The sequence below is a fragment of the Sinohyriopsis cumingii genome, unplaced genomic scaffold (genome assembly GCF_028554795.1).
Source record: "Sinohyriopsis cumingii isolate HCF-2022 unplaced genomic scaffold, ASM2855479v2 utg000552l, whole genome shotgun sequence".
Lineage (NCBI taxonomy): Eukaryota > Metazoa > Mollusca > Bivalvia > Unionida > Unionidae > Sinohyriopsis > Sinohyriopsis cumingii.
In genome coordinates this window covers 128,149-187,500 of record NW_028315908.1, presented here as the reverse complement: position 1 = coordinate 187,500, position 59,352 = coordinate 128,149, and the positions used below count along the sequence as shown (strand labels likewise).

General features: G+C 36.3%; 3 protein-coding genes across 4 annotated transcripts in view; all 3 read left to right on the top strand.

The window, feature by feature from the left end:
- The window catches only part of LOC149773802 (arsenite methyltransferase-like), a 248,677-nt gene extending 242,108 nt beyond the window's left edge, over nt 1–6,569 (top strand). Inside the window, exon 10 of one of the 2 annotated variants that reach the window (XM_089945988.1) lies at nt 6,363–6,569. In XM_089945988.1, the coding sequence (XP_089802114.1) occupies nt 6,363–6,452 (90 nt within the window). In that variant the 3' untranslated portion in view covers nt 6,453–6,569. The remainder of the gene's footprint in view (nt 1–6,362) is intronic. The other variant, XM_089945987.1, reaches the window with a different exon arrangement.
- A 12,296-nt stretch (nt 6,570–18,865) lies between these two features.
- On the top strand, nt 18,866–26,727 carry LOC149773801 (uncharacterized). The gene is made up of 2 exons (XM_089945947.1): nt 18,866–18,942; nt 25,758–26,727. Exon 2 carries the CDS (start codon nt 25,758–25,760, stop codon nt 26,718–26,720), a length of 963 nt encoding a protein of 320 aa, XP_089802073.1. The 5' UTR covers nt 18,866–18,942; the 3' UTR covers nt 26,721–26,727.
- Nucleotides 26,727–47,403, top strand: LOC149773800 (core histone macro-H2A.1-like). The gene is made up of 4 exons (XM_089945948.1): nt 26,727–27,177; nt 36,360–36,581; nt 44,727–44,825; nt 45,779–47,403. Exons 1-4 carry the CDS (start codon nt 27,018–27,020, stop codon nt 45,805–45,807), a joined length of 510 nt encoding a protein of 169 aa, XP_089802074.1. The 5' UTR covers nt 26,727–27,017; the 3' UTR covers nt 45,808–47,403.
- Nucleotides 47,404–59,352: the final 11,949 nt, after the last annotated feature.

Here is a 59,352-nt window from a genome sequence, read left to right as displayed (position 1 = left end):
TGTTTTTTGACTTTTCTAAATTAAAATGAATGACGATCCTTAGGGAATTTTCTCATACTTTCATTACAAAAATGCATACACCTCAGCTAGGGCAAATGTGAAATGTTATAATCTCCATCGGCCTGAACAGTTCTGCTTTTGTGACCTAAAAATTCATCCAGAGGCCAGAGTAACCAGTCGTACAAGAGGGTGCCGGTTAGAATCCCGTTGTGTCTATTACATTTTCAGTATAATTTTAATTCATTGCCCTGCGTGTCATTGCAAACATGATGAGCCATGTAAATGTGAAATTATTTCCATCTTGTGCAGTGGCAGAGGAACATTTCAAGCCCACCTTTAAATATTATATCAGTCGGATCTTTTACAGCAAAGCTAAGATAACACTAAGGAGGGCATCTGCATAATGCAAACAAAGAATTCAATTGTTTTTCCAAACTTAAAAAATAGAACAGAGCAATATTATTTTATACACTTTACAGTTTACAGAGAGGATGTGTAAATATTTCATGAGCCTAATCTTATGTTACGTGTTTAGGCTCGAATAAACAGTAACACAAGAAAGAGTGAAAACAACAAGCTTTGAAAAATATAACAAATAATTTATTTCCCTGGACAAAATACTGTAAAAATTAAAAAATATGAGAACTTACGGTTTCCAGAATCAAATCCAAATAATACAAGAATAATCCACGAATATAAATTTTGAAATCCTAATATTGAAATGTTCTAATGATTCCAAGTTCTAGTCCCGACGAAGAATCCAAGATGGAAGGCGATGATGTATGCTGTTGCCTGTATTGTGTTGACGTCTACAGTTCTTTGTAGAAACATAATAATTAATTCTCCGGTCTTGAAAATCCAAATAAAATTTTCAAGAAAGGTCTTTGTTCAAGAGTTCTGTATGAAGACAACAATATTTCCAGAGAAACGAATTAATCTTTTAGAGTCCAAATAATCTGAAGAAACTTAACAAATAACTCAAAACCTCAAAACTTCAATGCTGGTCACAACAGAAGAAAACAACTTGTTATCAAGTGTTTAAAAGCCCCGAACTCTGAGATCTCTTTCTCTCTAAATATCACTATTAAAACTAAATATTTCGCAATTTCGTAAATGTCTAATTGCGAAATATATTGCGAAATAGAGGATGACGTGATCATGTTTACATGTAAAAGTCACACAGCCCCAGTATATCCTTGATAAGAACCAACCATTTTACTCCTAGAAAAAGTTGTTTATTTGACCCTCAAACAAGGCTAGATACTAAGTCAAAAATAAAAACAAGTGTTTCTATTATTAGGCATCTAAGGATAAACTCAGGTCAAACTGAACTTTTTGGAAAATATCAAATTCCTAGTAAACAAAATTACATTACATTGCCACGTAAAGAAAATAAAAAGATTCCAAAACCCACAAACAATCAAATCAAATCAAACACAACTTAAATCAAATATAAATTGAATCAAATCTATGTAACACTAACGTAAGATGAACTCTTGATATTAAGTTTACAGTTTCGGACGAGATACAGGCGATCTCAAATGAGTTTTAATATCTAGAATGAGACATGTGGAAGAAACATTGCATTAAAATAAGAACTAGTTTAAACCTGTACAAGGTGCACATTTCATTGGTTACACATACAAAGAAAAGGAAATAAAAGTACATCAAAAATGTAACAATTACAATGTAAACATACAAAGTAAACGCTACAGGCAAATAAACGACGTATTAAATAACATTCGTGGTATTCAGAAAATTACATATTCGAACAGATGCATATAACATGCACTTAAAGACATTGTTTCAAATGTCGAAATGTATACAATCAAATATGGATTTATTTAAATTTAACTGTAATAATTCCATTTACGCTTAGTTCGCACATAACTACTTGATAGGACATGGGTAATGGCCTGATAAACTTTATAGCACTGTAGCCAACGTAAAAGTCTAATATATATCGCTAAAAAAGATTTTTGCATAGATTTTTGTTTTGTTTTGTCTGCAGGTGCTGCTTCACAGAAATTCCTATGACTCTGGAACAAGGAAAATTCACTAAATTTTTATGTTGATAAATAGCACGATGTCGGGGAAAACGTAAATGGCATTTACTCAGCTCGATGGGTATCAAAGAACATGACAACAAAAATATTTGAAAAAATAAGGAGAAAAAAGACTCTGGTCATGGATACTAAACATTATTTAACAATGTATATAATGATTTCAGATGGTTATTGATGTTGTTGTTGTAGAGTTTAACGCCATTTTTTAGCACAAGCACTCGGGAGGAAGAAACCGGGAAAACCCCAGTAAGAACCACCAACCCACGAGAAGCTACTGGAACGCTTTCTCACGTAATAACATTCTGACACTCATTACTGAGAAGCAAACTCATTACTGAGAAGCAAAGTAGTGCGATTTTAAATACTTGATTTTACTCAAACTCTTGCCATGGCATGAACAAAAGAGACCGCCAGAAAGTCAACAGGAGGAAAGGCTCAACGAAAACAAATTTGAAGTCCCTTTCTGATGTTTTAATGTCTTGAAGTCTGAAGTCTGATGTCAGAAGACAGAAGAACGAAGACTCTCTGATGTATATGCATTAAATTAATTTTGATTTTCATCATTTTTGCTCAAGGAAAGTATATCTTATCTTTCATACTTTCATTACAAATTACATATTCACATTTTCGTGCCGCAATTTTTTATATACTTTTGTTCAATAAAAGCCCTTTTAAGAGCTAACTATAACTTTAAATAAACATCATGGCAGAAGCCAACCGTTTCAGAGGGTATGCCTTACTCTCCCAGTATTTTCAAACTGAGGAGGAGAGCATCGACAAAGGGCGCTTGATAAAGGCCTACAGAGCCCCTTTGGTTCAAGCCATAGATCTATCCCAGATACAGACCCAAGAAAGGCCAACAAGCATAGAAATTCTAGCAGCCCTTTCCGAAAGAGGCCTACAACTTTCGGGAAGGGAATATACCTAATATATCCAAAGGATAACAAAAAACTATTGCCAGACGGTAATATCATAATAAAAGAACACGTTGCAAAAGTAGTAAGGCCACCCCCCATTACGCGACTTTTCAAAAGAAAATTTGCGGATATTTATATATCCAAGTTTCCCCACGAAATCCCCCTTAATGTCTGCAAGGAGGATTTCGAGCAAAGAATTGGGGTTCAAGTGCTCGAAATAAAAAGAGACACATAAAAAGCTATGCCTGGTCTCCACAACGGAAAAATTATCATCAAAATTGACATTAAAGATACGGGGAAAATCCCAGAAGTTTTCAAGATAATCGGGATACCAGTGACCAGCTGGTATTATAACTGCCACATGAGCAGGCCCTGCTCCAATTGCAGCTCAATTGGTCACAAAGTGTGGAACTGTCAACAAAAACAGAACAACACAAACACAAACTCACCAAATACAATTCGCAATACAACACCCTCATTTTATGCGCAAGCTGTAGCCCATACCACAAACACACTAACCAACACATCAGACAATGATGACAACGAAGAGGAGATGGAAATCCCATCTTCTCCAAGCTCGAAATCACCCTCTCGAACACCATCTATATCACCTGCAGAATCCCCAGAAAGACACACCACACCACAATATACAATTGCAACCCAGTCGACCTTTAAACCTGTTTCATCTTCCACCTCATCACATCTGTCCCTATTTTTATCTGAGTACGTCAATATTTCATCTTTAACATAATCTGTTTTTTTTTTTTTTTTTTTTGAGTGGGCTGATTTTAAACTGATTGCTAACCTACTTTAGTCAAACAGAGAGAAATCTTGACATTTTAAACATTTTAAGACATTTTGAGTACCGATCGTTTTGAAGATAGTACATTACGCCTGAAAATGGAGGTAGAAACAAAGTAGATTCAGGTTCTGAAATGACAAAAATTCCTCCCTCTGAACATTCACAAAAGAAAAATGCAAATTTATGTTTATCTATTTATTTTTCTTTCTGTATTCATTAGATAGGCAAGCTGTGAATATATGTGGAACAAAAAACTTCAGTTTATTTTAAATAACTTTGGCATCAATACAGTTTTGCATATTTTCATAAACTGTTGTGTATAAGCTCACAAATCTTGTTAAATTACTTGCCATTGTGGTTGTCATGTGCATTTGATGTATTAATTTTGGCTCTGTCCTTTTCCACATGGTCTCGGGAGGAGTGTTAAAAAATCAAAAGTGATAACCAATATGACAGCAAATAATCTTTGGATTGTTACTCTTTCAAAACAGAAAGTCATATCAACATGGGATTTTCACCAGAAGATTTTTTATAATTTGTCATTGGTCCTAACTTTATATGATACTGATCTGACATTTGGCCATCATGTTGACCATCTTTAAAAACTTGATTAATGTTCCTCCATTAACGAATGTTGTCTCTACTTCTCCCAAATAGATGTTCTATAGATTCAGCAGGATGTTTTCAGCAAATGATAGACTTGTTAGGGTACCTAGTTAGTCCTAAATGAAAATGGTGCTAGTCTTATATCCAGTGTGGCTGCCACAGCAGCTATCTTCAAAAATCCTGTTGTCACTACTCCTCATGAATGAATGGTCATATTGACATGATTTTGTTTTACCATAATGACTTCTAATCTTGTCTATTTTTTCACAGAAGATAATGATGCCAATCTGACATCCACTCCTTTCACCACAGTAGCTAATTTGAAGATCTTGTTATCGCTGAAGAATATCAGATATGGTTCAACACGAAGCAGTTAAAAGGAAGATATGGTCTTACTTTGTCAATAGAGTGTTAGTCCCTTCTTTTCTTTAATGTTCTGTATACCCCATCACAGTATGTATGCTTTTATGTATGTAGGTGGTACAGTAGGAATGTCATTATGTGGTTTAACAGTACATCAGCACAATACTGACTATACAGTGCTGATAAAAAATTAAATTTTATATTTTAAAAGACATGAAGTCAAAATGTAAAGAGTTAAAATTGCAAACATCTTCAGAGAAGGGTCAACTTTTTATTGTGATGATGACTTCAGGCCGACCTTATTTTTCATGATAATTAATGTTTACAATGTCAAGCTAATGAAAGCATCATAAAGTTGAGCTATGTAATCAATAATTACACTCTTGTTATTGTTTAATATACTACAATTAGGACCAAGTATATGATCCGCAATGTCTAATTATGTGGTGTTGAGTAATGTCACATGATGACCCAATGTAGCTTTCGATAACCAACCACCCTTTGGGATGATGAAGTAATATGGAAAAATCTGGGCAACCTGAAAAAGTGTCCCTTTTTTGGTTTATCTGGATACAAAAGATAAGATGTACACAGTATGGTATTATCTATGTCCTGAAAACTTGTGTGGCTAATGAATCCCACATCTTTCCATGGCCTGTATGGAAACTTTGGAGGTATCATTGTCGTGGTAGCTTGGTAGAGTGTTGGAATTGTAAGTCAAGGGTCATGGTTTCACTACCTGCCCAGGCCACCTTGGGTAAACTGCTCAGTGTGCCCTTGGGAAAGGCATGTAGATCCTATTTCCTCTGCATGATATAGCCAGTAATGTGCTAAAAGTGCTGTTAAAGACAACAAAAAATTTGTCATCACACTTGGATGTGTTTTTCCAAATATATCCCCCATTTCCCCTATTTTAGTGTTAAATGTGTATGGCATATATTATATTACATTTCTCCTGTGTCCAGCATGTCTCACAGCTTTGGATGAATTGACATGGAGCTTGGCAGAGATATCAGCATGTACCTACTGTTTTTTTTTTTATCTTGTTCTGTGGCATGAAAATTCTTGTATTTTCAATGGGTCAGTGGTTGTTCCCGTGGTATTCACAGGTTCTTCCTGCACCATTTATACTTGGTGGACATGTATAGCCTATCATGAGCTGAAATATGATGTTAAACCAAAACAACAAACAACAAGAAATTTTGGTGACATTTGTGTATGAAAAGTCTCCAGTAATTGTGTACAGTCTTTAGCAATTTGAATACTGATTACCAGCATTTTACTCTAGTACTTGTATATAATCTACAGTACTTGAAAATATTGAACAATTTCACTGAGTGAAGGAATTTGTTCATGTTCTTCAGAAATGCTAAAGGTCTGAGACTGAGAATCAAGCACCTTTTTATTATACAGTGCAACATTTTAGCTTTATCTAAATATTTATAAAAGACTTTGTTAAAATTTTATTTATGCATATAAACTTATAGTAATGTTACCTTTTAGTGAAATGGAAACAAATCATATTTTTATATGTTATTTGCACATGCATCTTTGCATTGCAATCAGATCAGAAATTTGTATTTCATATGAAATTGAATTTGTTCTAAGCAGGAAGACGATCCCTTCCATTATATTGCTGATAAACTGAATAGGGGCGAGACGATGGATAAAGCACGCTGTTCCCAAAAGTGTTGCTGAATGAATGACCACATGTGCAGAGTTTGCTTCCTGAGCAACATGTATGAGTTGTGGCTTTGTTTCATACAGTTACTATTTCACATAGTCTAAATATAACCTTTAAATATTTTATTTTTTCGTGTGTCTTGCAGGTCGAATCAAAAGTCAATTTTGTTGTATATCTTACGGGTCTAATCAACAGGTCGATGTTGTCCCACATTTGTTAACAGATGATATTATATTTCTATCAAACTTAGCATCATTAAAATTGACTGGTGGAAGCCGATTGAATCTTTTCGGATTTTTGTGTGGTTTATATGTGAGTCTTGTATTGAATATTATCATATGCATGCATTCTGTACATTTATGTTTTAAAGAAGAAGGCAGTGCACATTGTTTGGATGTCATTCTATGACAGTCACTACCATTTATAATCGAAAAAAGGTTGTGGGTGTATTTTTTGTCCATCATCTAGATTGATCTGCTGTTAGCTTGATGATGCGAACCATACTTTTACTTTTCTTTTGCGCACACGTTTTATCCACACAAAAAATATGAACCCATTTTCTGTGGAATGCAAAGGACAATCCACTCCCATTTTCTGTGGAGTGCAAAGGACAATCCACTCCCATTTTCTGTGAAGTGCAAAGGGGAATTCAGTCCACTTTTCAGCTGCTTAAAAGCTCATGCATCAGAATTTAGCTTCAAGAAGCATATTTTCTGTCAGAATGTTATAATTAATGTAAAATCTAGAACATGTGCTGATAGGTTTTCCAGTTATATAATTGTAATAATTATGTTAAAGTAAGAGAATTGAATGATGTAATTAGTTTCCAATGAATTACTGTAAAATAACTTTGTTATACTTTCAAACCAGTGATTATGCTGTACAGAGCTAAAGAAATATCTAACAGCCTGACATCTGTATCTCCTCTAAATTACTTGTTCTGAATGAATATCAATAAGCTGACTTGGTAATGCATCGCTGGTTAAATATATCAAATCGTACTTACGTAGTTGTTTGTAATTAAAAGTAAGCTTGATGATTTATAAAAGCCTCCAGTGAAATGTTTTTTTATGATTAATGATTTATAAAAGCCTCCAGTGTAATGTTTTTGATGATTAGTGATTTACAAAAGCCTCCAGTGTAATGTTTTTGATGATTAATGATTTACAAAAGCCTCCAGTGTAACGGTTTTGATGATTAATGATTTATAAAAGCCTCCGGTGTAATGTTTTTTGATCATTAATGATTTATAAAAGCCTCCAGTGTAATGTTTTTGATCATTAATGATTTATAAAAGCCTCCAGTGTAATGTTTTTGATCATTAATGATTTATAAAAGCCTCCAGTGTAATGTTTGTGATGATTAATGATTTATAAAAGCCTTCAGTGAAATTTATTTGATGATTAATGATTCTTAAAAGCCTCCAGTGTAATGTTTTTGATGATTAATGATTTATGAAAGCCTCCAGTGTAATGTTTCTGATGATTAATGATTTACAAAAACCTCCAGTGTAATGTTTTTGATCATTAATGATTTATAAAAGCCTCCAGTGTAATGTTTGTGATGATTAATGATTTATAAAAGCCTCCAGTGTAATGTTTGTGATGATTAATGATTTATAAAAGCCTTCAGTGAAATTTATTTGATGATTAATGATTCTTAAAAGCCTCCAGTGTAATGTTTTTGATGATTAATGATTTATGAAAGCCTCCAGTGTAATGTTTCTGATGATTAATGATTTACAAAAACCTCCAGTGTAATGTTTTTGATCATTAATGATTTATAAAAGTCTCCAGTGTAATGTTTTTGATGATTACTGACTTACAAAAGCCTACAGTGTATTGTTTTTGATGATTAGTGATTTATAAAAGCATACAGTGTAATGTTTTTGATGATTAGCAATTTATAAAAGCCTACAGTGTAATGTTTTTCATGATTAGTTATTTATAACAGCCTACAGTGTAATGTTTTTGATGATTAGTGATTTATAAAAGCCTACAGTGTAATGTTTTTGATGATTAGTGATTTATAAAAGCCTACAGTGTAATGTTTTTGATGATTAATGATTTATAAAAGCCTCCAGTGTAATGTTTTTCACTCAAAAGGAACTGAGATGATTACAAGGTATTTTAAAGATTTAGTGGGCATGGATTCTGTTGATAAGAGAGTGAGTGTTTTCTGGATTTATAACACATTGACAGTACTTTCACATGGATTCTGTTGATATCTTGTATCAACAGAATCCATGTGAAAGTACTGTCAATGTGTTATAAATCCAGAAAACAATCACTCTCTTATCAACAGAATCCATGGCCACTCTCTGTGAGTGTTTTCTGGATTTATAACACTTTGACAGTACTTTCACATGGATTCTGTTGATAAGAGAGTGAGTGTTTTCTGGATTTATAACACATTGACAGCACTGTCATACTGTCACATGGCTTCTGTTGATAAGAGAACACAGATATTCTGTTGATAAGAGAGTGAGTGTTTTCAAGATTTATAAGAGATTTACTGGCTATGGATTCTGTTGATAAGAGAGTGGGTGTTTTCTAGATTTATAACACATTAACAGTACTGTCACATGGCTTCTGTTGATAAGAGAGTGAGTGTTTTCTGGATTTATAACACATTGACAGTACTGTCACATGAAACTTGAAGCTACTGTTTTACTGATTGATTTAAAAAAGACCATTGTCTGTCTGACTTCATTTCAGTTCACATCTTTGAGAAACATGGATATTTTAACACTGTTTAGAAAACAAAACTACCCCAAGGACCCTGAATACTCATCCCTTATGGATCATGATGGAATACACTGAGGATACATTGAACTGAAAACTCATCCCTGATGGATCATGATGGAATACACCGAGCATACATTGACCTGAAAACTCAACCCGTACAGATAATGATGGAACACACTGAGCATACATTGACATGAAAACTCAACCCGTACAGATCGTGATGGAATACACAGTGTACATTGACATGAATACTCATCCCGTACAGATCATGATGGAATACATGGAGTGTACACTGACATGAATACTCATTATGTACAGATCATGATGGGATACACCGAGTGTACATTGACCTGAATACTCATCCCTGATGGATCATGATGAAAAACACATAGTGTACATTGACCTGAAAACTCAACCCGTATAGATCATGATGGAATACATGGAGTGTACACTGACATAAAGGCAAATTGGAAGACATACAGTCAGAAATTGCAGAAGCAGAGGTAATATGTGCCATAGATCGTTCAGAAATCCACAGCTGAGCACACGATATTTGTGAATTGCTGAAAATCGCATTAGTTATGAGACTCTCTGTAGCAAGATGTAAATAAGGGTTCTGTGTTGTAAACATTATCACAAGCATAAAGGACCTCACATTTAGTCCTCAGAACAGGGTTCATACGGTCTTCGAAGGTCTTTGAGAGTTTGGGAAAAATGAGGTAGCATTTTCAAGGCCTTGAACTTTTGGGTATATAGAGCATATTACCCTGAGGTCTTTAAAAGTCTTTGAAAATTGAAATAAAGCCAAAAAATTTAATTTCTTTCCATCACAAATAAAATTGTCCAAGGTTGTTAGATTCGGATGTATAGTCTGACTGTACCAACCCGTTTATTTGTACCCCCTACCGATTTCAATAATGGAAACATTTAATGTGACAAAAAATGCCAGGAACTTAGTCAATTCATTCACTGATTTATAATTTCTAACCTGACTGTGAGTAGAGTGGCCCTAACACCCTCATCATCTGCGCGTTTCATGTTTAACGGAAGTTTTCAATATAATAGATGGACATGCTCGATATCCATTTCCAGTTCCAAGACAACTCCATTTTCAGCAAAGGGGTGTGTGCATGACTACAGATATACATTCATATGTCGCCTGCTTCTGATATTTACAATGTCGAATCAAGCAAAGGAAAAGAATGACAACAACAAATTTGCCTTTCACATGGATTTAACAAGCGGTTTAATTTCTATGTTCATGTGTGCAAAGGGGTATAATTCCAAACTCTCAATGTTTTGGTAATTTACGGAATTATCAGGCAGGTACTGAATAGGATGAACTACATCATTATGTTTTCTGATGGAAATAAAGTAGCCCATAGTGTACGCAATATGGCGCCTTGCTAGTATGAAAAGTCCGTTATGCATGAAGGGTGCAGTGGATGCCAGTATTAATGCCAGTGTTGTCACAGTCAGGTCACAGTCAGGTTATAAATTATAAATTTATGATTCAGTTGACTTTTTTCTTTGCACTTTTTATCACATTCAATATTTTTGTTATTGAAATCGGTAGGGGGTACAAATAATCGGGGATGAACAGTCAGACTATAGTCATGTTTTCCTGGTTTCTTTCTTTTGATTACCCATTCAGTTTCATTGCCGCAGCAATAACAAACGAGCATATGTTAGGCCATCCAAAGATAGCCTTGGCGGAGAATTCAGTAAACACATGCACTCTTCATCAAAGCAAACCGGCTACATCCTTCATCAAAGGAAGTCAGCACCATAACTATTTTCAGCACAATGTTTGTTTTCTAATTTCATGGTGTTTGTTTTTCGTAATCATATCATTTTATAGCTTTTTAGGTGTTATCTAATGTTGGAAAGCGCTTAGAGCTTCTAAAGATTAGGTGCTATACAAAGTCCTCATTATTATTATTATTATTATTATTATTATTATTGGAATCACACATAAAATTGCCTAAGGTCGCTAGGGTTGGATGTAATCGGTTTTCCTGGCTTCTTTCTTTTGATGAATCATTCAATTTGCTTGGGTGTGTCCATCAGCTTTGGCCAATCAAAATGTTCACTAATTGACAATTTTTTTAACAAGACTGTTCAGCCAATTCAATTTTGGTTACATTGAACAACCACTCTCTCTATATAGAAAGTGTGCAAAAGTAACAAACGCTCGAGGATTCAAAATTTGTTCAGTCGATTTACGTCTTCTGTTTTGTTTCACCTCGTGTTTAAAAAATGCCAGGTCTTTGCTCTTTCATTGATATCTGGCTTGAACAAAAGAAATACAAGGAATGGCTGGAAAAGGATAAAACATGTAAACGAAAGGCGTTTTGTACATTGTTAGATAAGGAAAAGGTAGAAGCAAAACTCCGTAGGGTCTTCAGAATCATGTGCAAGGCAGGAAGAAATGTAGAGTCCCGATGTGATTTAATATTGACTCAGTATGGAAAATTAGTGGCTGAAGTTATCCAATCGGACAATCATCCCTTGAAATGCTTTAATATAATAGATTATAGCCTTGATGAAGTGTTTTATTCCGTCCTTTCCAAAAGAAAGGAATATGTTGAACTTTGGAATGTTCTCCAGAAAAAATGTTGTTGTTGTCACATGGGCAGGCAGCAGTGGAGAGAGGATTTTCTGTCAACAAACAGGTATCTGTTGAGAACCTCAGCAGTGAAAGCCTCAGATCTCAAAAGCTAATCATTGACATAGTGAGAAAAGCAGGTGGACCTTTGGAAATCATCATTAGCAATGAAATAATGACATATGCCTCCTCTGCAAGACATAAGTACCATGCCTATCTGGATAAGAAGAAAGCAGAGGAGGAGCATGAGGAGAAAATCAGAAAAGGAAATAAGCGGGAGTTAGCCATGGATGAATTGGAAGAACTTAAAGCCAAAAAGCTGCATCTTGAAGCTGACATTGCCAGCCTACATGCTTCCTCTGTTCAGAAGGCAGAAGAAGCAAAGTTTAAAGGACTCATTGTGCTATTCACAGAGTCAAATGCTCTTAGGAGAAGCGCAGAGGAAAAGATTACGGTGGAGGCTTCTCTTTCCAAAATGATTGAAGAGAAAAAACAGCAACTATGATAATGAATTTAAAGCAGTGCTGATGTCTGTTAAGAATACAATTTATTTTGTATTAAATCTGGTGCATAAGTTACATATTTCTGAAATAACAATGAATGTTAACCTATCTTCCAGATCATTATAAAGCAAGTTTAGGAAATTAATTATAGTTTGAATTTCATCATTAAACAATATTGTAGCATTTTGCATTCGTTGTTTTCTCATCTAACCTGTATACAAAATGTTAGCAAAGATAAGCCTTGGCAATCTATGTTTATGGTCTTTGAAAGTTTGGGAAAAGTCTTTGAATTTATCATTCAGAGTTCAGTATGAATCTTGTCCGAAGAAAGCTGGGAGTATCTAAATAAAAAACCTGAACGTGTGGATTTATGTCAGGGCAAGTGATTTTTTATTCTTCAAGACACCTGTACCTTTGTCTGAAACGAATCTCAGAGCACTGCTTTTTTGGAAAAGATTTATAACTTTTCATGGCAATTTTTTATATTTGAATGAGTATAAAGTAATTTTATGAAATGCATAGCTGCATATTTGCAGTATTAACTGATTTTGTTTATTAATGTTTAATTTTGAAATGTTTACATTTTAAATCTTTTTTTAAACTCTGTATTATTCAAACGTTGTTATCTGTTACTTAGATAGATCGCTTGTTACTGTAGATCATGCCCTAGCGGCCAATTCAGTTACTTTGTTTACATGTGGAATTTGCACTTTTGTTTTGATTTATCCCTTCAAAATGTTGATTTTATTTCTATAAGTTATATTATCAGCTGATAAGTTTTCCTTTGACATGTTGATTAATAATGATTAAATTGGTAAAGACGACTTCCTGTTCTGAGTCATTCATTTTTATACAACCATTTGGAAGAAAAGTACATGCCATTTTAAGGCTCCAGATGAAGAGGAGCCCTGTAGTAATCATTACTCGATGAAGAGGAGTCCTATAGTAATCATTTTTTGTCTGTCTGTTACTCCATCTGTCCATCCATTCACACTTATTATCAGCATAGCCCAGCATTCCATATATACAATTCAATGTCATTATTTAAATGAATTACTTGTTAAGTGTGGATTTGTTTTTTTTTAAATTTATTTTAATTCCAATTTTGACGGAGTTATTGCCCATTTCCCATCACTAGTCACTTCTCCACTTTAGCAGATCCTTGTAAAAAGCATAGCTCAGGAAACCATAATACATTTTGTGAAGCACTTTGGTATGTACATTTTCTCAGAACACTAGTTGTATCTTCCTTTTGTCTCATCAAGTCTATATTTGTTAGAGTTGTGATCTTTGACAATTCATTTATTTCATCTTTCACGATAAATGTTCCTTGTAACCAGAACATCTCTGCAACTCTTACACATAATTGGAGTTGATGCTACTTGGTACGTGAATCACCTATTTCATGTAGATAAGTTTTTTTTAAAAAAAATCGAATTTTCAGGTGCTATTTTGGTGGAGTTATTGCCTCTTTTCCATCAATATTAGATCACTGCTTCAGCTGGTCATTGTAACCAGCATAGCTCAAGAACCATTCAACATATTCCAATGCAGTTTGGTTTGTACATATTTTTTTTCATAGCCCTTGATGTAACTTTTATGTTTCATCTCATCTCTATTTTCGATAGAGCTGTGGAGATTGACAATTAACTTAGCTTCATATCTTTACATCTGATGTTCCTTTTAACTGACTAAGCTCAGTCAACATATTTTAATGCAATTTTATATGAATAATTCCTTGCACAATACCTCATAGACTTACAATTACTTTATATGGGATCACTCATTTACAAGACTTATGCCCATTGATTGTGCATTCTCTTGACTGTAGTAACTGCACCGCTTTTTTTTTTGGTGGGGGAGGGTTGGTGATTTCAGCAAACCTTTTCCAACGGCTTGAGATAAACGAAACTTTGAGTAAATTTGATTCTAGCATTCAAGATATCATTTAAAGGAGTTATAGCCCCTGATTTCTGTCATGCAGACTTGAGTTTTGGAAGTAAGGATGTAATGTTTACCAAACTTTCCAATATTACATGTTACACAATAACTAAAATTGTGCAATTTAATCAAACTGATTGGAAACTTAACCTTTCCCTCATTTGCTTACAGATGACATCTATTTATATGTAAGGCACTGGACATTTCCTTGCCATAGCTTGCCGAACATGTGATTGTTTCAATTTGATGTATGTATGTATGTATGTATGTATGCAAGTATGCATGTATGCTGAGGTTCGCCCTTCTGGAGGGATGCAGGAGTCAGGTATGTGTCTGATTTGCAACTGGCACAACACCATCTCATGTCTGCAGTTTGTACTATATGAGGGATGCAACTCTACATACCTTGCTCAACTTGCAATTGTTTCATTTGCTGTATGACATTTACCTCCTATGACAGGATTCAGTTTGTAAGACATGTCATAGTTGATTATATTCAGTAATTTCAGTAAAACCTTGTTATGATTGTTATGATATTGTTTCATACTACTGGATATATGAACATGTTGAAATTGATAATACAGTAAGATGAACAGCCAGTACATGGGAATAGGATGTTTTTGTTCGATGCACAGTGACTAAGAAACTCTGCAGTCACTAATAAATTTGAAATGATGTTTCTCAGGCAAATACAGTACCTGATCGCTTAACATTAGGATGACTTGATTTGCTAGTTCTGAATCCAACCCTCATGAAAAAGATCGAAAAATGTCTGTTTAAATATTATGTAGACAAAGGGAAGCAACTCTTACAGGATAACACCACTGTCTACTCGCTAGATAGCTTTTATCTGGTTTAAACCAGTTTTTCACTTTCGCTGCCATGTGCTAGCATATTCTCCAGACAATGCAGTTAAATGCTAGAGATTATATAACTTAAATTTAAGCATTTACATTTCTGCCTCAATTTTACTCTAAGTAGACATGTTTTATATGCTGCATTAAACATTTTTGTAAATTCTTAACATTTTGCCTCAGCCAGCAAAAGTTTCAGAAATCATCAGGATTTTGTCGGAAATGTCAGCTTCGAGCTGGTGAGCAATATTATCTCAGCTTCCTCTCTATCTGACTTAGCGTCCTTCGCAATTTTTCGCCTAGGTGAATAGGACTGAAGCGACTACGCGTGGAATTCGGTGAGTCGTATCGCCAAGGTCGTGAATAGGGGTTCTTACCATACCATGGATAACGCCCTGACGGCCTTCTGGAGCATGGACTTTCTAAAGCGGGTCGAAAACAAGCGGCACAAGAGTTGCCACTAATCATTCGGCAAGCTACCTAATCCAGATGTCCAGCTCTGTGTGTATGGTTTTTATAAAAAAAAAAATTTTTCATTTTTACGTAGCTTTAACAATATTTAAGTCATATTGCTACGATGGTCTGCAGTGTGGCAGTTTATAGTGATGTCTAACACTAGGACATCATACCGCAGGCATGTAGCATTAGATTGTGTAATCTCGTGATTCAGGGCAACCACCTCCGCAGTGACGTACCTAGAACATATTCTTGAAAAACAATGGGTACGTTCGGTTTTCATCCAAGATACGCACAACCTTCTTGCCCTCATGCGCAATCTAGGGTAGGCAAGAAAGGTCGAGCTGTCGGAAAATATTCCCCCTCAACATCGTATCCAACCAACTAGGTATGACATTTCTCACACACACAACAATCTCGCACGTCTCCACAAAAAAAAAAAAAAAAAAAAAAAACGCATCGGAAAACTCAATCATGCATTGGAGAGGATTTCAAATAAAAGATTTCAAGGGCCATATCGCCATATAGATCGAAATATTACCATATTGACCCACATGAAGAAAAAATCTTCCTCCAGTGGCAACAATGAAGTGGCGCAGAGCAGGAATATCTCTCGAAACCCACAACCGGAAATCAGGATTTGTTCAGATGCCAGTCTGGCTGGTTAGGGAGCACACTAGCTTCCGGAATTCACGATGACCAGTGGTAAGTGGACGTGTCGAGACATGGCTTTTCACATGACCCTCCTGAAAATGAAAGTCATCCTCAATGCCTCTAACATTTTGGTAGAATGCTTGCGTGGACATACGGTCCTAATAGCGTTGAACAATTCGGTAGTCGCCAACAACCTTCTCGAACAGGAAGGGATGAAATATCCAGACTGTCATGGTATGGGATTACCTTCAGTGGTGTACCCAATACCATATTAGTATTCAAACCGGCTCAACGTTTTAGGCAACTCATTGTCAAAGAGCGGGAAGATACTTCACACACAGTCTCCATTTTTCCGGATCCAGAAGCATGCGACATTAGTCAACTGGGAGGGATACCAAGGTAGTGTAGAAAGTGATGGACATGATGGGACAAATACTACATCAAAGATCTCATATCCCTCGACAGATGTATCCATAAAATGCGCAGGGATCCCCCCCACCGTCCGAGATCCCTTCTGTTCTATCCGTTCCCAGAGAAACTCCATCACGCCTGACTCTTGTCAGGGATGCCTTGTTGCCAAAAGGAGTTTGGAACTTAAGTTGTGAAAAGGATCTCAACAGCTAGAAAGCCCTCCACTCTGAATGCTTAAGAAGCGAAATGGAGAGATTTTAACCACAGGCGTCACATCAATGACATCACACCACTCTTTGTCGCCATTCCTCAGTTGAACAACACCTTTCTCTTTCTCTTTGAAGCCAAGAAGTTAGCCCCCATCACTATAAATATATACTGATCCGTGATCTCGGACATGTTCGAACATCATAAACTAGATGATATTGTACACAACAAAGACCTTTCTGCCCCGATTTACAATTTTGACCAGACCACGCTCACTCACTGTATTCCCAAAATATTATCTCCCCCTTGGTGTTGACATGGTTTAACTGATCCAAAGTTCGAGCCACTGTCATCCACATCCATAAGTGGCGGGCAGATACTTCACACAGAGTGATCTCTCCATCCTTCCAAAGGATGATGTTTTAGCGAGGAGGCGGAACAACAAGGTACTCAGCTCTGTCTCCATTTTTCCGGATCCAGAAGCAAGCTATCATATAAGACTTTTTTTTTCAATGGTGCTTGCCTCAGCTTGCAGTCAGTGAACTTCATGCCCTCTCCATGAACCTTAACTACAGTTCCTTCACGACGGTACAGATGCACTAATGGCACAATATGGTGTAATTGCCAAAATCAGATTTCCATCACTAGGTAATCGACAAGTAACTATCCCTTCCCCCTTCTTCGATCGATGCGCCAGGAGTGACGAACTTTTATGATCCCAAATGCGTTCTCAAATATTATCTGAAGCGTACGGAGAACATCCACAAAGGACGGACCAGGTTTTTCCTGCCTATAATTCATGAATGCATGATATAACACCACCAGCACCAGCTGCTTGGTTAAATGGTGTTATAAAATCCGCGGAGACTAACCCCTCTCAGGAGCAGGTACACCTTACGTAAATCTCGGCTCACGAAATAAATGCAATTTCTATGAGCCTGGTATTCGAACATAATGTCTCCATAGTCATTTGGATCACATATCCAAACCATGTTCTCCAGTTTTTTGAGCGGGATACGACTCTTGCAGAGGAGAAAACTCGACCCCATCAGGCCAATGGTAGCCGAACAGACAGTAACCACTCCAGTTTATGGCAGCACAACCTCGTAACCAGGCAGTATTTGCAACTTACTTTCGAGTCGCCTGGAGAAAACAGAGCGTGAGACCATAATCAAGTAATGAACCCCATCGGGATCCTCTAGCATGTGTATAACTAAGGCATCCTGTTGTGCTAAACTAAACTTAGGAGAATTTCATCCGTTAGTAGAGTAGTCATGCTTCTTGGTGATACAGGTAGACGTAGGATGCTCGGCATTTCTTTATTCTTAACTATTCTACTAACGTAGTATGACAGATAATGTATGTGCTGGAGAAAGCATTTGTTTTTCTTTAATAAATTGTTTCCCCTATAATACCTGATCACATTATAAATAATTCTTCATACCCTTCATCGAAATGCGAGCTTACTTTAATGTGCCGCTCATGGATAAAAAACCCAAACAATTGGTTGAAACCACATTTACCGATATCAACCTAGCGGGTAGAAAGGGGACAACCCCCCCCCCCAGTATAGTAATGTAGATCATAGATGATTATGCTGATTTGTCGTGCAGCCATATACACTATACATACTCTCTCTCTCTCTTTCTCTCTCTCTCTCTCTCTCTTTGAGCAAAGTAGTGTAGAGCATAGATGATTACGCTGATTTGTCGTGCAGCCATATACACTGTACATATTCTCTCTCTCTCTCTCTCTCTCTCTCTCTCTCTCTCTCTCTCTCAATCGACTGCTATACCAGCCTGGCATAGAAAAATAGAACATAACCATTATTATGTTTGTTTTTAAAGTAAATTATCAAAAAAATTATCAAGATATAATTGTACCGAAACTGTAAAGGAAAACACTAAATGACAGTTGATTAAGATTAAGTTCGACAAATCCAAAGGTGAGCTTGTCGGTGACATGACTTGTCATAGGTAAACCAATAGGGTACCCATTGTCATAGGTAAATATTGTAATCGGCACATATAGACTTGCTCCGCGGATTTCCCCATTGTATTTGTTTGCTTCGCCGTTACGACGGTCCGATCGTTCAACGAAAGCAGGGTTTACTGTTTACGCAGGTAAGAATGATTTATAACCAATAAAACTCAGGTTGATACATAACTTTGCAAGTTGTTGGACATGCTCACTATAATGCTATGATATTATGGTAGATAATATCATTAGTGAAGTCGTTATACACAATCTGAACGCTATAGGCAGTGTACAGTAGGAATTTTCTTGGTTCTCACAATATCCTTCCTGGTAAGGATATGGATACATCTACTCAAGGTCGGCAAACACATACTGAATGAAAATTCGTTTTAGTTTGAAAATAAGACGAATATCTACTGTTTTCGTGCAGCATGATTCATTCTGCATGTTTCATACTTGCCAATTTTGTAATAACTTAGGTGGAGGGTGGACATGGAGGGCGGGGACTCAGATATATGGAATTTAATGGTTGAAAATGGGATCATTGCACATATTGTACATAGCCTAGGTAATGACATGTCACAGTGTGCGTAATTATTTTTTTTAAAAGCAATTTAATCCGGACAATTTTTAAATGAGGGTCCATGAAGATGATAATTTCGAGCTCTTATGTTACACCTATCCTTGTACAGTAGTCCAGCTGAGAAACCTTCGTGTTACTGTTTTCTATTTCCGTAATTTCCCGTGGCTTACTCTGCATAATGTTTCAGCAGACTGAGCAGAGAATGCCAAAATGGTATGGTTAGGTAATTTACGACAGAGCGACACGTGAAGGTGCTGAGGCTATTGTGGTAATGACAATTGCCCAATGGCAAACGATGGGCACACCATGATAGCCAATCAGGGCCGGTTTAACTCTAGGCGAACTAGCGGCCGCCTAGGACGCCAAGATTTGGAGGGCGCCAAAAACGAGCTACACTATCTGGTTATTCGTTTATTATCATTAAATATGTAGACTAAATAACAAAATTATTGAATTATAAAGCCGAACGTGTATTAATACTAATGAAAACAGTTTATAATAAGCGATGCCCGGGGGTGCTGTGGGGTTGGGGCGCAACGTGGAAGGTTCGCCTAAAGGCGTCAAGTACCTTGCATCGGCCCTGCAGTCAACCCAGACTGATCCAATGGTAACATTCGAACCCACACCCTTTCGGTTGCGAATTTGGTACTCTAATCATTAAGCAGGAGTCAAGGTAGTTTGGTGGAGCGTCAGAAGAAAAAGAAGACAAATTCTGCCTGTTACAAATTCCTAACTGGTTATATAGGTATTATGATAATTGAAGAAATTACATTCCACACAGCATAAAAACAAGTCTTTTGCGCAAGCGGGTCGGATCCGTGGTGGAGGAGGGCTTATGAGATGCCACCTTTCACTTCCCCAAAATAAAATAAATTGGACATGAAACAACTAGAATGTTGCTAAGAGTAAACTTTCTTTACATTTCGATGGTTAAAGTTATGCACTCAAAACTCTTAAAGTGCGTCCACCCGGACCCACCAAGGGTTCAGTCCTACAGAACCGTTGCCTATATGTCTGCGTGAAACCCTCCACCAATACACAACGATACTAAACATATTTCTACATTAACCCTTGCCAATGCAGAACATTCTCTTGCCATCATACCATATTATTTGCTATTATTATGAATATGTCATTGTGCTGTATTTGAAATAGCTAGAATAACCTAACCTTAATTTTAACGGAGTAGTGCATTATCCAATGTTTCCGCGAGGCTTACATGACCAGAAAATGATTTATTATTTTACAGCCCTATACATTGTGGACTCTTGTGTTTCAATCGATATGTGTGACTAATCTATTTCCTAGTGATCAGTGATGGTAGTTGAGGAAAACAAAGGTTTTCTTTTTCTTTGGAAAAGAATTTTCGTCCGTTTTAAAAGTAACAGTCGGATCTGCCGATCGAAAGTACACATACTTGTCATATGATAAGAATCTGTCTGTAGCTGGACGACTAAGAAATGTGTACTGACTAGTGTATTAAGAAAATTTTGTTAGTACGCCAATAAACAGCCCTTTTAATGAAGAGTGCTATTTATAGATAGCCACTGAAATACATATAATATAAATAGTATTGTTTTTTCATTTCCAAGATCATGTGTATTGATTTATACACAATGATAAAGCTTAGTACATATAAATATTATTGTTTCTCACTTCCTAGATCATGTGTATTTATTTATACACAATGATAAAGCTTAGTACATATAAATATTATTGTTCCTCATTTCCTAGTTCATGCGTAATGATTTATACACAATGATAAAGCTTAGTACACAAGTGTGCAGACAATATTCATATGGGTGATGGAAAAATGAAATGGGGCATCAGCAGAGGACTAAATATTAAACAAGTTACCGGTATCTGGAAGTAAAAGATATCAAGGTGCTTCTTTACTCAAGTTTTTGTTATGCAGATTAGACATATAGGGTAGATCTATTTGTTTTTCTTACAAGCCTTTTGGTCATCTTACTTTGTAAATGAATGGGGCCTGATCTAGAATTGGAGGTTCCCATGCATATGGTTGTTCAATTTGTTTTATTTTGAACACAAAACCATCCAATCAAACAAAGTAGTATAAACTGTTAATACATAAGTTACGTACCCAATATATTACACCTGTTTCTAAACATGATGTCCTTTCAACAGCAGCTGCTGTATATTCTGTTGATCACAACTCTTTTAATTCATTATTGCATATAAATCCTCACTGCTTAAAGTCCTGCTTCCTTGTGATATGGTGTGACTTGGTACATATGATGCTATTTGTCCTAAGATGTAGAGCCCATTTGTTCATACAACACCAAAGTAATGAATTTTGATGACACTGTATGATACAAAATCTTGTGTCTCCTGCTTTAGTACTGACGCTAATAGTCGTTTGAAAACGTTGGCATGAGTTTGGGTATTTTAATGTTGTGCTTACTAAAGTTTATTATATTCTGTTCTGATCTATTTTCTTTAGTTCTCTTCTATTCTAGCCAAAGTTGAAATAATATTAATTCATTATGGTTGTTGTTAGATGAAGACGAAGGTGAAGTCTGAAGATCTCAAACTGACCTTGTGAAACTTTCAAAAGAACAAGGTACAGTGCATCACAAGATTTAAGAAAGTGTGAACACAAAATTCTTAAGCTTGCTAAAATTATATGATGAAACTATATATATATGTTACAGCACCTGCCTTCTACTCATTGGTGAGACGATACAAGTCCAGTATTTTGTTCAGTATTGGGTTTATTGTGCATTATTGAGTTGATAGGTGGAGATTGAGACATTTCTCCTGTTTTGTTACATACATCCTTTTCATATGGGACAACGGCCAATTTATATCTTCTTGCAAGCACAAGAATCATCAGGCACTTTAATGCAATGCCATGACCAGCACCCTTCAGAAACTCTAATGGACTGACCACTAATATGCTGTTCATACTATGTTATTTATACAGACAAGTAGCAAACTAACCATTCAGAAAGTTGTTTACCACTTGTCATACAATAGAACAACCCAGCATGACCAGCAATCATAGTAGTTGCATTGCTCAGTGAACAAAACTCTAACAGGTAATCCTGGTTCAAGGTTACCTAAATGGCTAAAAATGTGTAAAATGAGAATAACACAATAATTGCAACTGATGACTGTATTTCACTCAATAATAAACATTAACTGAATAAAATAATAAAATACCTACTTCTGCCTAATTAAAACATGAATATAAAATTATAAAACATATGCACCTGCTATATATATATATATATATATATATATATATATATATATATATATATATATATATATATATATATATATATATATATATATGACCATAATGTTCTACCCCAGAAAAGGAGTCACATACAGGCATTTTAACTACAATGAATCAGGGCTAATATGTATGCAGTCAGTTTTAAGGTGTACTGTATCTGTTAGACTCAGGCAGTATCACAATGCATTCGTTTTTTTCCAGTCAAAATTTTCTGATGCCACTTCATTTCATTAGCTCACCTGGCCATTATGAATTAAGCTTATGTTATCCATCATGCTTCTGTCGGTAACTACATATTAGCTATTTGGCTGCCATAATTTCTAATCCAATTTTAATCAAATCTGGAATAAAAATTGATATCATCTATATTGTAGACGAGTTTAAATATAATCAACAAAATTTACACCTAGTAATAAGGTGATTTTGCATCTGGATGGCTGATATTGTTTCCTCTCTGCAGGCCACATTTCTGATCCCTTTTTAATCAAACTTGGAATAAAGTTTATATCAATATTTCAGATGAGTTGAAATATAAGTGATATTCATTATTAGAAATCTGGAGATAATTTTTCTGTTTTGATCTTGTTCAGACTTGATCTTTATATGTAAGTTGATGTCATCAGTATGTGAAATGAGATCAGATATAAGCAATATATACACATTGTAATAAGGTTATCTCAAATATGATTGGCTGAGCTTGTTATCACTTTGAATTTTAATCAGAAATAGCTAATATCAGAAGATCTGAAACGATTTAATTATGATTGATATCCATTTATATAAGTGACATGATGTTGTACCTAACTGGCTGAGCTGTTTACCACTCTGTAGGCCATAAATCATATTATGTTGCTGTTAAACTTTGAATAGATATCTATGTCATCAAGATCATCAAAACATGTGAAATGTCAGCTACATATATACAGGGGGCCCCGATGGGCCGAGTGGTCTAAAGCGCTCATCGTTACAGATCACTGCTATATCACCCCTGTCTGCGTGGGTTCGAGTCTCAGGCTCAGCCAATGTGGGTATGTGAGCAAGCTTGGCGGTAGCTTCTCATGGGTTGGTGGTTCTTTGTAGGGCTTTCCTGGGTTCTTCCTCCACCATTGATATTGTCCGCCATGTATAGCCTATCTCGTACTGAAAAATGGTGTTAAACCCTATAACAACAACAACATATGTACATATAAAAGAGGTGAGGCCATGCAATGGTTGAATTTTTAACCTTTACAAAGCCATGATTCTAATCTGACTTTGAGCAGCTAGAATGTATGCTTATTATAACCATCAAGCTCTTGATTGAATGAAAGATATCCATGAATATTAATCAGGTGTTCTTGCATCTGTTGAGCTTGTTAACATTCCAAAAGCCGTAATGAGCTGATTTTGATTAAAATTGGAACAAATGTTTATATCATCAAGATCTATGACACTTTTTAAATTTGAGTGATGTTCATATACCGATAAGGTAATTTGGCATATGATTGGAAAATATGTTAATTCGTGATGATTTCTGACAAGTTAGGCCAGGAGCAAGTTCATTTACATATTAATTAGGTCATCTGGTGTTTGATTCGCTAAAGTTATGTACTGCTCTTACAACTCTTTTATCTGATCATATTTAAATTATATATATATATATATATATATATATATATATATATATATATATATATATATATATATATATATATATATATATATATATATATATTTTCAAGACTATATATATATATATATATATATATATATATATATATATATATATATATATATATATATATATATTTTCAAGACTTTTGGCACGTTTTATTATTAGTGAGATCTGAACATATTATTGAAGTCATATTGAATCTGACAAGTTTAATTATGAATGAAATCTATGCATATTAGTGAGATGGTCTTACACTCAGCTGATTGGGCTTGTTACTGTATATACTTGCTTATAAGTTGAGTCAGACTGCAAACAATAATGTTTCGGATCTTCCGTAGCATAATGTGCCTGTTGAACAGTGTCTGTATTGTTTGTTACACTGACTACTCCTAACAAACTGCACAGACCCATCATTACGCGATGGCAGATCTGGGCATGTGTAGTTTGCATTTGGACTCCTCTTATAGGTAAGTACATATGGTGCCATTCTAAACTCTTGTTCATGAAGCAGTCTTGCTGGGATTGAAGATGTGGTCTTATATCATCAAGGTCATGTTTGATAATGACTGATAGTCATGAATATTTATGAGGTAAATCTTGTATCTGATTGGCCAAGCTTGTTATCACTCTTGAAGTTTCATTTATGAATTGTTTTTGATCCAGTTTGTTATGTGGGCTTATATGATCAAGATCTAAGATGAATTCAATGATGAGCAATATCAACACATATTTGAATGGCATCTGATTGACTTAGATTGTTACCTCTCAAGAAGTTTCGTATATAATTGGCATTCTCAGATTGACAAGCTGGATTAACCAGCAGTATGAGGAATTTGATGAGGTGATCTTGCATCTAACCTTGTTTCCATACTGTGGGCTGCATTACTAAACATAATTTGATTAAACTTGGTGTGAAAGAAATTTGATAAGTTTTATTAATAGCAACATCTGGGCAGATTGTTGAAGGTTATCACAGCTGGGTGACTGAGCTTACTGTTACACTTGCAGATGTAAGTGAAATACATTCAAATCTGACTGTTATGTCATTAATCCACGTACGCAATCTCAGACCCACTTAAGCCTCTTTATCTATAGTCATACAGTAATATATAGGACATAGAATGACTTATGCTCTTTTATACCACTTTGGAGCCCAGCATAAAGATGTCAGATTCTTTTAGAAGGAATTTTGTCCTCGGCTCCAATAAATTAAAACTTCCCAACCTTACAATATCTGCAAGATTGCAAAAATCTTTGGTATAATAATTTATAATACTGCTGTGCTCCAACTGTTTTGAAGTTCGATGATTTGACGTGGTAGTTGGTTGTATATTATGTAAGGATTTTTGATCAAGAATGAATGCTGTTATGATATAGTGCCTTGATAGCTGTATTTCAGTTTTTATGTACAATAATTTAAAATTTGTTTTTCCTCATTACTTTTAATTTTCCATTTCAGATGACATCTCAGACAAGTCTTAAAGAATCATTTAATAAAGATTTGATTAAACATGCACTTTTTGATGAAGCAGTAAAGTTGGTGAAGGACACATACAGAATTGAAGTTGAAGCTAACCAATCAAAACATGAATTCAAGATAAAAGCAAATGGGTTAAAGCTATTGGATTTGGTAGTTGACCTATTGGAATCATGGTTAGAAAGAAAGAAAAAGAAAAAGGGGAATAGCATTGAGGATAGGATTAAGACCATAAAAGAAAACCCACTGCTGGATATTTCAAATGGTCATGTTCAGTGGGTGTTTTGGGGCAATTTTGCCTCAGAATTATTATTAGATATGAATTATGCAAAGGTGGTAGAAAAACTCGATTCATTGGTAGATATAAGGCATGACAAGACAGCTAAACTGTTATATATAACCTGCAAGTGTGAGGTTTATGATAATGTGAAAGAGACAGTGGAGAATGTGAAAACACTAGTAACATCAGGCGAGGCTGGGTCAGACAAGTCAAAGAAATCAGACAGCAAGAATTCAAGTCAAATTGATGATTCCAAAATGAAAGGTATTAAAGATGGTAAGGAAGAAAAGATAAAAGTAAAAGATGACAAAAATAAGTTTCACTTGGAATCAACAGGAGGGAGTAATGATTCCAAAAGTAAAAGTAGTGATGATGCTAAGCAAGCAGATATAAAAGGGAAAGGTGACATACTTACATCTAGCTTTGAATTAACTGCAGGGAGTGGAGATAGTAAAGTTATTAAAGAAGTAGAGATAAAAGGAAACAATGGCAAAGGTACATCTAGCTCTGACTCAAAAATTAGGAGTGATATCCCAGAGAAATCAGAAACATCAACTGGTAAGGCTGAAAATTTAAAACCAAGTGCTTCAAGCCAGTCGGTAGGTTTATCTGGAGGTCAGATTTTAACACCTCTATTAGAATGGCCAGATTCTGTATCAGACTAGTCATCACCCAAGTCTTATTCTGAGGATAAAAGCACAGATGATGATAAAGTTCTCTTTCGTACAGCTTATGGTGGCACTAAAGTCTTTGTGTATGAGGCATCTATTGTCAGTCTGCCAGGTGTCAGTGCTATTGTCAGTGCTGCCAATGACCGTCTTTGGCATGGTGGTGGTGTGGCCTACCTCATTTCTAAGGCTGCAGGTGGTGACAAGAGTAAGCTTGAGAAGGAATGCCGGGATTATATTGAACATAATGGGAAGATAGCTGTGACAAAGAACTTTACATCTTCAGCTGGTAATATGCCATATGAAGGAGTCATACATGCAGTGGGACCCACATGGTCAGATTACAAAGTAAAGGAGGAGTGTGCAAAGGACTTGTGCATGACTATCATCAATGTCCTTGTGGAGGCTGATAAGAGGAAATTTTCAAAGATTGCTCTGCCTGCCATTAGTTCAGGTAAACCAAAAGCATCAAAATTAATATTTATGTACTATGATTAAAACTTCGACTTGCAATTCATTTTAGCCATGAGTCTGTAATCTTAATGTTCAAATTCTGGCAAAATCAAAATGGAAGTAAACAAGAAATAATGTGTGTATGTGTGATTTGGATTTTTAATGTAGATTAAAAACGTTTTCAGTCATATTGCTACTATGTCTGCGGTGTGGCAGTTTATAGTGATGTCTAGCACTGGGGCATCATGCCACAGACATGTAGCATGATGTCCCACCCAGTCACATTAACCTGACACCAGACCAACCAGTCCTAACGCTAACCTCTTAACGCTGAGCACCTAGAAAGGCAGTTGTAAAAGCATTTTTATAAGTCTTTGGTATGACTCTGCCAGGGCTCAAACCCTCGACGACCGCATCCGAGGGAGACACTTTAACCCTAGGCCACCGGAGCCGTCTCAAGAAACAATAGAAAATAGTATAAGACTCAATAAAAATTAGGTTAACGTACTTCTTAGATTGATCAAGTTCATTTGCCTATATAATTAGGTAGATAAACAAGCTTACTGCTGACAATAATGTGAAACAGCCTGATTGAATACAAAATATTTTAGATACTAACACATTTATAACAATTTGTTTTATACATGTATCATGAAAATTACACAAAAGTTATTTTGTTATTAGAAAAAATATGTAATAATGAAATAGTGCAATACATCACTGGGAGTTTTTACAATTTGTCTTAAAACTTTTAATTTTAGACCTTATGTTAGAAAATGGGTGGATATAATTTACCCAGATGCACAAGCATGTATGATTCAATATGGTAATCTAACTGCATTGTTGGAGTTAGAGGTTACTGGCTATGGTAGAAGATCCTTTATTCCCTACTTTACTTTTGCTGTGTGTATAAATCGTGGCTGTGTCAATTAGAAATAATGAAAAGTAATGGCATGCAAATAATAATAGAAAATTCAGGCTTTCATAACAAGTGGATCATCCCTCAAACATTGATTGTAACCTTTACTAAGTTACAAACACTTTTAGCTTCAGTTGGCTGTTTTAATTGTCTTTCCAACATTAATCATTTACAGATCACATTCTACTTGTACTAAACACTAAGACTTACCTTTAAATTTCTGCATTTTGTCTAGCTTGTAAGCATCTGTCTCATTAAAGTTCACAAACACCATAAATGAGTTTACTGGTTATTTCTGCCACATTAAAAAAACAATTGTCAAATTTAAATGTTCGGGGTATAAGCCAAACAATCCTGCTATAAAGCTTACAAATTCAAATGGTTGTTTGATGGATTGACACTCAAGATACAGCCTTGTCTAATGAAAAATATAGACTTTCCAAAACAATCCAAAAAAAAGTTGCAAACCAAAATCATTAATTAACTCCATTTCTTTTGTGAAGCAACAACTATTCCAGGAAATCACCTTAAATTTAATAAAAAAAATTGTCTTTACAAAATCAATGCGGTCACTTTTTGTTGCTACCTGCCATACTGCCTGATAAATGACTCTGTCACATTTTGATGTAGAATGATGTAGAATGATTAATTAATGACAGGCTTTATTGGTACTTCATGGATGATTTGAATCAATATATCAATTAATATACAGAACCACAAGCATTGACATTACATCAATTGTTGAGTTGAAAATACGTATGTTACAATACAGATTACTAACATAATATTGCTCACTGTTTCCTAGTTTGTCATCAATAACAGTGACACTTTACCAACCCTACTTTTGTTTTCTGATATTATAGGTCTGTTTCAATTTTGGTGTAAATAATCAACGTAAATTATTACTCTTATAAACTCTTCCCCTGATAGAAGTAAAATATGTAAAGTACATGATTAGCATAACTGCCATATTCCCAGACAGTGTTCGATTTCTTGAGACTCAAAAACTGTTTTGAGGTCCCAAGGCAGGGCCACTGTGCATGACCTAAAAGACATTGCTGTCTAATTGATTATGATGCAGTTCTTTCACATACTCCAAAAGAAAATGAAGGAGGTAGATCATCACAACCGTATGGTTGTAACCTCCCTTAAGGCAGGTTGAGCATCCCATCAGTGGGTTGCTCCATCCTATCAGGAGGTTGAGCACTGCAATACAAATCGTGCTTCTGGCAGCATGCTGCCGTCCTTCTGTTCGGGAGGCAAAACACCACACAGTGATAATCAGTTGAAGAAGAGGTCTTCCCCATCTATCACTCTATGCAGGATTCCCAATCTATACACAAGACTCAGGCAAGGGTCGGGGACTGCATCGGTTTCTCCTGTTCCCAATTATACCTGTGTACCCATATCAGATGTGGGCCTTCAACGTCAGGGCCCTTGGTCCATTATGCACTCAAATGTTGTGAACCTTGCCTTCACAGCTGAAGTGATGCTGCGGCGTATATCACCTCATTACCAGGTGGCTTCGTTTTGGAAGGTTTAAGGTGCTATATCATTGAGGGGAGACATGTTCTTGTCTTCCCTCTCTAACTCATGAGGAACCAGAGACCATGTCACAGAGTGCTCCTGTGCTCCTTTCATCAAGGGACATTGTGATGCCCAGCCACTCTCCAGCTAGGAATGTCATTGATGATGATGATGACAATGCACTCTCTCTGTCTCCTCATTGCCGTAAGTGAGATTTAGACAGAGGCTGTGGCACTGACACCTTCTCTCAGGCCCACCCCTTCAGCTCAGGTGGATGAGGAAGAGGAGGTGTTGTTCTTTAATAATGAGGCAAACAAGTCTTTCCATCTATTACCCCCGACTTGTGCCCCTAACCACCAGACACACAGTCCATAAGGATCCTTTCCGTTCTGTGAAAAATCTCTAGGGTACAAGCTCAACCAAACCTCTTACATCTCCCACATTAATAATACATCCACGATTGAGGGAATATTACAGAGGTATTCACAAGGCTAGTGTAGGTCAACAATGTAGAGGATGGTCTGTTCCTTCCTAAAAAAATGTACCCCATTTTCTTCTTCCAGCGACCGGGTAATTCCCCATACAGGGTAATTCCCCAAAGTGGTCTATCAAACCTCCTTCTTTGTACACCAATGCACCCAAAGTGAGTATTTCTATGGAAGCCTGAACGTGCCTTGCCATTAAAATAATTGATGCCATGGATCAGGAAACTGATTCCTTGTAACCATAGTTTTTCCATGCCACCCTATTCTCAGCTACTTCCTTTAGTATGCTGAGCTAGGCCTCTTTGAATCGAGCCGCATTACTACCTGTGCAGAATGCTGTAGTCAGGCATCTCGGCATGCACTCTGTTGCAGTGGCATTATTGGCAGACTTTATGCACATCCACCATGATATTGCATGGACTCCTTGAAGGTCTTGATTAGCTACAGTAAACCTAAGAGCTGTTCCTCTAGAAGCAGAGACTCTCTTGGGGCATCATTCCTACCCTGGCTTCTCCAGCCTTCGTGGATCACCAGCATTGATCTTTCTCTCCACTCCCGATCCACTGCAATCGACCAGGAAACAAGATCATGCAAATTGCCCTCAGGGACCATCTGCAAATGTTTCCATCAGGGGCAAGCCCATTCCATATCCCCAACTTCTGCTAGACCACTTTCTCATCAGGTTCACGGTGACCATAGATCTGTGAGGAAGTTCTCGGACCCTTCTTCCTTTCCTATTGGCAGGAAAGGGTTTAGGAACAGCCCAAGCAAAATAACCCTATCTCCTGCTGTTCACGCATCTCAGCAAGTGCTCGCCCAGGCCTCTTCGGGGCTTGGTCAAACATTACGAGATGGTGGGTGGATCCTCTTCATTGTGAACGATGGTTATCTTCAATAGTTTTGGGAACAATCCCCACTATCAAGGACCCCAACTTCTTTCACCATTCCAATCTGGTGGGAAGAGGTGCACACCTTTCGGCAGAGACGACATTTGAGAGGGTCTTGAACAATCTCTCTACTCCCGAATCGTCCTGGTCATCTAGAAAAGTTAGAAATTTCAAACCTTAGTAAATCTCCGCCAGCTCACTGAGTTTTTGTTGGAGGAAACATTCTAGAAGGAAACAGCCTCCTCAATCCAGAACACTCTTCCTTCGATTGGGCCATCTCCATAAATTTTCAGGATGCATATTTGTACATCCCCTTATTTCCTCCACACCGCAAATATTTTGGTTTTTGTTAGACCAGGAGATTTTTCAATTCTGGGTTCTGCCATTTGGAATGTCTTCAGTACACAGTCTTCAACTGGATCATGGGAGTGGTAGCGGTCTACCTCCGAACGCAAAGAACATTGATTCTCTAGTATTTCAGCGACAGACTGATCAATAGTGTACACATTTAATCTCTTCATCAGGATCTGTTCCGCTTTTGGTCCACTTTAACCCAGTTGGGTCTCTTACCCAAGTTCAAAATTGGAACCTGTTCCATGGCAAGTCTCTTCCTCACAGCTAAAACTTGGTCCAGGTTCTTCTGGAGCAGGCAGATCGAATCCTGGCTCTCCTAGAGATACTACAAGCAAACCGTGTTTTCTGCCCACCTTTACCTTTTCCTTAAGAGAACCGTGAATGACACATGCATCCTCTACATTTCCACCTTCTTGCAAGTTGGAAGCCGCACAGAGATTCTCTATCAACCTCAAGTCACCTGGACTAGTTTTTCACCACCATTGCTTGGTTGATGAATTGAGACAGATTCCTGATTGGGGTTTTCATGCACTCACCTGATCCCCAATCCTATCTGTTCGCCGATGCCTCAGGTTCCAGTTGGGGGCTCATTTAGAGCTTGAGGTCAAAATTCTCCACAGTTCTTGGACTCGGGCAGAATTGTCCCTCGACATAAACAACCTAGGAATGAAAGTAGTATTTCTAGCACTGCAAGGGTGCATCAACATAATAAGGGGCAGATGTGTTATGGTCTCCTCATACAACAATTCCATCTTAGCATATCTACGATTTCGAGGACGCACACATGTCCATTCTCTTTATGTGGAGGTCTGGAACCTCGTCTTCTGGGCAGCCTAAGAGAATGTTACAGTCTGAGTTTTCCAGATTCCGGGTAAGATAAATATATTAGCGGACAGTCTATCCAGAACAGACGAAGCCTTCCTCAGCAAGAGATTGGGCTCTTCACCACTCATTAACAGTGTCCCTGTTTTCCCTCAGGGGAAGACCTCTAGTGGACCTGTTTGTGACCAAGTTCAGCAAACTTTCCTTAAGTGTCTGTCCCGAATTAGAGAACGGGCAGTCAATGCATTCAGCATCCAGTGGGATCGCCTATTGTCATATGCCTTCCCACCCTTCCGACTGTTACCAAAAGTGCTGCAATGAGCCTGAACTTCTCTCCTCAGATCATTCTCATCACCACTTTGTGGCCCCAGCGATCATGGTCCATTGATCTCCCTGACCTGTTGATAGATTGACCCAGGTCTCTACCTCATAGGAGGGATCTCTGTCATTATACCGGGAATCCCTCCTCCACAACATCCTACGTTCTCCACCTTCTTGCCTGGCTCATCTCTAGCATTCTGTCTGCCAGAACACATTTTTGGTCCGAGTTACCAGTTGCATCATTCAGGCCAAGAGAACTTCTAATTCCTAGGTATATGATGCCTGGTGGAGAATCTTCTGCATTTGGTGCAGTATGAACAAGTTTATCTCCCTACCCCCAACTTCATTGCTTATTTTCTTTTGTTCCTTTGTAAGACGAAATGATTTTCGGTATCCACTGTTAAGGGCTATTGAGCTACCATCAACTTGATGCTCTTGTCTGGTGTTTTGGGTTCCAGAGACATGTCTCCCACATTCTTACGCCCAGATGGAATTTTGTTTCTTATGGTCATTAACCAAGCCCCATGTGAACCACTGAGTGAAGCTTCCTTCTGCAAGACGAGAAGTGAGATTCCTACCTGGTCTATTGAGACTGGCTGTATCTGGTTTCTAGCTGTTTGCACCCTCCCATTAGGGAGATGGAGCACTGCAACCATGGGCTAAACGCTCCCATTTGTGTGTCTCAATAGGGCGTGTTGTTACAACACAATATGGGGCTCAGAGATACATCAAACTTCTATAGATGGACCTCTCCCTCTATGGTGAGTACGACTCACGTTCTCTGTTTTTGATCAGCTTGAATAGAGCATTAGCTTATCCATCTAAAGGACAAGCTCAACTATGAAATAATTGAAGGATAAGTAATTGCTACTGTTAAAATGTAGATTTTGGCAGGTAAAACTAATTTTAAATATGCAATATTTATGTGATTATATTGCTGAATGCCCTCCTCCCACCCCACTCTGATGTTTTACATAATTGTCTGTGAAAAGATGACAGATAATATCTGCCTTCTGCATATAACAATGTGACATATAGAATAGTGTGCAAAATAAGAGAGTGGAGTACAAAAGGTCATTCTGACATTTTCTCTACTCTTTGGGAGAATGTAATCACATCAAATGGATGGTTAGTTTTGACACAAAAATAGGTTAGCTATGCGATAATGGGAGGTAAGCATTGCATAGTTAAACCTTGTTTTACCCACCCAAAGACTACATATCACCTCAAAATACCCAGAGATAAAATTTGCCCTAAAATATTAAATTCAAATTCTGAATGTTAAGAACCTGCCTTAAGATCTTTGTGTTGCACTTAATGATGAACCTGTTGTTGAAAGTGACAGAAGACGACATACAGAAAATAATGATGACATAAAAGCATCATTTTATCTGGAGTTTGCTTTTTTTTAAAATAGCCAGATAGGTTGGATTTTTAAGAACACTTTCAGCACTTTACTTGACTATATAATGCAGAGAAAATAGCTAAATGTCTTCTCAAGGACAAACAGAATAAGTTGATTCAGGCTGGTCTGATCACAAGTCTGATGCTCTACCAACTGAGTTACCATGGTTCACTGAGATAAAGTTTATGTATATGATAAGAAGTGTATCTTGTATCAATTTTAATATCATACCCCAATATCAACACTTTACCCAGAAGGTTAGCTGAATTCTCACTTTGTCAGTATTATCAAGGGGACATATCTTATGTATCATTCCTTGAACCTATTCTCGTGAGTCTTCTGGGATATCCCACTATCCAATAAGAGGTTTATAATCGTTGTTATATTGCCCTTAAAAATGACATACAGGCAGCAGCTAGAATGACCCATCTTGCAGTACCCATAAGCAAGGCCGAGAAAAAGGCACTTTTGGCCCAGAGTTGGTATGAGGGTCATGCCGATAATAAATTATTTTTGTGGGGTGCAACCTAAGCTGCATCATCTATCCTTACTCTAATCTGCCTCAACTCCCAAGCGAAGGGCTTCTCTGGCCTTTGACTCTTAGCTGGTAAGGTCGGAAGACCTTTTAAGCTGGGCAAGTTGATACAAGTTCCATCTACATGTTATGTACACTCTTCTTCTGAGGCACTTAAGAATCATTTGTGCAGGGTAACTATGGAAGGAGGTGGGATGGAATATCCTCATTGTACATGAAAAGAGGCTTCGGTTCTGTCATGGCGTGGTCTGTAATTCCAAGATGTAGCAGAAAAATGTTGACCACCACTGGAAACATCTTCTCCAAAATGTGTATGGTTCCATGGAGTCTTCAGTATCACCACATTCAATGGTGATGCTGCCATTGCTTGAGGACTCCTCCACCATGCTGTCTTCCTTCTTATGCTTAGGCTGTTGCCCATGCAGCAGATCCACCCTCTCCACGCAGCTGGTGGACCTAAGGGAACGACGAATGTCGATACAGATTGGCACCAACGGCGTCGCATGAGTTGCCGGAATGACTTTGAAGTCAATGTCAGACCGCCTTAGGGACTCTGGCTTCGGATTTTCTGTCGGGGTTTTTCTTCTCCTAGATGAGCACCACCCAAGGTTTGCGAAACCCATCTACCCGAAGTGACTGGTTTTAAGGCGCAAGTGGCCCGCCTTCAACCCTTCTCCTGTTAGTGAAAATATGGTCCACCGGACTTCGAAGCTAAGCCACTCGCGCAGGCCAGTAGTTGGATTTTAGTTGATAGAAGCGATCAGAGATGCAAGCCGTATGGGGCATTTCTGGAGACATGGGGTGCTTGTCTTCCACTCCCACCCCAGCAATATCAACCTTGGACCGCATTGCATTATCAATGGTACAACAACAAGAGAATATTACTATAATACGGCTTGATAGATACTATATGTACCCTTTATATTATCAAGGGAAAATATATTTTGTATCAAGCTGTATTATAGTAATATTCTCTTGTTGTTGGATTACATTAGTTAAATACTACACCTTGCATAAACTTGGCATGTGCTATAATGTATATTGTTTTCCTAAACAATTTAGCAGCGATACAGCTGAACAGGTAACAGAAGTAGTTTTGTTCAGTAGTTTTAGGAGCTGTGTTAGCTAACTCAGTTGGCGCAGCATCAACGTATAATCCAAGAGTTGCATGTTCAATATCTGCCAGGCTAGCCAAGGTCAGCAGCCTCAGTTTCAGTTTATTTTCGGGAAAGGCATCTAGCCTCTGTTTCATCCGCATGATATAGCCAAAAGTTCTGACTTTGTTGTTAGAAAGCAAAAAAACCAACCAACCACCCAACTGCTCTGTTGGTAGAACGAGTTGGGATTTTTTTTTGTAACCATGTCAGTTTTTACCAGAACCAGCTAAAGTGCGATATTTAAAAACAATGGTTGAGAGAAACTTCAACTTTTTATTATAATTCAAAATGTTAAGTTTATAAATATTTCATGATGTTTCATGATTAGGTTTGATCTCCAGGGTCTGCTCTAGGAGCACAGTGGTGGCATTGATACTGATTATTTAAAAAAGGTACTAAAAAATAGTCAAATACAAATAAATTGTGTATAATTATGGCAAGACCTACCTTTGATATAGTATATATACTGATGGATGTCAATCTGTCCACCATAATTACCGGTGCATAAGTAAGAATTTGATGTTTAGACAAAAACTTATCTCCACATGTGAGAAAATTTCTCCCTTTGAGTAATAAGTATAGTTAGTGAACTAGGATAAAGTATTTTGTTAGGCTTGGATGACATAGGAATGGCCATACATATGGACCAACCAAAAGAAAGAGATTATCACAATCTCACTAACACTGTACCTGTTACAAGTATGGGATAAAAATGTTACATGCTGTAATTATACTTGAATTTCTTGTCTGCCTTATTTTCCTTTGTTTCAGGCAACTATAGTGCACCCAAAAGAATATGTGCAGAAATGTACATTAAAGGTATCATCAATTATGATAGTAAAAATCCTCAAACTCAAGTGAGGGAAATTCACTTTGTGGATATCAACAAAGATATTTTACAAGAGATCAGAGATGCATATGGGAGATGGACACAAAATCAAACACGTCTGGACTTCAAGAATGCAAACAGTTATAGCTCCGCTTCTGTTTCAGGTATATATGGTTAGTGACTGGCTGTAGTTACATGTTATGATGTACTTATCTTATCAGTACAGTGTCAAATGTACATCTGTGTGATCGAAGCAGATGCCAGCATTTGAGAAAAGAAAGATAATTATAATGTCAGTTCCATAGGTGTATAATAACTTGGGAATTTCAAAGTAAAGATTATTAAAAATGTTAAATGCAGTAATACATTAGCAGCTGCTGTTGCATTGCTACCCTTTTCCAGGATGCTAAGTCCCCAGACCAAGCTAAAGATTATCTTGTCCAGTTAGTAATTGGAGTGCCAGAAGCGAAATGAACATGTCTCATTCAGTAGTCAGCATACGATGTATCACATATTTTCCTCATTTGACTTGTATGCATATATGTGTGTCAGGATGCTCAGTGAAAGTTCATTTTTATTGTCATTTGGCTTAGCATACACCTTTTGGTGTAGTGTTAGCTTTTAGTTGTTTTTTTCCTCTTGCTTTCTATGTGTGTATTTTTGACCGGTTTTATTTCTTTTAAGATTTTGTTTTGCACTTTGCTTCTAAAAGATGTTTCTTAGCCAATTTGACCCCGTTATATTACCAGTACCAGTGTAAGTTTCTCTTACTTATATTTTTCTATCTCATGTTTTGGTGATTTGTCTTTTTTAAGCTAATTAATTACACTGGTCAACAGTGAAATCATTACTGACTTGAAAAGGCCCTAATCTGTAGTATTTTGGTGTGCGGAACACGAATATAACCGTGAAAAATTTGTATTGGCTCTCGTTTTGAAGATATTCATATACCTCATTTTCTATGTTTCACTGTGTAAATTTCTCCAGTAGGACTGCAGCAACATCCGGAATAATGATGTAACATTGCATAATACCATCATGCTCACATCATCCACAGTTGATTGCATCATTTTCTGATGCAATGCAATACTAATGCCATGCGGCTGCTGAAGTAAGTTGACGTCAGCAGTGTACTATACATGTGTAGGCCTATTATACTAATGCCAGGCGGCTGCTGAAGCTGACGTAAGCAGTGTACTATATAAAGCCCAATCAGATAGGTTCAGCATTTAAAATATTTTAGACGTTGTGCGAGACAGTTCAAGCTACTGTTACATAAAACTTATTATTTTATCCATTTACGTACAATAAAGAACAGTAATGCCTCGAAAGTGTGTTAATACCGCGGACAATTTTTGCTATATTTGTGGGGAAGTGACATTTGCCAACCAGAAGAAAAGTATCAATTCTCAAGTGAAGAAGGCATATCATCTTTACTTCGGATGCAAGGTTGGTGACCAAGACAAGCCTTGGGCTCCGCATATATGCTGTGCTACATGTACAACACAGCTTTCACAGTGGTTGAATTGCAAAAGGTCATCAATGCCGTTTGCAGTCCCAATGGTGTGGAGAGAGCTAAGCAACCACCTAAATGACTGTTACTTCTGCTTGGTTCCTCCTCTTTCCGGCGGAATAACGAAGCGAAAGAAGTCGAGAATAGTCTACCCAAACATTCCGTCTGCATTGAGACCAGTTCCACATGGTGAGGGACTTCCTATTCCAAAACCTCCAGCAGAATATTCTCTTGATTCATCTGACGAAGACAAAGGTGAGTCGACCTGTTCTTCTCCTGGTCCATCAGCATGCAGTGATCCAGATTTTCACTGTGGTGCATCATCAACCCCACACAGAATAACACAGGAAGAACTAAATGACCTGATTCGTGATTTGGACTTATCAAAGAACAAGGCAGAATTGCTAGGATCAAGACTCCAACAATGGAATCTTCTAGAAGAAGATGTCACAATTACTGCATATCGAAAGCGCCACCAGCAATTGGAGCCTTTCTTCAGAAAGGAAAGTAATCTGATATTCTGTTCCGATATTGAGGGCCTCATGAATGCTTTAAAAATCACTCATGACCCACAAGAATGGAGACTATTTGTGGACTCTTCGAAACTGAGTCTCAAGGCTGTGCTTTTGCACAATGGAAACATTCTTCCATCTATTCCAGTAGCGTATGCTGTCCACATGAAAGAGACATACGATAACTTAAGGCAGCTACTGAATTCCATTGAGTATAACAAGTACAGCTGGCACCTCTGTGGTGATTTGAAGGTAGTTGCCCTTTTAATGGGACTGCAGCAAGGATATACAAAATACATGTGTTTCTTATGCGAGTGGGATAGCCGAGCAAGGGAAATGCACTACATGAGGAAGGAATGGACTCACAGGCAGAATGTAGCCATTGGAGAGAAGAATATCCAACACCCAGCTCTGGTTGAGACTCAGAAAATCTTGCTACCACCCCTTCACATCAAACTAGGTTTGATGAAGAACTTCGTGAAAGCCATTGACCGGACTTTGCCAGCATTCCGATACCTGCATGAAAAATTCCCTCGACTCAGCGAAGCAAAGATTAAAGAGGGGTTTTTGTGGGTCCTCAGATTCGAGAGCTTTTCAAAGATGACCGGTTCAACAACTTGCTGGAAGGTGACGCGAAACAAGCATGGAATGCTTTTCGCCTAGTTTCTACAAACTTCCTCGGAAATGTTAGGGCAGAAAACTATAAGGAACTAGTAGAAGACATGTTGATGAAGTATAAGAAACTTGGCTGCAATATGTCTCTAAAGATTCACTTCCTTCATTCCCATTTGGATTTCTTTCCTAGCAACTGTGGTATTGTTAGTGATGAACACGGCGAACGTTTTCATCAAGATATCGCAACAATGGAACAAAGATACCAGGGAAAATGGTCCACTACAATGCTGGCTGACTACTGCTGGACACTCCTCAGAGATGCTCCCGAACAGCTGTACAAGAGACAGGCGAAGAAATCTAAGATGTAGTCAATGACTTGATTTTTTATAGGTAGGCTATTACAGTTGATCTTTTACTATTGGAATGCATTTCGTTATGTAAACATTAATTTCTTGCAGATTACAAAAAAACTAGAGCCAATTTTGCAATTTGACTGTCATATTCGTGTTCAGCACATAAAAATTGATAAGAATTGACTAATTTTATTTCAGTAACATGACTTTTGTAAAAATTTGTTGTCCAGTGTTATATGGGTAAATGCAAGCATAAGAAGATCCCATGAGGCACTCACCCAAACTGATATCATGCTGTAAGTGTACACATGCCGATAGTTGTCTGATTTTTTTTAATTGATTTTGGGAATATTGGTGTTCATTTAAATTGTCATACTTATAGAGAAGGGAGCAAGGGTCTATTTCCTGTCTTTTTTATCTCTTGATGATCCCCTCTTCCTAGAAGGGGTCTGGGTCACTTCTTGTTCAAGAACAGTCTATACATTTAGAGTGGGAGGGGTCTGTATTACTTTCTTTTGTTCAGAAATTGCCCAGCTGCCATCACTGAGCTTTGAAGCTGATGCTGTCAGCTTCTGTAATGGAAAAATTCTTGGGATGGAAACTGATGGTACCCAATAAAAGAAAGTGTTCAAACTTTTACAGATCTTATGCTGAGTCTAGTTCTCCGAACAGAGACTATTCTATCAGATCACAATTACTGGACTGGTTGTTTGACACCAGTCTTCTAGCACCAGTCAGTGGTCACCAGGCAACACTTTTGGAGCAACCAATATGGGTTTTGCCAATTATTTGGAGAGAAGGGTTAGGTCAGTAGGCCCCCTTTCTCTTTGTTGATGTTTAATCCCAATGGGATATAGGTTGTCTGGCTTTGTTCTCAAATGTTTGGAATGGATTAGGGTTGTTCCCCATGTTTCTGTTTAATCCCTATGTAATAAATTTTCCTGTAGTCATCACATCATATGATTATAGATGTCTCTTCCTTGGTTCCATAGTACGTCAACTGATCAATTTCATCCCTTCCTGGAATCTTCTGGCCTTGGTTAAGAAAAAAAAGGTGGACACAAACAACCTTCTACAGTGTCCTTGTTCTCCAAGGAGAGAAGATTGTAGAGTTAGTTACAGTGTTTCTTGTGAGCGAGGATAGGATGACTAAATATCATCTTAAGGACTCATTCTTCAGAGATGGAGATCAGGAAAGATAGGGTACTTCCTCTTGCCTTTTTCATTCCACTCCGGAGGACACTAGCATTCTCTCCAGTTTGGATAGAGATTCTGGAACACATTCTCATTCAGATCTTCTGTTACTTTTGCATTCAGTGGTGGTTGATGGTTCAGGAGCCTAATCAGAATTATTTTGTGTGGCATGAGGTTGCGAGATATCTGGTTTCTGCCTTTGGTCAGATGATTTGAAGACTTGGAAACCAGGCTTGAACCATGGTTACAATAGTCTTACATTCCAATCTCTTTTTTGCTGTCTCTTTCATTTCATTGAAAGAGGAATTGTTGTTTTCAGCAGCTTTATAGAATGTGTTGAAGGCTGTGGCTAAAATGGCAAAGCATACAATCATGATGTCAATGGCACTCTATATCAAGCTACGTCTGATGAGATGTTGCTTTGGAAACTTAAAAACGTTTTGCTGGATTATAGCTAAACCATTTGAGGGTTGCCCCTCCTGATGAGGAGATGCTTTGAAGAGATCGGTTTCTCTCTTTGACTTTGCAAGGCTTGAAGAATCAACAACACTGGTCCCTGTGCACAACTCCAGGTCTGTCTAAACCAGCCAAGATGCATGCTTACCCTGCTCAGTCGATGGGTATTTCTCCCAAGTTTTTTTAAACAGGGTCCACTCCAACAGCTACTCAAGCAACCACAGTTGAAATTTTCTTCCTTCCCATCCTTCGCTAGATTTGATGTCGTAGAGGCTAAAAGAGGGAGACAGTCTGATTTAGGGAGTCCCAGTTCCTCTCCTGTGATGTCTTCCACTGCCCATTGTCTAAATATATGTTCAGGTAGCTCTCTTTCCTGAGTCTTTTAGAATGTTTGGGTCCTTTCACTGTAGCAGAAGGTTATCTGTGTCATTTCCAGGAATTTTCAACAGTGGACCTCATTTCTTTTCACAAGTCCCAGCTGGTAAATGTAACTCTAGTGGAAAAGGTGTACACTCTTCTACAGAAGGCATATTAGAGACTAGAAACTGAATTATATTCCCAGATATTTTTGGTGTCAAAAACGATGGTAAGTTTCAACTGATTTAACTATCTGCATTAAACAGATTTCAGAATGGAGACAACCATCTCGGTCAAGAACACCATAAAGCTCAATTATTTGTCAGTCTCCTTAGATCTTCCAGATGTGTACCCTCACATTTCCATCTTCTTTTCCTACAGGAATTGCCGCTAATTTAATTTTTGTAATACACGACCTGTTGCTATTGTTTAGGGTACTCTTTTCCAGACTGAAAATATCCTTGAATGTGTGATGAGAATTCATCTTGCCATAGAATGACTCGATAAATTTCTGAAGTTGAATCCACAGTAGTCTGGCTTATGCACACTAATCCTCAGTCTTTTCCTTCGAGCCTCTGCTTTGATGGATTAAAATCCACTGGGATGATAGTCTTGTGAATTGACCTGTACATGAAATATTAAGGTCCAGTTGGTCCTAAGTGAATATGGTCCTACTTTACCTCACCCCTTGCCAGTATCCAGTAATGTCTGCAAAGGTGGCAATTCTTTTTGGTCAGTTGAACTTCATTCTCTTCAGTAGGAGTTATAGAAGGCATATACTCATGGGTCTGAACAGGGATTTATAGTATCTTGGTGTCCATGCCTATTCTTCAAAAGCTTAGAGGTAGCTAATGCAACGTTAGTCATATACTAGCCTACATGTGAGCATGGTTGTCTGTCTGACAAAATTATTATGATTTACATATGCCTGTACCCATTGGGTGCCATTTTAATTTATGTAGTTATGGGTGGCGAAAACTTTCTTCACCGTGTGTAGAATATAATAAACAAGCTATCCATATGATCAAGGTTTTATGTTACTTAGTACACTTGACAAATCATCAAATCTAGTGCAAACTTCTGACTTTCAAGTAGAAGATATGATGAATCTTATTTGTGAGTTAAGCAGTTTTTCATAGTGATCTTGTCTGGGTTGTGACTGTTGAAAATATTATGTTCCATTTATCGGAGCAATTTATTGATTTTGTAATTCTCTGACTTTTCTTTGAAAAGCTCTAAAACTTTTGACAAAATGAGGTTTTCTTCTTTCGTGAAAATGTCAGCTCTGATCATTGTACATGTTCAAAAATGTTTATGAGTTTGGTGTCTAATGATTATAATCATGTGATTAATTTAAACTGATTGGCTGCTTTCCATTAGTCATTTGGATGATATAACAATTTCTCACTGAAAGAAATGAAAGGGTTAAAGAGGTGCACTAGGGAGATATGTGTGACAAGCGGAGAAACAAAAGCTAATCATACAATAAATCAGTAAGACAATGTTCTCGCATGGAAATCCGGATATATAATAGGAATGAGTACTCAGTGATTAGGGAGAGAAATCTCTGATGATACAGTGCTATGATCCTCTTTATGATGTCTCTGGTATCCCATTCATGCATATCATCTAACTAATATAAAATTAGTTGAATGATCGAATTTAGAGCATCATGGAAACTACTTTTATTTGTATACATACACATCCAAGTGCAGATAATTTTGTTAATTTTTTCATTTACACTTATATCGCAGAGGGTTGTGTCACATACCACATAGGAGGCGACAGGGTGTACGGTCAATGGTAACCGTGTTTGCTTATGAACTTGAATCGTTTAGCAATGTTTCAATCTGTTCTTATTTTAATATTTTATGTACCATAAGAGACATTACAGACACTTGGTTCGCCCATAACACATCACAAGAGCATATTTGCATTATGCACCTTATTCGAGTGCAACGATAAAAGGTCAAGGTCACTGGCAGTTAAAAAATTCTTTGTCGTCTGATGTTTCAAGATCACTCACAATGTGTATAGATCAGCTACCTGTAGCTAGCTTTCCCCAGTTGGAGGTGCTGAAGTCAAAGGTCAACATTATACCATACTGTTACATTCCATTTACTTTAAAATTTCATATTAAAATGAGTCATGCCTGCAAGCACTGCTTTATCAATGCATTTTGTATTGTTTTGCTTTTTAACTGAAACAGTAAATAATATCCATCATATTTATGCATGTTTGTTTGCAATTATGCTAAAATTGGCAATCAGAATGTTCTGTTAGAGCTTGTACATTGCTAAATTTATGTTACCATTCCCCACATTCTCAAAATTTCATAAGCAAGAGACTAAGGCTCAAACTCAGAGTGGAAAGATTTTGACTTCCAACACTTTAATATGAATATAAAGTTAAAATTAGGAAATCTTGGTAGATTCTTAGGATGATTCCTCATGAGCTTTTAATTTCTTTGAAACTTGATATTTTACCTACGTATTGTCCAAACAATCAAAATTGCAAATAGAATTATAGGATGGTATGCATTTTCCTTCACTTCATTTAACTGAATATATCTCCTGAAGCAACATTCAATATAAAGAAGAGTGTGAGGAAAAACAGTCACTAATTGTTCATAAGATAGTAGGTGAATGAGTTTTTTCTTTTTTAAATTCATCAATCAAACATCATTCTTGTTATTAAATACACAAAGAAATGTGTATGTTGGTCATTACGTTTTTTCAGCTTGACACAATTATTGACATTACTTCAGCTTGCTGCAACAGAATACCGGTGTGGCTGATTTACAGCAGATTGTAATCACTATAGATTTGCAAGATCTCATATACTTTCATTAACTTTATCAAATTTTCTATGATAAATCTGAGTAAAAAGTGACACATAAATGTCATTTTATTTAGAGCTGCTAAGTAAGCATTGATTAGACTGAAGCAGGCTACATTAAAATTCAGTCATCTAATGTCAAATATTAATGCCATAAATATACTATAAGTATTGTATATAATTTTGGGATTTGAGCTTGAGCTTGGATTTTCTTGTGCAAATGACATTTGAGTACAAGGGGCAAGTGCTTCAGAAGCAGAATATTCTACTGGCCAGGCTCATATTCTGCCCATCCATACACCCACCCAGCAAGGTATATATGATTAAATTGACACCTTGAAGTTCATGCACAGGAGGGAAGTACATAAAGAAAAGCGGGATAAAAAAATTTACAAAAGGGACTTATATTTTCTTCTAATTTTAAGATTTAAATCATCGAGTTGTAAATTGAAGATGCTGAAACCATTGCAGATGATGCGTCAATAGACAGATCAGTGAAACAGGCTTCAGGCAGTGACCATGAGCTGAGTAGCGACTTTGTTGAAGGACCAGAATGGAAAGGAAGTGATGGTAAGAAACTTCCGTATTAATGACTTTTATATAATTCTGTAAGTTATATTTTCATAACCCTGTGTTTAGCTCTACTGGTTTTTGACCAGAGGAGCTTTTGAGATGGTCTGTCATCTCTTGCCTGTCTGTTCATTACCAGATGTTTGTTATTGCTGTTTCTCCAACACTAATTGGAAGATTTCTGTGAAACTTTACACATACCTTTGTCAGGTGGATGACTTGGTCCTGGATGCAAATGGTTTCGCATGGATGTCCAGTATTTTTCCCAGAGCAGCCATCTTGAACATTCTGATTTATCTACTAGGCCTTCTGAATGGATGGTCATATCATTATGGGATTTTTCACTGAAAGACTTCTCTTGATTCCTAGTTGGACCTAAATGAAACTGGTTCTGTTCTGAGGTTCAATATGGCCAACATAGCAGCCATTTTAGATGGAAATATTGCTCATCTGTCCTCCAATATGGCTGCCACAATTCCCATCTTGAAAATCTTATTATTTGCTATAATTTCTTCTAGATGGCTTGTCATATTGGCACTGTGCTTGCACCAAAAGATTTCTTATGATATCTAGTTGGTCCAAAATAGAAATGGTGCTAATCTGATATCCAATATGAACACCATGACAGCCACCTTGAAAATCTTGTTACCTTAATTCCTCCAAAACATAAAGTCGTATCAACATAGAGTTTTCACCATAAGACTCTTATAATATCTTGTTGATCTAAAATTATAGATGATGCTTCTCAGACATTCATTATCGAATTTTCATTAGCTAAATGAAAATGATGCAAACTGACCCTCTTTATGGCCATCTTGAAAGCATTGTTAATGCATTGAATGTGTGTGTGTGTGTGGTTTGTGTGTGTGTGTGTGTGTGTGTGTGTGTGTGTGCATTCATTTTGATTACTTGACAATCAGATTTCACCATGGACTTAACATTTGTATTTGTAGCAGAGAGAAGTTTTTGCGTAATAAGCTGAATCATTCCAATTTCAACATGCTACTGCATACGATGAAGGAGATCAGACCATGGAGCATCTAGAAGTTTACTTCCAGTGACCCTACAAGCTAAATGTAATACCTACTTTGAGTGTGGCAATATACATACATTGTTAAAATGAAATAGTGTACTCTCCAAAAGCACAGTAATTGGTATGCTGCCACTCTTTTTGCAATGAGTGTGAAAGACATAATTAATATTCCCATTTGTCCATCTATCAGACTCTCTTTAGCCAGCTGTTTATATATCTCACACACCTTGATTTCAACTCAACAGTTTTAAAGCCATTAGAGATTATTTGAAGAAAGTTGGTTATCAGATATATTATCCCTACAGAATGAGGTAAAATGCATATAAGGGTTTTGGGCTGTATATTCCTGTTCCCTGTTTCAGCTCAATAATGTGAAAACAATTTGCAGTTGAGGGATGGTGTATACAAAACCTTATTACACAGTGTATCATGTGCCATAGTACCATTATTTAAGTTTAAAGGTATTTCTCCTTGTTATTATAAAATATTTTCTCCTTCTCTTCCTAACTCAAATGTCCTGAGACAGAGCCATGACGTTTGGTACATTTATGTATCTCTACTTGAGAATATTTGATGCATCACATTCAAGATTATGTTTGCAGGGTCAAGGTCCAAAGTCAAGTGCTTTATATTTGGCTTTCTGTTTTATACTATACACTTTCTTAAAATGAGATAAAGTAATGTATCACCATCAGTAGCAATCATTGGTACCAAGGGTATGATTGAAGGTCATCATTGCTCTCTTCCATTTAGTTCTGTAGATGACTGTAGGCTGGTTACCCTGTAATTTCAACTTTCTCTTTTCAACCTTCCCTTTACAATCCACCATTCCTTTGCAATAAATCCAAAACGAAAAAAATATTAATTGCTTTTTACCATTGTTCTTATTGTTGATAGATGTACCATAATATATTTTAGAGAATCTTTTATTCTAATATATTAGTGATTTTTAAAAAAAATCAAATTACTGTAGAGCAAAAATCTTATAAAAATTGTTCATATTATCTACTGTGTTGAATTTATATGGAGTCTGATTAATGTTGGCAGTAGCACGCAGTTTAAATTAATGAAAATGTATATAATTTAGGTTATGCAAAAGTTCGGAAGAAATGCAGAATGTCTGAAATGTACTAAATACAGAAATCGCAATTTGTGGTGTAACCACTGGAAAGAATTGCTTAGAATAGATTTTATATCAATGAACTAAATTTGCATATATAATAGAATGTTGTTACAGAAATTTGGCAAAATACAGAATCTTATTTGTGTTCTTGCTTACTGTAGCCACAATGAGTTAGCTTTATTTTGAAATCAACTATTTATACTGTATACCAATTAAAAGGTAAAATTTTTCCCTTTCTGAAAGTTCCCCCAGGGAAAGAATTGACTAGCTGATGATTCTTTCGTTGGGGAAACCTTTTGCATGGGGGAAAGAATTGGATGTTATACCAGTATGTTATAATAAATGACGTTTTAGAATGTTCAAAGCGCTTGAAGGGAAACTTTTCTGGAAATAATAAAGCTGAAAGAAGAATAAATGCAAAACCTATTTCTGTTGTGTTTGAAGTATATTCCTTGTGCAGTTTTTCAGTATATTTTGTGTGTAGTTATATCATCTGCAACATCGTAGTTGTCCTCAGCAAATATCCTGTTATAGCTTAATAATCTAACTAGCTTGCCCATATTAGCTAATAAGAAGATTTGCAGTGTGCTTGCATTACACATGTTTTGCATGAGCCAGATAATTCTTCCATACTATACACACCAGCAAGTGGACTAGGCCCATTATAAATCAACATGTCATTCTTTGTTTGTGTTTCCTTGAATATGATTAAGGGGCAAATGCAAATTAATACAAACAAAAAGAACACAAATCACCTGTATTTTCCTTGCTTGGATTTTCCTATATGTAGTATTTGGCGCATCCTCATTATAAAATATATCTAAGAAAAATCATTTTAAACTTCACTTATATAAATTTTTAAAATGTGGCAAAATTCCTATATACTGGTATTTTTATGCTTTATTATGACATGGAACATACCTGAGTATATGGTTTCCTCATTTACAATTTGGGCCGCAATGATGAGTATCCAGAATAGTGTTATAAAGAGGGAGCACTGAATATGTATAAGAAATCTGTCTACTTTTCATAAGCCAAGTTGGGAGATTTCATAATAAAACAAGGATATTGGGACCTATAACAAGGAGGTTTTCTCATTTTCTCATAGCATTTTTTAAGCATCATTTTCACCTAAACTTTCCGCTTGTTTTTGATCAATATAATTATAGTTTACTGCATTTTTATGGAAAAATATAAACTAGTTTTTTGGATGGATATACTGCACGACCTTGAGAGTGCAGTATATTCATCCGACAAAATGAGTTCATATTTTCCCATACAAATGCAGTAACCTTTTTATTATATGCCCATTTTCTTATTCTACCTAAGGCTTAATTATATAAACAAAACTATACTACAAGAAACAAAGTAACTGAATGTATACCGTATTCCAAACTAAATACACAACCGCAGATTCATCATTACACAACAACAACATTATTTATGCGCACATAACTCTGCCCAGATAGATTTGAATTTAGTCGTGTACTAGATAAAACTTTCGAAAGAAAATGGTGTTTTGGTCTACTTAAGATTGAAATTTGGAGTCATATTTTGAATGATTGCGCATTGCAACAACTTTTCCATTTGATCTGGAATGAATAGATTTTGGTATTTTTGTCGATTCTACAAAATTAAGTTTGAGAACCCATGGCATAGCTCAAATAATTCGAATTTGCAGAACTAAGAAAGTCCATTTTGAGGAAATTCAGGATGCCATTCTTATTACCAGCTAAAGAAGACAGTTTATGCCTTGTCATTTGCATGTTGTTTGTAAGGACCCTGTCTGGAATCTATAGCTAGCCTAAATCCGAAACATTATATCAAAAAAGTTAACACCGAATGTGCCAAAGTAGCTGGTATGTGGCAGTCCACGAAACATCTAGCTTAATTCTTTCAGAAACAAATTTAATCAACCAAAACCTAAGACATCTGCTACGAGAGTGTACATGATTTGTTTACAAAGTAGTTCCTTATTCACTCTTGGGCACACATGAGTTCAATATTAACTTGCAGCCGAGTGCAATATCGTAAAATACTGAACAATTCTGACAACGTAAAGTTAACGGAGAAAAACATGAGCATATAATAAATTCCCATATTCACTGTGATATATTTGTGCCTGGATATTTGCAGTATTTTTGATTTCGAACAGTAGACTGTACAGAAGACGTAAATAAATTTATTTTTGTATTGGATTTACATCACATATTTGCTGCATAAATATGCTTTGGTTCTGTCAGTATGGAGACCGGTTTATGTCCACATTCTTCTGTGAGGTAAGTTCATTTACTACTGTAATTTAACATTTAAACCACGCTTGCATATAGGGTGGATTCTATGTTACAGATATATCTCCCCCCCCCCACCCCATCCCGCTATAAAATTAGCAATACCCTTAGTTTTACTTCTTCTTCTTGTTTTTGTCTTCGAGTTTTATGCAATTTTTCTTATGATGATATTGTTATACATGACATAACAAACGTCTGAGTGGGGTAAATTGTCCGTGTTCTGATAAACGAGATATATTTTCCTCCATTTCCCTTCGGGAGTAAAGTTGAAGAATGGTCGTCAAAATGTTAATTGAAGACAAAACATTCCAGATCAAGGGTTAAAATAGTGTGCCCATCATCACAGCCAGTCAGTAAAGATAATACTGCACAATAATTTCATGGGCTTATTTGGAACAATCAGAATCACATAAAGTGATATTTTCACATGTTATAATTTCAAAAATATTAAACTGCACACACTATAGCAGTTTTATTCTGATATTTTCTATGTCAACCTGTGAATATGATCATATGTGTATAATTGTTTTACATATCTTGACGTCCGAGAGTCAAATGGACCTTTAATAAGGTATGTTATGACATTTTTTGTGACAGTTACATGTTTGCCTAATTTTCCTTGATCATTGTGATATACCAACAATTTTATATTGTAGAGTACTCCCTCATTATAAAATTCCTCAGTATCCTTTAATTGGAAGTGTGTATCTTTCAAATATGTTCTTTGCAAATTGCCATCATTACATTTTGAACATACTTTTAATGAGAACTATATAGCCAGTAATCTGCTCATGTGCCATTAACCTCATTAATATACACCCTCAGTATATTTTTGCCCTCCTTATAATGTGGGTATTTAATTGCGTAAAATTTTATCATTGATACTTAATTTATTCCACGTTATTTAGTTCATGACTGAAATGTATATCATTAAGGACTCTAGTTTTGTGTTTTAATGTACTGTCAGGCCAAACATTTATTGATAATTCCCTCTGAGTAAGTCTCTATCATTATAATATGTCTCTCTTTCATACCTCCAATGAACAGTGGTATGCATTTAAAGAAGAAACACAATATGTAATACAATTCTTTGGGTATACATGTTCATATTACTGCTGTCACAATTTGTTGGCCAGATAAAGCAAAACTATCTAATTAGATCATTGATTGATCAGTTGATTGAGTGATGTTAAGCAGTGCATAAATGCATGAAAAGGTTATTTTATCTGATTATTTTATGAGGCAGTTAAGGTAAAGTGTTTTGCCCAGAGACGCACCAGGACACCTGACGTTTTGGGGGCTGGCTTCTGAGCAGCATCGGAACCTTGTCAACAAAAGGATAGGCGGTAATCTCTGCATCTGAGTAAAGTAACAGTTTTCACAGTTAACTGTTTATAAGGGGACATAAATACTGTATCATTTTAGGTGAATTTTGAAATTTGAGAACTTCATTAAACTAAAAACCTCTAAAAACCAAACCTTTTGCCTGGTTCCATTGGCTTTTGTCTTCAGAGGTTTCACCACTAAATAAAAAGACTATAAATTTAGTAAGAAATCTGAATGCGAAAAATTATAAACCTGGGGATTTTGTTTAGAGGATTAGCATTATGAATTTCAATATTGAATGTTAAACTGAAGTAAAATGTTGTTGCAAATAATTGTGTATATTTTCTGCTGATTTTCTAGATAATAGTCCATGTAGATATTTCGTTTACTTTGAAATGAACATTCTTTACAAGAAATCTGAGGATTCCTTACAACTGTTTATCCATGCTCTGTTCTAGCAAGAGGAGTTCCAGATTTTGTTTTTCAATTAAAATTTAATGGCTTTCAAGAATGTTGGACCTTTATGGGCAATTTACAATTTGGTATAAGTAAAATGTGAACCTGAAGCTTTTGGTGCAACTTTTAATGACATCAGTATCTGCTTTATCACATTGTTTCATCCATGTAATTAATAGCTTATATTGAATACATAGTTTGATTATTCAGCATGTTTTAGCTGACATGTACGAGAATGTATCTTGTATGCCCTCTTTGATGTCAGTTAGATTTTGATTTCCACCTATTATTTTGCGTTCCATACAGAAGTAATTTTTAAACAACATGTTCTAATATTCCATGATCTTTTGTTTCAGTCAGGGCCAGCATGAAGTAATAGAGCACCCTTTTTTAAGCATACATTTGGCACCTTCTCCCCGCTCATTAGAGTATTTGCAGATAAGAAAGCTCATAAGAAATTGATGTAAGTTATGTCAAAAAAGAGACTTTCATATGAAGAAACAAGGTTTTTATTTAATTCTAGCTCCTTGCCTGCTTTTTCTGTCCTTTTCTTCTCCGACTTTTCCATCTCTCTGAAAATGGTTCTCAGTGCAAGTACACTGCTCACTGACATAACTTACTTTGGCTCTGGTTTCAGCTATATATTTGATGCGTACTTTTATTATATAAAACAGTCTTGTATAAATTTAACATATTTGCTTAATATTTCATTTTTGTATTTTTTTTATTTTGAATATTTTCTTGTGCCCGTGTTGGGCTGGTAGCCTAAGCTCGAGCTTAGTAGGGGTGAAACGATTGCTGAAATGATACACATATCGATACAAGAGACATAGATTCGATGAAAAATGATTCTTACCATGATGATGTTATTTTAGTCATCAGAGGTCATGACTAATTATTAGTTACAGTCATGACTAATGATTAGTTATATTGTTATTCAGTATAATATTATTATAATCCATTTGAAACAGCATTTTCACTCACGGGCACTCACGTTTATTATTAAAAACGAAAAAGGCTATTTGAGAATGCGCATTCGCCATCTACAAGTTAACACAAAGTGATACATATATGTTTAGTAATCCCCCCAATTTTATGCTACTTATCTTAACCCAGAAATATGTTCAGCATATACTATACATTCCAAACGTGTTCTGCATGTTTAATGAAGTGCTTTACTCATCGTTTAATAATCACTTTCATGCGAAGATTCTACTTTGAATTGTATCTTGACGCCTTTGGTTGATTTGAAAACTATGCTACCAGTGTGTTGCATGTTCAAAAATGTTACATTTAATTCTGATTTGTTGTTATTGCTTGTTCCTCTCCATGTTAAAGAATAACCACCAATCAGAAATCAATGTAGCCTATTCTCTGCATGACAAACTGGAAGCAGTGGCAGAGCAACAGAGACTTCGTGTGAAAGTCATTAGATACATCACGTACTTAAATAGATATGCTGTCAGGGTGTGCCATTGCACAAATCTTGCAAAATTTGTATGAATTCGCATGCATGGAGAACAGTGAAACACAAGCACTCCTGCAAATATATTGATTGTCCCACATAAGAAAATGTGCTCAGTGAAGTATACAATTTTTATTTAACCATTCTTGGCAAAACATCTGTTTTTCCACATCTGTGTATTTCAAGCACGATTTGAATGGTTGTGAAACTACATTTGATTTGGAGAATGTGTCCAGGAACACAAATGATGGCGTAGTTTGAACCGTTCGTGAAGAAAGTTTTACAAATGAGTGTTTCTAAATCTTACGTTATTGAATATTTAGCTTTAAAAGCTATTATTTACGTTAGAAACATACGGGACAATGCTATGTTGTGGAATTCGATTGACGCTGTATCTATCTATAAATACGTTGATGCAGTCACTCTTGACTATTAAGCAATGGGTGGTGCGTGGTCAAAGATAAAGTAAAGATGGAAGTGATAGAACAGTCAGAAGAGTAATGATAGGAAAGGCAGAAATAAATAAAAGACTGTTAGTGTACGTTTTCATCCCTTCATACTCAGACCAATCCTGCTACCATAGCGGTGATGAGATAAGGAATCTCAACCAGCATAGCCCTGAGAATCACTAGGTCTTAACTGTAGCTGACTAGTTCATTAGAATGTGATATTGGAAAGCTCCTGCCTCTGAGATAGCAAATCAGGAGCTTTTGCAATTATTGATGGTAATTTGTTCCAAGTCCCCATTGTACATGGGAAGAAGATGAACTTGAAACAATTTGTCGATGCTGACTTTAATTAGAACTTTTTCCTGTGAATTTGCCCTAGTTTGGCTATATGCCAGGGTCAGGTATTTGTCTGCTCGTATGTCCACTAGGTTGTTCGTAATTTTGTACAACATGGTCAGCTGGGCCTTGGTTTCCTGAAATTGTACAATTCCCACTGGAGATCGTTGCTCATTGCACTGACACTGTTATGATATTTATTTCTCTGGGAATCTAGCAGCTCTCCTCTGAACCATTTCTATCTTATTTATAAGATCTTTATTATGTGGGTTCCACACACTCAAGCAATACTCAAGACCTGGTAGAACCAGAGTGAAATATAATGCACTTTGTACTTCTTCATTGTTGATTTGGGGGCTCCGGGGCAAGAAACCATGGTTATTGTTCCCTTTTTTCACTATCTTGTCTATGTGCCTTTTCCAAGAGAGGTCTCTAGATAATTCAACCCTAAAATATTTTGTTGCCTGCTCATTGGCTAACATGTGCCCCTTAAGAGTATATTCGGACAAGATTTGTGACTTTTTTCCTGTAAAATCTTAGGATGCTGCATTTATCGGGGTGGAACAACATACCCCAAGTTCTTTCCCAGAGGGTCAGTTGAGTCAGTTCTTCTTGAAGAATCTCACAGTCTTTGGAGACATTTATTTTCCGGTACACTATACAACTAGAGGTGACATCTGTCAAAGATGTTGACTTCAGAAGAGTTATTTTAAGTGGAACAGGATTGAAGAGAAACAGATATTGAAGTTTAGATAAATATGTTTTTAAATCATTCATGTTGTACAAAAGAAATATAGTTAAATGGAGCCACCATTAAATGGCCTAAACCATTGGATAAAAATCAATGCAACCAACTGGTAGTCTGTTTGAAAGTATTGTTGATATCTTCTCATCAGTGAGAATTGCATATAAATATAAGATATGGTAATTATATGTCAGTCTGTAGTCTGTATCCTGGAAATACAACCAAGAATATGAATATACATGAAGGCACACCACCTAACTTCCAAAGATGGAAAGACCATCAAGTTCATATGTGTATTGATATATATCATTTCAAGTTCATATGTGTATCGATATGTATCATATTGCAGGCTGCGTATCATGAATCATATCGATATGGGGCACAGGTGTATCGTTTCACCACTAGTGTTTAGTGTGTTTAATGGGTAATCTAGCACTGCATGTTGTGATATGACAGTGGGTTACATGTATCACTCTTGCACTCATGCATTATAAGTAAGAAATGGGTTTTCTTTGCTGTTGAAGAGTTCTATTGATGGAGAAAGGGAAAAAAAGAGGGAGAGACAGAGAAATGCATCTCATTCCCATATACAAAGCTGATAGTTTGCCCATGTGAGAAAGACATGGTGAATATACTTTCGCACATAGATGCTATCATTGACACTGTAGATGATATTGTTATGCTTGAGTGACTGTAATTGTTCGTGTGTTTTTTGTATTGCAAGAAAATGGTATGATGACCTGTAAGTAGTGGTCGTTGTTTGCAAAACTTCTGTATTGTAAACTCTATTGTGTGGTCTTTCTAATTTTAAAACATGTTTTTAAAAATTCTATTTTTTGAAAGCTATTTGTTGATATGCAATCTTTCTTTCTACAACACTATTTTTTAGTGAGAAATGAAAGAAAAATAATCTGTTTTATGCACTGATGTGGGATATGGAAATTTGTTATCGTCCTCAGGTTCTGACCCTCCAGTGGGATTTTCAAGCCAATGCATATTCATGTGAATGTTCATTTTTTAAATAATTATGTTTTCATAGTATCATTATGATGTACTGCTGTCCATTGAGGTTGGTGGACAGGAGGGCAAGCAGGTCAATTTGGTATAAACGGCTGTACTAAACAGATTTCAATATACCTCATAAAAAAAGAAAGAAGCCTATTGATTCTAGGTGAGTAGTTGAAGATCAAAGTCACAATTGCTAGTGGATGCTGACAACTACATGAACTTTTGACCTGGATGAGAGAGGTCGCAGGTTCGAACCCCAGCTGAGTCATACCAAAGACTTATAAGAATGGTACCAACAGCTACCTCGCATAGCGCTCAGCATTAAGAATTTAGTGTTAGGATTGGTTAGCCTGAAGTCAGGATAATGTGACAGGGTGGGACATGATGCTACATGTCTGCAGCATTATGCTCCAGTGCTAAACATCACTAAAATCTGTCACACTGCAGACATCGTAGAGATATGACTGAAAAATTGTTAAAGCTATATTAAAAATCCAAGAAATACACACACTACTTTTTTTGCTTTCTGGCCTTTTGACCTTGAAAGGCCTGTCAAAGTATGTAAATAAACTGCACTCAAATTGTGATTACATCCCTTGACATAGTTTGACAGTTTACGATACAGAATCATTTCAATACAAAATGCTTATCAATGGTAATTGCTTAAATATTTTTCTCAAAATAGTGTTTGAATTTGTTAATCAGTTATCTGGAGAGAGATACAGAGAAGAAAAGACTTGAATCAATAATAAAGTCTCCATATATTTAGTGTGATTCGCTATTTGCTTATAACCATAAAAAGGTATGCGATTATCAGTATCTTGCACGATACATTTATTTTTTTATTTGGCAGATTCAAGCAATATTTTGAGAAACGGTCATTCCAAAAATTATTTTTGTAAATATTCAAACTTCAGTACAATGAAGTTAAAAATATGCTCATTGAAAAATGATGTATCTGTACCGAAATGTCGCTTTCAGTTGGCTTACTTGCTAAGTTCAACATCACATAAATAAAGGCTGGTATTCCAAAGTTCTGTTTAAAAGGTTTTAATAAATTGTAGTATGTTTCTTTTGTTATTAATAGCTTAAAGTTTAAGTCACAGTATACCAACAGTATATAGTTCAAATTTTGCTTGGCACAGTGTCATACAGGTGTCAGGAAAGTATAAGACGAATATTCCCTTTGAATACTAGAGAGGCACACATTAAATGGATTTAGTTGAGGGTCAGGTTTCAACATATATCTTAGAAATATGGTGGGGTATAATATTTCGTTTACAGTGCTCTTGTATTATGGTGTTTTATGCTTTTTAAATATTTTACCTTAATTTGTTTGGAGTTCTTTATAACCCTTTTGATAATCTGGTCATGTTTACGTTGTTCGTGTGACTTGAACATGATGATATACATATATTTGAAATCTCTGCACATTTTCTTGTACAAGTTTTTAAATTTAATCCAAGCACATATACTTAGAGTCAGCTATTGCTAGTATGAGTGAGTTTACCTATTTTTAATTTTGGTGTCTTCTACACAAAAAATAAATGTTTTTAAGGAAGTAAAGTTTGGCCAGATGAGCTTTTTGTATATCACATCAGTGTGTAAATTTATTTTTCTGACTTGTCTTCTTTGGCCATACATTCACAAATCATTATAGAAATCAAACTTTTGTGCCTTATGTGTCTAATTACTTTGTATAATTATATTTACATGCAGTTTTTATTATTTTAAAAATCATTTTCAATTTACAGTAAAGGTTTATGTTTGCATTTTAATTTGGTCTTGCTAACATGAATTATTTTGTAATGCATTGTATACTGGCATTAAAAGTTTATCTAAAGTTGTACTTGCTCTTTATTGTAAGGACAAAATAATTTCAAGATTTAAATTTATTGCATTTTGAAATGGACAGTATTGAAACCAGTGCGAGTTTATCTCTCTTTCACCTGAACTGTCTTATTTCCACTCCTTTCTTTTGCTGCTACTTTTAAATATTATCCTGGTTGAGCTACAGTTGATTGATATTTATGTAATAAGTAGGAAATCACACAAACATAAAGGGATAAAAATCAACTTCTATACTGTGAATTTAGTAGACCATAAACTGAACAACAAATTTGCTTTCTCAAGCAGTGACAGAAATTGTTAATAAAAGAGATTAATTGAAATCGTTGTTTTTATGTTGTGTAATATGTTGAAAGATTGATAGACATGAATGAACAAATAAATTCTGAATAGTATTTTCACAAGTATGATGATGTTTCATAAAGAATATGGGCAATTAGCAATTCGCCTTTAGTGCAGTTTAATAAAATTAACCCTTCTTTCAATTTCTCTCTTGTTGACACATATTTGTATAGATTGTTTGACACTTTAAAGTATACATTGTTTACTACAAGGAAATCGCATGTCATCAACATGGACAATTAAAGACAGAAATAGCAAAAGACTATTTTGCACAATTTCAATACGAATAAAATCAAGCCGTGCTCCCCCCATTTGCCAGAAGCCCACTAGTATGCACCAACAGTATGCAACCATAACAGCTGGAAGCTTTGTACACTTGGTACCAAGCCAACTCTCAAGACTCTTTTGATTTCAAAGAAGACATGATGAAATATTGTTGGCCGAATAAAATAAAATTTCAGGTTATTTCTTGAGCTCGGAGGTATCGATCTCTCGACGGAATTTGTCATTGTCAAAGCGTATGATTAGTGTTCTGAAAGAAGTTCATGCCTGAGAATAAACTAGGCATCATACCACCTCAATTATAGCAATCAACAGGCAAGTGAGGTCAGACAAGTGATTGATATTCAGCGATAGCTTTTCGTTAGTTACATTACGTTTGTGAAACTCGAGACAAGTGACATGCTATAAACAGATGAATAAAGAAGATTAAGTCTTGTTCTGTAAATGTTTTGGATTTAGAAACTAATTTCACATATGTTTATTTCATAAATTTCTCGCATGCTATCCTCACCCAGAACATAAAAGCTTTCGACAGGGTTCGCCATGGAATAGTTATGCAACAAATCTTACCAACAATGCCAGCATTTGGAAAGTCAAGAATGCCAAGTGGTAAAAAATATCATTTTGTGCAAAGATATACACCGAGAAAGTTGAATTCAATATTGAAACTACGGGATGGACCCATGTACTGAAAATTAAATGAAGTCGAGTGCGATGCTGTACCCTACGACCAGAGAGATGGTATACCCAGCGATAAGAATGATAGCACGATCTCGCCCCACGTTCGAATGGGATGCTCTCTGTATGCCTATTTATGGATGCCATGCCTATACTCACGAATCACTCTTGACACCACAGTCATCTAAAACCACTCCCATATATCTAGCGAGGGCAGGATTTGTGTACTGGTTAGGAGATAAATTAATGTACATTATCTCAATTGTGTCATGTAACTCCATGAATGAGAGTGTAAAGATACAGCAAACCGTGGACATCTCAGATATTTGCCGGTCCAGAATATAATTCCCACTGACACTGTAGAAGATGAAATGATTCAAATGCCACCTTAGGAGCTAAGAGAACAAATGTATTACTCCAATGTAGAAATTAATCTGAGACGCAAATAACAATTGTATCCTCAGTGGCATAAAATGAATAGCAAATTGGAATCTGAATGCTATATAACAAACACTTGACTGAAAACAGATGCAGCTTAGTCGGGAAGAGGTTTTGTGCCAACATGTGATAAGACTCCTCAATGAACACATTATAAGATTCCACTTGCCACGACTTGTGTCATCGGTGTTGCGCCGAATCAGTGGAAAATGCCACGATTCAATCCTTTTTTAAATACACTGTGCTTTTAAAACCACTGATTCTATGAGACGACACGATTTCTTTGAAGTGGGGACGACATGTTTTGTATGTTAGAGAGTGAATTTCATGGATTTCGTTACCAACAGATTCTCTTTAGTAAATTTAGCAAAACTTTGTATGTGCATGAAAACATCATTGTGTTGACAGTGCTGCGATTTGTGAATATTACGAATTTTCTTTCCTTCTTTGAAGAAGAAATTCGTCGTACTTTATGTATTTTTTCAAACTTACTAAGATCTGTGTGTGGCTAGCTGGATGCACCAGCAGATTCACAGCTGGAAGTTTGTTCCTGATTTGAAAACTCATGCATTCGACATCTGTAGACAAGAGGTCGACGACAATCCAAAGACTGACTCCCTCATAAGAAAGAAACAAAACCGCAACTATTTAAGATGTTGATATGTTTGTTGTACCACGCACAATTAAATATATAAAATGTATAAAAC

Excerpts from the sequence above, each read along its gene's own strand:
- LOC149773801 (XM_089945947.1), top strand. The coding sequence starts at position 25,758 with ATGACATCTCAGACAAGTCTTAAAGAATCATTTAATAAAGATTTGATT.
- LOC149773800 (XM_089945948.1), top strand. The coding sequence starts at position 27,018 with ATGCCATATGAAGGAGTCATACATGCAGTGGGACCCACATGGTCAGAT. Across the intron at positions 27,178-36,359 it reads TCTGCCTGCCATTAGTTCAG|GCAACTATAGTGCACCCAAA; the intron begins GTAAACCAAAAG and ends CCTTTGTTTCAG. Across the intron at positions 36,582-44,726 it reads TAGCTCCGCTTCTGTTTCAG|ATGATGCGTCAATAGACAGA; the intron begins GTATATATGGTT and ends AAACCATTGCAG.